General features: G+C 38.6%; 4 protein-coding genes and 1 non-coding gene across 5 annotated transcripts; 2 read left to right on the plus strand and 3 right to left on the minus strand.

Annotated features, from left to right (window-relative positions):
• Nucleotides 1–11,334: 11,334 nt before the first annotated feature.
• On the plus strand, nucleotides 11,335–11,441 carry LOC141589281 (small nucleolar RNA R71). Its single transcript, XR_012520227.1, has one exon. It is a non-coding gene; the product is annotated as a small nucleolar RNA R71 (small nucleolar RNA).
• A 14,522-nt stretch (nucleotides 11,442–25,963) lies between these two features.
• LOC141587932 (uncharacterized) lies at nucleotides 25,964–29,561 on the minus strand. Its single transcript, XM_074409396.1, has 4 exons — nucleotides 28,305–29,561; nucleotides 28,022–28,166; nucleotides 26,948–27,177; nucleotides 25,964–26,830 (listed from the first exon to the last, which is right to left on the minus strand). The coding sequence occupies exons 1-4, from the start codon at nucleotides 29,559–29,561 to the stop codon at nucleotides 25,964–25,966; spliced, it is 2,499 nt and encodes an 832-aa protein (XP_074265497.1).
• A 1,403-nt stretch (nucleotides 29,562–30,964) lies between these two features.
• Nucleotides 30,965–34,929, minus strand: LOC141586638 (uncharacterized). Its single transcript, XM_074407934.1, has 2 exons — nucleotides 34,604–34,929; nucleotides 30,965–31,636 (listed from the first exon to the last, which is right to left on the minus strand). Exons 1-2 carry the CDS (start codon nucleotides 34,766–34,768, stop codon nucleotides 31,265–31,267), a joined length of 537 nt encoding a protein of 178 aa, XP_074264035.1. The 5' UTR covers nucleotides 34,769–34,929; the 3' UTR covers nucleotides 30,965–31,264.
• Nucleotides 34,930–41,029: 6,100 nt separating this feature from the next.
• LOC141586639 (putative inactive receptor kinase At5g67200) lies at nucleotides 41,030–45,933 on the plus strand. Its single transcript, XM_074407935.1, has 3 exons — nucleotides 41,030–42,125; nucleotides 42,926–43,280; nucleotides 44,826–45,933. The coding sequence occupies exons 1-3, from the start codon at nucleotides 41,118–41,120 to the stop codon at nucleotides 45,401–45,403; spliced, it is 1,941 nt and encodes a 646-aa protein (XP_074264036.1). The 5' UTR covers nucleotides 41,030–41,117; the 3' UTR covers nucleotides 45,404–45,933.
• An 8,285-nt stretch (nucleotides 45,934–54,218) lies between these two features.
• Nucleotides 54,219–56,627, minus strand: LOC141586640 (putative WRKY transcription factor 7). The gene is made up of 3 exons (XM_074407936.1): nucleotides 55,649–56,627; nucleotides 55,425–55,550; nucleotides 54,219–55,015 (listed from the first exon to the last, which is right to left on the minus strand). The coding sequence occupies exons 1-3, from the start codon at nucleotides 56,446–56,448 to the stop codon at nucleotides 54,847–54,849; spliced, it is 1,095 nt and encodes a 364-aa protein (XP_074264037.1). The 5' UTR covers nucleotides 56,449–56,627; the 3' UTR covers nucleotides 54,219–54,846.
• Between the last annotated feature and the right edge of the window lie 15,462 nt (nucleotides 56,628–72,089).

The raw sequence follows: 72,089 nt of genomic DNA on the forward strand, positions 1-72,089 counted from the left end.
GGATCACTAATGGCTCACGAGTTCAATCTCGATAAGTATTCTAGTGAGTTTTCAAAGGGAAGGAGTCTCGCTCTCACGTCCTCTCCAAGCGATGGAGAAGACGAGGAGGAAGACGAGTTTTCTATGTTCTCAAGGAATCTAGTTGGGTTGGTCAATGATCAAGAAAATAGAAAGTTCAATAATAATTGCTCGAAAAAACGTTTTCCTAGGAAGCGACCTAGTTCCACCGTGGGATGCTTTAAGTGTGGTGATAAAACTCACCAGGTTAAAGAATGTCCCAAGTGGGATGAAATCAAATCAAAGGAAAAACGAGATAAAGTTAAAAGGGACTACAAACATAGAGTCATGACCGTAATTTGGGGAATGTCCGACTCCGAGGAAGATGAGGAACTCATCAAGGATCAACTAGAGTCTAAAATGTGTATTACAAGTCATCTCAAGGACAAAGTCTAAAAAAATTCTAAAATTGAACATCTTAGATGTCTCATGGCTCACCCCGATGATTCCGACTCGGACTCCGACAATGAGGTAAAACATCTAAAATCCAGAGTTAGATCTTACTCCAAAGAAAAGGTATGTAAGTTTCTTGACAAACTCTTTGATAAGTGTCGTTCACAAAATGATAAGTTTGATGTCATGCAAGACGAAATTGAAGAAATTGTTCAAGAAAACTTTAACCTTAAAAATGAACTGAAAGCAACAGACAGTGTCACCGTCACCTCTGAGGCTTATGATGAAGTAAAAAGAGTCAACAAATTGAACAAACAATTAACTAAAGAACTTGAGTGTTTTAAGATGATCCCCACGGATGTCTCTGACCTTGAAAATGTCAACACCACCTTGGTGATGCAAGTTTCCTTGCTAACAAAGGAACATGATGACCTTTTGAAGGATAAAGATGCTCTCAAAGATGAATTGGATGACCTAGTGGTTGAGATAATTGACTTACGAGAAACAGTATCTGAAACTGTTGCTTCCAACAAAGATCTAGCTAAGTCAAATGAACATGTCAAACATTTTGTCAATGAAAAGGAACGTCTTAAAATTGAATTATGTGATCACAAGAAAGAAAAAGAAGTTCTTCATGAAAAGCTTGCCTTTTTCCAAAAAGGTATGCCCGAATGTAGCACTTCTAAGTCTAATGCTCACGAAAGATCCAAAGAATTCGTTGATCTAAACAAACATCTTGATAAAATGACATCTAACTATGAGGATTCTAAAGAAAGAATTGGATACCTTGTGTCGAAACTCAATGCTCACACTCATGACTTCATAGTGGAAAAAAGATTGTCTATAGAAGTTGAAAAGAATGATGAACTTTTAAAAGAAAAATCTGTTTTTAAATCCGTCATTAATGACCTAGTTGATGAGGTAGAAGAACCTAAAGTAACAGTGTCTCAGACTGTCACCTCTGACAGTAACAATGAAGTCTCAAATGAACTTGTCACTAAATTATTCAAGGATAATGAATGTCTTAAGGTTAACATAGATGCCTACAAAAGGGAAATTAGAATGCTTCACGAAAAATTTGTCAAATTTCAACATGATTCTCCCGAATGTAGTTCATCTAGTTCTAAAATCATTAACCTAGATACATGCATCTCGGATCTTAAGCTTAATGTTCAACAAAAATCTGAAACTTTCATGGAGCTTAAATCCGAGTATGACATAATGAAAAGGGAGCTTGAAAGCTCTAAAGAAAGAAACAAGTATCTCACTTTCAAAGTCGAGGAACTAAACAAGGAACTTGTTGAGGCTAAGAATGTTTCAAAGAATTGGGAAGGTAGTCAAAATGTTTTAAAATTTCCAACAAATCAGCCCAAAAGATGTGATAAGGTTGCCGGTCTAGGTTTTAAATGGAACAGTCAGTCCGATCACATTACATCCGTCAAGCCTAAACCCGACTTTAGGAGAAGGAAATGTGTTGGTCTTCCCGAATACATTATTTGCAACTATTGTGGTAAGAATAGTCATGTCTTTAATGCTTGCAAGAAAAGACATAATGACATTAACACGGACATTAGAGTTGTAAAGCAAATGTGGATTAGGAAAGACATTGTGAGATACGTTGATCATAAAAGGGGACCCAAGTTTGTTTGGGTTACTAAACTCAAAGTCTAATCTTGTGTAGGGCTTGGTGAGAGGCGGCCGCAATTGACACTTGGATAGTGGATGCTCTCGTCACATGACGAGTGATAGAAGCCAATTCCTCTCACTCAAAGCTTATGATGGTGGCACGGTAATGTTTGGTGACAACAAAAAGGTGAAGTAATAGGCATTGGAAAGGTTGGTAAGTCATCGTTACTTTGTGTCGACAACGTGCGGCTTGTCAAAGGTTTGAAGCATAATCTCCTTAGTATTTCTCAACTTCGTGATAAGCGTAATATTATTGAATTTAGTGCTAATTTGTGTCGTATTGTTGATACTACAACCCATGAGTTGATTCTTGAAGGTAGACGTGTCAAAGATATTTACTTAACCGATTTGAACATGCTATCCGGTCATACAATGTCTTGCATAAATGTATTGAAAAATGACTCTTGGTTGTGGCACAAAAGATTTGGACATGTTAGTGCTAAAACCCTTAATACCCTTAGAAGACTTGACCTAGTTGAAGGTTTTCCTAACATGAAGTTTGAATTTGATAAGTTATGTGATGAATGTGCTAGATGCAAACATGTTAAAAGTTTCTTTAAATCCAAAAAGTGTACATGTCATATTTGATGAATCTACTATTCTTGGACAGGTACAAAATAAGGATGAAGATGATGAACATGATGAGGATGAATTTGAGATTGGTCTTGTGAGAAAAGACTTTGTGTTTGCGGATGAGGAAGCTCCAAACAATGATGCTGATCGAGGCCATTTCGTGTTCACAATTAAGTATATGTGGTCGTTGGTCAATGGTCGATACAAAACACAATTTATACTTCACAAACAACTCTACAATTAGTAAAGAGGCAAGTAAAGGTCGGATCCCAAGGGACGGGTATTGAAATGAGAATTCTATTGTAACTAGTAGTGTCTAGGGGTGTCACAAATTGGGTTGATGTAGAAGGTTACTAAACTAGAATAACAATGAAAATAAACAAGCAAGATGAATAAAATAAGGGGTGTAAACAATTGATTAAAAGCACTAGGGTGTCATGGGTTCATAGGGGAATCATGGGATATGATCATACAAACATGTTCTCAAATTATAAGCAAGCAATTATTGTTGTGATGGATTGAGTTGGGTTATATCTTACAATCCTAGGAAAGTTTGGGTCCCGGAGCCGAATCGATTAGATTGTACAACACCTACAAGTCGACTTAATCTTTCCTACTCAACACATGCATGGTCTAACAAGACTCGAGTTGGGTTATGTCTTACAAGTCAAGTTGAAAGGATAGAAGATGATAGTAAATGCAAGGATTCATAGGCTTAGCATTTCATCAAATATAACATGTGCATGAGTTGAGATCAAAACAAGCAAGCAAATAAAACATGAAAGCATATTAATTTAAGCATGAATCATTCCCCATGTTGGGTTCCCCTAATCACCCATTAAACCCTAGCTAAGAGACTACTCACTCATTATCATGTTGATCATGCTAGAAAGGTTGTCAATCATACTAACATAATGAAACATGATGAATAAATAAAAGTAATTAACAATAATTAAAAAGGGATTAAGAGATTATACCTACTAATGATTCCAATAATAAAGCAAGAATAATAGAAGTACTTGAATCCTAGATTGAGAGGTTGTCAATCTCCCAATAATAACCCAAATAATCTTCAATTACCCAAAATAAAGGAAGAACAAGAGAGAGATTAAAGAACTAAAACTTGGATTAAAACTTGATTAATACTTGATTACAATATTGAAGAGAGATTTGATTGATATTAACTATACTAATTATTGATAAGAAGAACATGCTCCTCTAATTAGCCTAATGGGGTATTTATAGTGAAAATTAGGGAGGATGCATTAGGGTTAACTAAGGGCTAAACTAGTAATTACACTTTTTAAGTTGAGCAAGGAGGAGCTTGTATTTTCTGAGAGAAGGGCTTCTCTTTTCGTAGCTTGAAGAATGAAATCCGTCTTGCATCTTGAAATCCGTGCGGATTAGAGTCGGGACGGCCGGATTTAGGCTGGGCAATCCGAGCGGATTCAGGAGAGGGACGCTCGGATTGTTGAGGGGAATCCGAGCGGATTCCAAGGAGGGACGCCGGATTGTCTTTGGACGAACGGATTGTCTGCAATCCGTTCGGATTGTTGGTCAGCGTCAATTCTTCTTCTTTTTCTTCCCTTTTCTTCATAAATTCCTTGGGGATTTCCTTTGGGACGCAAGGATCCTTTCTCAACATTGCTCTTCTACTATGATATGTACAAAGGCCTTCTAGTCTTGTCTCTTCTTGATGCTTGGTCATTGAATACAATCAATTTAGCCTCGTTTTGCCATGAAAATGCAAGATTCTTACTCCTTTCCTACCAAGGGATCAAAATCTCAAAGAATATGCAAAACAAAGAACTAAAGATAAGAAATGACCCAAATAGGCACTAAAAAGCATGGAAACAATGGTAATTCGGGGGCTAAATATGCGCCAATTATGGTCACATCAAATATCCCCAAACCGAACCTTTGCTCGTCCCGAGTAAAGAGGTGACAAAGACTAGGACCAAAACTAACCTATCCTAAAAATAATAGCCGATATGAGACAATTAGCGGGTCTCACTCCGCCCCTTCAACTCACAACAAGACAACCATGAGGTAGGATGCCTTCTTGCAAGGCAAGGTGGGTCTTGCCAAAATGGCGACACATCCAAACATTAAAGCACATAAAATCACATAATGGATGCATCTACAAAAAGAATAGCCACCTTCCTCATCTAAGTGGCGGAAATTATCTACAAGGGAAGCAATTCAAGGGTACACAATCCTTCATAGATGCAATTTGTTCAAACTACTAAGCCTAGAAGGATACCAATAAATCACCTCCAAGTTGTGTCAAGCTAGGGTACCTTTGTCCTCAATCGTTAAATGCTTTTGTCAAGAATAGACTCCCTATGGTGTTAAAAACACTGGAGGATCGCGAAATTCCCCCTCTTGCCTAGACAAGAAGAAGGGTCGTCCCCTCTCTACCATGCACAAAAATGGATACGATGGATAAAGGGATCAATAGATATTTGAGTTTCATTTTGGGAGTTTGCTTTTGTTTTTGTTTTTCCCCCCAATTTCATGTGGCATTTGACATTTGAGAACACTTTCTTGCCATTTCTTTTTGATTTTTTGGCTTTTCAACACTTGACAACTTTTTTTTTTTTTTTTTTTTGCATTTCTTTTTGAACATTTTCAAAGTCACCCCAATTAGTAACGAGGGTGCCTTGTATTTGAAGCTTTAGGAGTCTATTTTTGCTCCTCTTTTCATTTGATGCATTTTTGCAAACTTTTTTTTTTTCACTTTTCATTTCATTGAACTCAAATTGATTTCTTTTTGTGCCCATTCCCTTTTTGATGACAAAATGTATGGTAGAACATGGATGAATGATGGAAGTATGCATGGTTTCAAGGGTCACCTTGGAATAAACGGTAGCCAAGGAGTTATCACACCACAAGGTACTCTTGACTAGGCCTTAAACCATGGGTCAAAGGATACTAGCATGACACATCCTAGGGTGTTTTACAAGCATTCTAACAAGCAAAGTCTTAAGAAGAAAAAGCATCTACTAGGGCCTATATACACTTGTCAAGCTTCCCAAGTAGACGGTTTCACAAAATTTTTCTAACATGCAAACTACATGCCATGATGCAACTAACATATACACATCCTAATGCAAATGATTCTACCAACTAATATGGCATATAAACTAAATGCAATCCTAAGTTCACATTGTTTTACCGCATCAATCAAAATAAAGCCACATAGTCATTAACATAAAGAGGAAAAAGGAGATTGGAAAGATCATACCATGCGGTCTTCAATATCCTCATGTCTCGGATGTGGCGTAGTCAATCAAAGTGAACAAGGATAAACAAACACAATATATACAAGACAATATATACAAAGGAAATGAACTTGTTTTTGGTTTTTCAATTTTTATGCTTTTTGAAATTTTTCAATTTTTATGGTTTTTGAATAAAAGTTAAGTGTTAGAATTCCCATCCCCACACTAATATGGGCATTGTCCTCAATGGCCAAAATGATGGAAATTATGCAAAGATGATGCATGATTTCTATACTAAATGCAATTCTACACTAAGCTATACTACATGATGCATGGTTTTTGTTATGACGGAGAGGATAATTTAGATTACCTCCCGTTGTGTATGCATTAACTTCCCCAAACCAAATAAGACACTATTGCTAATGTCAAGGATGGGTATAGTTCATGCACACACTATGCTATGCATGAAACTAGATTGTCATTTTGGATTTTACAAAAATGGGAACAATAAAGAACACCTCAATGGTACCGAGGTGTGAGTCCTTTGATGTTGCTAGGACTAAACTAACAATGATCAAAATGAAATAAAATACAAAGAGATATAGACAAACCATGGGAGTGTAGGAGTCTCCAAGGCTAGTCTTCCATCATGCTATCATCATCACTTCCCTCATGAGAAGTGGTCACATTGCCACTTTCCTTGGCACTTTCTTCTTCTTTTTCTCCATCATCTTGTTCATCATCATCTTCACCATCTCTTTCTCCATCTCCACTTGCTTCTTCCTCAATATTATCATCAATTTCTTCACCATTTCCAACAACCTCATTGTCTTCCACCACGTCCCTAGATGCACCCGGAAACAAGGCTTCTTTATCCGCCCAACTAGGCAAAGGACAAGATGGATCAAGGAGTCCTTGCCTAGCTAAATGTAAGAGGGGAGGATATTGAGCCAAATATGCATTCTTCCGATCTTCATAAGCTTGCTTGTGCATGGCTTGCATAAGAAGAGTGACATAGTCTTTCCCAATTTCAACTCCTTGCGGTTTGAACTCTTCATACACAAAGGGGTAAGGCGGTATAACAATGGAAGAGGAGGGGGTTTCATGATCACCCTTTTGTTGTTGAATGATGTACTCGGCCTCTTCGGATAGGGGAAGTAGATAGTTGGTCCGGTGGACACTTAGACGACAAATCTTCGCGGGTAAAGTGAATGATCGAGCCTCACTAGTAAGCCATCCACACTTGGTGTCAAGGGGGTTTTGAGCAACCCACTTGAACTTGTTGATCATCATAGGCATATCAATAAGATGGCCACCTTCCTTTGCCTTGTACTTGCTATCCTTATTGAAATTAGGATCAAAGTGCTTGGCTAGGACCGTGACTAGGCCGCCATTAACAATAACGGTTGTACCCTTCTTCCCACTATCAACATGGAGCCATCTATCAACCAATAGCCTCAAAGAATTGAAAGGCTTGGTATGGATTCTTCCGATATTCAAAGCCGATTCAAGGAGAATAAAATCAAGTCTTGTGAAATGATTGGTGTCTTTCCTAGCAATTATGGTATTTCCCACAACTTTGTGCCATACTCTTATGCCCGGATGATGGACCAAAAGAGCACGACAAGCATGAAAATCATCAAATTTCTTCCTGGAGATTGCCTCCCAAAGAGGCTCGGGGTCATACTTTCCATAATGCTTAAAGTATCTCGATTCATCGCTAAGACCCAAAATTTCACCCAATTCCTTAAAGGTAATGCGTCTACTAATGTTAGCTAGACGAAACTCAAGATTTTCCCTATTCTCAACTTTGGTGACTTTTAAAGAACTTAAGAATTCCAAGACAAGGGAAGGGTATGTCAATTCCTTTGTTTCAAACAATTTCTTCAAACCCATGGCATTGAAAAAGGCTTTTGTTTGTTCAAGAACACCCAATTTCTCCAAAGCATCTTTACATATGAATTTGGTGGATTGAATTGATTTCATAGCAAACTTGGCAAATGTCTTTCTATGGGTATCGGAAATAAAAGTTACCTCCTGGATAATGCAAGAGTTGATCGATTCTAGGAGTAGAAGGTGATGCTCCCATAGAAGTTTGTTGTTGTTGTTGTTGCACTTCTAAGTTTGGTGTTGCTACCACCATTGCCAAAGCTTTCTTTGTTTGGAGAGCTTTTTGCCTTTGAGAGAGAGCCTTTGCCTTTGGTGCCTTTGTTGCACCCTTTGTCCTTGCCATTTGATGAACTAACCAAGAAAAGAATCAAAAATCTTCAATTTGTAGAATGCCCAAATCGATTTGAAGGTGAAAGGCTTTGCCTTTATGAAATCAAAAATCGACTCAAAGGTTGAAGAATTTGTTCTTGGTTTTGATTTTTATTGAAGATGGAGTGATTGATTTGTTGTTTGAAGGATGGTTTGATTTGATTTTGGTGGATTTTGTTGAGGGTTTTTGTTTTTTGTGATGGAGAGGATGAGGGTTTTGATGTTTAGGGTAGTGTTTATGAATGAATGAATGAAGGAATGAAGGTAGGAGGGTATTTGAAGAAGTCGAAATTTTCGAAAACGCCGGGGCAATCCGTGCGGATTAGGCACAATCCGTGCGGATTCTGCAGCTTCAATATCTTCAGAAGCTCGCCTAAAGACGGGCGGATTCTTGGGAATCCGCTCGGATTCTTCTGTGATGGGACGGGCGGATTTGCTTCAGGACGGACGGATTTCAGTCCAGAGAAATTTCTTTGTTTTCTTTAGCTGCAAAGACGGGCGTCTTGTTCACAAGACGGACGGATTCTATGAGACGGGCGTCTTTCCAGAAATCCGCTCGGATTCTTTAACAGTCAAGAAATTTTCAATTTCAGCTCAGCTCAGGACGAGCGTCTTCTCAGCAGGACGCTCGGATTGTTGAAGACGGGCGGATTTGGTACAATCCGCTCGGATTCTGGTCCTTTGTACCCGGATTCATTCGATTCGTGCACAATGCATTTCCCTTTACCATTCTTCCATTCTTCTTCATTTCTTGTGTTCTTCATTGTGGGGGCATTACTAAGGCATGGATAGCCTAGGCAATTCCCATCCCCACACTAAGGTAAAGCACTACACATCAATTGAAATCGTTAGTCCCTCCCTCACTTCTCTCTTACATGACAATTATTTTGATCAAAGTAAATAAAAATCCAAAAATGACAAAAAAATGCAATACAAGAATTGAAATGTAAGTTAGGGAGTTAGAAATATTTACAAGTGGTGGTTTAGGGAGGACTCCACCAAACTCTCATTCTTGATGAGATGTCAAGGGGGCATGTTCAAGGTGTTGTTGATGTTGCTCAACACCTTGAATAAGTAATCAAAAGCTTGTTCATTGTTATGGTAGAGGTCCTCAATAGACCGTGCCCCTTGTTGTTGATCATGATCGATGGCATGCCCAATGTAGGGATTAAAGATCCCTTCAAATTCGTCGTCCCAAAGACCACAAACTTCATTGAGTTGATCATTGAAAATCTCTTGCTTAGATGGAGACAACTCTCCCAATTTCTTCTCTTGGCCAATGAGGCCATCCTCTTCTTCCTTGGTTGATTTTGATGAGCTTTGCAAGCTCTCCTTGTCACAATTCACTTGCTCTTTAAATGGAGCATCTTCAACTTTCTTCCTCCATTGGAGTTCCGATTTCTTCCTTTCATCTTTCCGGCTATAATGATCAATCATGAAACATGGCTCATGCAAACGAGGAGCTCTCATGGTTTTGTCAAGATTAAAAGTTATGCTTTCATCTCCCACTTCTAGAGTGAGCTCTCCATGTTTCACATCAATCACCGCACCCGCGGTGTGTAGGAAAGGTCTTCCTAAGATGATTGGAATGTTGGAATCTTCCTCCATATCAACAATGACAAAGTCCACCGGGATGAAAAACTTCCCAATTCGCACGGGGACATCTTCCCATATCCCTAATGGTGTCTTCGTCGATCTATCGGCCATTTGGAGTGTGATATTGGTGCATTTAAGCTCTCCCATTCCCAACCTTTTACTCACCGAGTACGGCATGACACTCACACTAGCCCCTAGATCACATAAGGCTTTGTTGATCGTCGTGTCGCCAATGGTACACGGTATTGAGAAGCTTCCCGGATCCTTTAACTTTGGAGGTGAACTCCCTTGAAGTATTGCACTACTCACCTTAGTGAAGGCGATAGTCTCAAGTTTCCGGATCGACTTCTTCTTTGTGAGGATATCTTTCATGTACTTTGCATAGGCCGGTACGTGATTGATTAATTCCGTGAAAGGAATTGAGACTTCTAAGTTCTTCACAATTTCCATGAACTTTCCAAGTTGATCATCAAATTTGGGCTTGGCTTGACGACTTGGAAAAGGAAGTCTAATCACAATGGGCTCCTTCTCTTTGGCTTTGTCTTCGTTTTTCTTTGAACTTTCTTCTTTTGATGATTCCCCTTCTTTGGGGCTTTGCACAATTTCTTCCTTTTCACTAGCTTTCACAACTTCATTCTCAACTTGCTCCTTCGGTGCTTCATATCTTGTACCACTTCTCAAGTAAATGGCACTAACCGTTTCATGTCTAGGGGGGTTACTTTGAGGTGGTAATTGACCCTTTTGTCTTTGTGAGCTTGAAGATGCTAGTTGAGTCAATTGTGTTTCTAACATCTTGGTGTGAGCTAGAATGTTGTTGATGGTGGTGTCCTTTGCTTGGCTATCTTTTTGCATTTGAGTGAAAAATTCTTGTTGATTCTTTTGCATTTGGAGGACCGCTTTTTGGACATCAAAACCTTGGTCATTTTGGTGATTGTATGGATTTTGATTTTGGTAACCTTGGTTTTGATTGTAAAAGGGTCTTTGATTTTGGTTCCTCATGGGTGATGGAGTGTATGTTGTTTGAGGGTTTTGAACATTTTGGCTTTTGTATGAGAGATTTGGATGGAACTTGGTGTTTTCATTGTAAAAATTTGAATAAGGGGTACCACTTTTGTAAGCTTGGAAAGCATTAACTTGTTCGGTTGTTCCCCTACACTCACTTGGGTCATGACCCAAAGTTCCACAATTCTCACATATCCCACTTGGGATTGATGAGGATGCCGTCATGGCATTGACATGATGCTTTGATGATTTCGAGTTTTCCTCAAGTCTAGCCATAGCTTGTTCAAACTTCAAGTTGATTGTGTCAATGTGAGCACTAAGTTGAGCACCCAATTGAGTAACGGAGTCCACTTCATGCTTTACTCCTCTAGTAGCCTTGCGAGGTCTACTATATTGTGAATTATGGACCGCCATTTCCTCAATCTTGTTCCATGTTTGATTGTCATCAACTTCGGTGAACATTCCATTTGATCCCATATTGAGAATGTTCCTAGAATCTTCATATAAACCATTCCAAAATTGTTGCACTAAAAACCATTCGCTAAGTCCATGGTGAGGACATGAGCGACAAACACATTTGAACCGCTCCCAAGCTTCATACAAAGATTCTTCATCCCTTTGCTTAAAACCCGTAATTTGAGCTCTTAGCATGTTAGTCTTTTCCGGTGGGTAGAATTTTTTGTAGAAAGCTAGAGCTAACTTCTTCCAAGAATCTATTCCAAGGGTGGCCTTATCAAGGCCCTTCAACCATTGCTTTGCGGTGCCGATTAACGAAAAAGGAAATAAGACCCATCTTATTTGGTCTTGAGTCACGCCCGTTTGAGAGATAGCATCACAATAATCGCAAAAGGTTTCCATATGAGAATGAGGGTCCTCACTAGGCATTCCCCCGAATTGGCTCCTCTCAACTAGTTGGATGAAGGCGGACTTGGCAATAAAATTACCGGTGAGATGTTGCGGTGTAGGAGTACCATTTGGTAGATTCTCCTCGGTGGGTATAGAGTGTGACGAGAATTTAGGCATTGTAGGTGGATTTTGTGGGATATTGTGTAATGGGTTTTCTTCTCCTTCTATTGCGAAAGGATTGACAAACTCACTAGTGGGTTGAACAACTTCACCAACACCTCTCAAATTCCTCCTAACAAGTCTCCTATTATTCGTCAAGGTTCTTTCGATTTCACGGTCAAAAGGTAACAAATCACCTTGTGACCTTCTAGACATGCAAAATATCAAACAACTCGAAAACAATTAGAACAAGCCTTGAGGAGTTTTACTTCCCCAAGGTGAAAAAGACACAACTAATAACAATAAAAGAAATCTTAAATCAATTAAACACCGTCCCCAACAACGCGCCATTTTTGATCGAGGCCATTTCGTGTTCACAATTAAGTATATGTGGTCGTTGGTCAATGGTCGATACAAAACACAATTTATACTTCACAAACAACTCTACAATTAGTAAAGAGGCAAGTAAAGGTCGGATCCCAAGGGACGGGTATTGAAATGAGAATTCTATTGTAACTAGTAGTGTCTAGGGGTGTCACAAATTGGGTTGATGTAGAAGGTTACTAAACTAGAATAACAATGAAAATAAACAAGCAAGATGAATAAAATAAGGGGTGTAAACAATTGATTAAAAGCACTAGGGTGTCATGGGTTCATAGGGGAATCATGGGATATGATCATACAAACATGTTCTCAAATTATAAGCAAGCAATTATTGTTGTGATGGATTGAGTTGGGTTATATCTTACAATCCTAGGAAAGTTTGGGTCCCGGAGCCGAATCGATTAGATTGTACAACACCTACAAGTCGACTTAATCTTTCCTACTCAACACATGCATGGTCTAACAAGACTCGAGTTGGGTTATGTCTTACAAGTCAAGTTGAAAGGATAGAAGATGATAGTAAATGCAAGGATTCATAGGCTTAGCATTTCATCAAATATAACATGTGCATGAGTTGAGATCAAAACAAGCAAGCAAATAAAACATGAAAGCATATTAATTTAAGCATGAATCATTCCCCATGTCAGGGTTCCCTAATCACCCATTAAACCCTAGCTAAGAGACTACTCACTCATTATCATGTTGATCATGCTAGAAAGGTTGTCAATCATACTAACATAATGAAACATGATGAATAAATGAAAGTAATTAACAATAATTAAAAAGGGATTAAGAGATTATACCTACTAATGATTCCAATAATAAAGCAAGAATAATAGAAGTACTTGAATCCTAGATTGAGAGGTTGTCAATCTCCCAATAATAACCCAAATAATCTTCAATTACCCAAAATAAAGGAAGAACAAGAGAGAGATTAAAGAACTAAAACTTGGATTAAAACTTGATTAATACTTGATTACAATATTGAAGAGAGATTTGATTGATATTAACTATACTAATTATTGATAAGAAGAACATGCTCCTCTAATTAGCCTAATGGGGTATTTATAGTGAAAATTAGGGAGGATGCATTAGGGTTAACTAAGGGCTAAACTAGTAATTACACTTTTTAAGTTGAGCAAGGAGGAGCCGGTATTTTCTGAGAGAAGGGCTTCTCTTTTCGTAGCTTGAAGAATGAAATCCGTCTTTGTCATCTTGAAAATCCGTGCGGATTAGAGTCGGGACGGCCGGATTTGGGCTGGGCAATCCGAGCGGATTCAGGAGAGGGACGCTCGGATTGTTGAGGGGGAATCCGAGCGGATTCCAAGGAGGGACGCTCTGTAACACCCGCGAATTTCCCATTTTGAGATATAAAATTTATTTAACCGTTTAATTAATTTATTTTATATTTTAAAATTATTTAATTTAATTAATTCATTTTGTAGCACGAATTTTATAAAAAGAATATTCTAAAACTTAATTTATATAAAAATACGTATTTTAGTCAAACAATAATAATAGTGACAATAATAATATTAGTTTCCGTCTTAAGTTAATATAGACTCAAAACATTATTCCGACTAGCTTAGACCGTCACATATCCTTCTAGCAAAGATCTCGCATTTCTCTTATAAAACTATTTCAATTCGGACCAACCCGATTCCGACAACACACTCTCTTACACTCTACTTTTAATAATTCTTTTATTATTATATATTATTATTACTATTATTATTATGATTATAATATAGTATTATTATTATTATTTATAAGCCCCGTCCCCACCCCCATTATTTCTTCTCCTCCTTCCTCTGCGCATTTCCACCTGCAATAACAAAAAACAAAACAGCAGCAGCCAAGCAATAGACCGTACGCCATTTTAGTCGAGCTCCAACCTCAGATCCCGCCTCCATTCTCAACCAAATTCGATAAATTTTACACCAATAGCTTCCTCATCTCGTCCTCCTTCTCTGTATGTAAGAAAGAGCCAGACTTTCGTCATGTTTCTTTTCGGCCGTCTTACAAAGGATTCGGATTTTGGGTTAATTTCTTCTGTTTTTGGGTTTCGTGTCATCCTTGGGCGACCCCTGTGGCGTTTTGGAGAGCAAAAAAGGTAACGGTGATAGGTTACTCGACAAAATGTCGAATTTTCGTCTTATGGGTCGTTTTACATGCTTTTATTCAGTAAAGTTTGGTTTTTGTGTCCTTTCTCCTTCATATGTAAAGTTCCGTCTCGAATTATTGTTGGTAAAGACTGTTTTGGGATGGTTCGTCCTCTGTTTTAGGGACCGTCGCAATAATGATAGCGGGACTAGTGTTGCGGGTTCGGGACAGTCAAGATAGGAGTTGTGAACCACGGTCATGGTCACTGTTGGATCAAGTTTTTATGGTTTTGCAGGTTACCCGACATGACCGTGCTCGGCATGTTTAGAGGGTTATTTTGTGGACCGTTTTTGGTGGGTCGTGGGTGGTTTTGGGTAGTATGCGTAAACAATTTGGAATATGGTCAGGCCCGTCAAAAATTCTGGTTCCACAGGAGTGTTTGAGTCGGGTTGAGCGACCCCAGGAATGGACTAGCTTGCTTGGTGGGTACCCGAGTGCGGGGGACTGCCTATGGTCTGTTCTGGGCAGGAATTGGTGGTGGTGTGACACGGTGGTGATGGCGGTCATGGCATGATTTCGAGTGTCATTGTGGTACATGTCGAGTGTTGAGGTTGTGGGTAGATTACTCTTTCATTTCCGTCTCTAGTATGCTCATAAATCCGTATTGGTGTAGTTTAGATATTACCTGAAGTTCTTTTGTTTAGTTGGTGAGGCAATTGAGCTTAGTCGTGAGGTATCTGTATGATGGTTGTAGGTGAGAGTAAGCATGTTTCAGTGCTTATAATCCATAAAAGTAATTGATGCAGTCAATTTGGTTTGTCATGAATTAGCGAAAAGCTTATTGTGGTATTAGTGCTCTTAATTTAGGAGCAAAGAGCCACGGACAACATTTTGTCTTATAGGGTTATGGTTGACTTTATCTTATGGCTCCTTTGAGTCATGGTTATGGATGGTTTTGGCGCAAGTTGGTCATTTCAATGATTTAAATCCCGTCTCGTGCCTTATATGACTTAATTCATTAAATATCGTTCATTTATATATTTTTCTCACATTAATCATAAATGTTGAATTTATTATTTATTCAAGTCGAAATTTGATGAAACGTCTCATTTACCTATAATATGAATTTTTAGTCCGTTCATTCTCATTTATTTATCTTATCTCAAATATGAGCAAATTATTCTACTTGTTTAATTAAATTGAGTCGTTTATAATTGAATGCTTGTTTTGCTTATTACAAATGGTTCATTTCCGTTTGTTTACATTTTTATTCAAGTGACAAATATTGAAGAAATGGGTTACTTATTCATATTCATGATTATGATTTGGCATGAAATGTCTTATTTAGATTATCATCGGCTCATTTCATTAGTAGTCTCTTTCCAAGTTGATTCGCATCGCTTGGTTGTGTCGTGTAGTAGTCTCTTTCCAAGTTGATTCGCATCGCTTGGTTGAGTCGTATTCGTTTGATAGTGCCTTTATACTATACCGTATTGCTTGACTTATCTTTACGCCTCTTTCGGACTGTTCTGCCGACCGTGGGTTTAGCTCATATCTTCCGCCTCTTTCGGACTGTTTTGCCGATTGTGGGTTCTCGACTTCCGTTCTGTCGATCGAGTCTTGGATGCGGACTGTTCTGCCGCATGTCGAATCGGGGACCGTTCTGCCCCGAGAGTCTGGCCAGATTTAGACTAGGACTGAGTCTTGGGAGTACCATTGTCGTCCTACCAGGGGAATTATATATTTATATATGAGTAGTAAAGGTCTTGCTTGGTTATAGATATTGGTATTTGTCTTTCAAGGTAAGAGTTATGCCTTGTGTTGTTTATCTTGGTCCTATCGGATACTAGGGGTGAGCTATAAGCCCTCTAGTTGCAATATGATCGTCGGGATTGATGTTCCCATCCGTTCTTATGGTGAGATGCAAGCCATAAGTATGAATGTGACATTAGTAGCCACGTCCCGTGCAATGTTTGTTAAGTGGTTTTCCAAATAATGGCTACAGTTTCTATTCTTGTAATTTGCATTGGTTGATCCCTTACTTAACTACTTCACATGATTCGGATTTTAATCTCATATCTATATTGTATTTCTTTGAAATGCGTGCTTTTGTATAAATGACCATATTCCTGTCTTTCATATTATTTTATTGTTTCACATGATCGGATGAATCTTTATTAAGCTAATGTTAGCCTATCTTGTTCCATCTCAATTATTTGCCATGTTTACATATAAACTTGATATTCTTATCTTTTGTATGTATCTTATATGACTTACCTGTTTTAGTTCCTTGTTATGTTCGTTTTGACATTTTGTGGCTGGGAGAACCTTGAGTTACTCCCCACTGACTGTGGCGTTCATGTTTACATGAATGACAGGTATTAGTGATGCATTCATGGGGTGAAGACATGTGTGAGCTAGCGAGCACTTCGGCCTAGTAGTTAGTTTATTAGGATTGTTGAGACCTACCTTTTATTGTATTGTCATTCGAGGGATATATTTTCCCTCACCTCGACTATCACGTTTGTATAAGTTAAACTTTCTTTCCGCATTCTTTATTTATGTTTTGGATTTTAATGAACCCGCGCTTTAAATTTTAAAAGTTTCAAAAATTTCCTAATTTCCGCTTGAATTTATAAGTTATGTTTTCCGCTTTATCGCGGGGTGTCACACGCTCGGATTGTGCTGGCTGGACGGACGGATTGTCTGCAATCCGTTCGGATTGTTGGTCAGCGTCAATTCTTCTTCTTTTTCTTCCCTTTTCTTCATAAATTCCTTGGGGATTTCCTTGGGGACGCAAGGATCCTTTCTCAACATTGCTCTTCTACTATGATATGTACAAAGGCCTTCTAGTCTTGTCTCTTCTTGATGCTTGGTCATTGAATACAATCAATTTAGCCTCGTTTTGCCATGAAAATGCAAGATTCTTACTCCTTTCCTACCAAGGGATCAAAATCTCAAAGAATATGCAAAACAAAGAACTAAAGATAAGAAATGACCCAAATAGGCACTAAAAAGCATGGAAACAATGGTAATTCGGGGGCTAAATATGCGCCAATTATGGTCACATCAGATGCCCTGCAACAGACAAATGGACTGTTACCTGCCAATGTCAACAACAATTCAGGGGGAACAGTCAGTAACACTGATACTACCTGTTCTTCCTCTCAAGCGAATGACTCTACCACTTTGTTGCATCCACTTCCCGAATAGCCACAAGGAAGACACATCACCACAAAGCAGCATCCAGACCCCATTGAAGTCCCAAGCTCTAATCAGCAACAACCTCAGGGACTGTTACCTTCAAAGGAAAGCACCATTCCAGGGGGAACACATGGTATCTCCACTGCCACTGTTTCTTCTCAGTATGCAACAGACCCAACGACTGTTGCTTCCACCTCCAGAATTGAATCAACTCAAAACAGTGCTGATGAAGACCACTCTAAGCAAAAGGAAACAGTCACTGAGACTGATACTTCTTAGGGGGAACAAGAAACCATTGTTCCAAAGAAGTGGAAATATCAAAGCTCTCATCCACTCTCAAATCTCACAAGCGATCTCAACTCTGAAATTCGAACAAGATCATCTCTCAACAATCTTGCTCATCTTGACGAATATTGTGCCCGCAATGCCTTCCTTTCTCAAATCGAACCTGCCAATGTAAGAGTCGCTCTGACTGATGCTGACTGGATGCTTGCAATGCAAGAAGAACTCAATCAATTCAAGAGAAACGAGGTATGGCAAAAAGTCCCTAGACCATCCAATCGTACCGTCATTGGTACTAGATGGGTCTTTTGCAATAAGCTTGATGACTCGGGAGAAATCGTAAGGAACAAGGCTAGACTAGTGATGCAAAGTTATAGCCAACAAGAGGGTATTGATTACGATGAAACTTATGCACCGGTAGCTAAACTTGAGGCCATACGATTACTTATAGCTTTTGCGGCTCACAAAGGCATTAAACTTTTCCAAATGGATGTTAAAACCGCTTTCTTAAATGGATATTTGAAAGAGGATGTCTTTGTAGAGCAACCACCGGGATTTAAGGACAATGATTTGCCTAACCATATTTTCAAATTAGACAAATCTCTTTATGGTTTAAAATAAGCACCTAGGTGTTGGTATGATAGATTGTCTAAATTTCTTATTGAAAATGGTTTTAGAAGAGGCTCCGTTGACAAAACATTGTTTTTAAAGTCACAGTCAGCTGAACTGTTGGTTGTCCAAGTATATGTTGACGACATTATATTTGGTGCAACAAATGAATTCCTTTATGTGTACTTTTTGGAACTAATGACATCGGAGTTTGAAATGAGCATGATGGGTGAGCTAGGATTTTTCCTTGGGCTCCAAATCAAACAATCAAAGGATGGAATCATGATCCATCAACAAAGTACATTAAGGAAATGCTTAAAAAATTTGGGATGACAAATGGTAGGGTCTCATGATACACCTATGGTAGCTGGGTCCAAAATGGACAAAGATGAACTCGGTAAGAATGTTAGTGAAAAGGTGTATAGAGATATGATAGGCTCACTTGTTTACTTGACCGCAAGTCGTCCCGACATTCTCTTTAGTGTTTGTTTATGTGCTAGGTTGCAAGCAAATCCGAAAGAATCTCACTTCAAAGCCATTAAAAGAATTCTTCGGTATTTGATTGGAACACAAGATCCCTACTTGTGGTACCCCTTACATTGTCCATTTGACCTTATAGGTTTTTCCGATGCGGATTATGCGGGTTGCACGGTAGATCGAAAGAGTACATCCGGTATTGCAACATTCTTGGGTCCGTGTCTCATTTCATGGGGCTCAAAGAAACAAAATACGGTGGCTGTTTCAACGGCCGAAAGTGAGTATGTTAGTTTCGCACATTGTTGTTCTCAATTTCTTTGGGTAAGACAACAACTTCTTGACTTTGGAATTATTTACGACTCCGTTCCCATCATGTGTGATAATACGAGTGCAATAAATATTTCCAAAAATCCGATTCAACATTCTAAGACTAAGCATATTGAGATTCGTCACCATTTTATTCGTGATCACGTAGAAAAAGGGCATATTAAACTTATTTTTTGCAAAATCAAAGATCAAATTGTCGACATATTTACTAAACCACTTGCAAGAGAACAATTTGAAAAACTTAGGTTACAAATTGGTTTAATTAATTGCATGTAATCTTTGTGTGAATTCAACTAATCCCTCATATGATTGACTAGAACGGGTTTGCTATCTTTTATTCTAGTCTATTCATTCCATGTTATGTCCATAATCGATAAACCGTGTTTGTGCTTAATAATCACTCAACCGCATGTCTAGTCTTGTGTTTAATGGTACATACCCTATTGAATGAGGACACATCCCCTCTCAAAATCAATACGAATACCAACCCTTTCAACCACCTTTAAATGGATGTCTCTTATACTCTTCAAATTGCTCAAAATCCTTCATTTTCAATACCCAAAGACCTCACCCCTTCACATTCAATTCACTTATGTTGCAAAGGTTTATGTGAAACAAAGAACCAAACAACTACATGTTCTACATATGCATCAAGAGATGATTGGGAAGTTGGTTAGAAAAACGGAGATAGATGAAATTGAAAATTGAAGTTGGTTGGAAAATTGGAGAATGAAAAAAAAAACAAAAAAAAAAACGGGAAGGCAATATGCGAAATGTCAAAATGATTATTGGAAACGAGATAGATGAAATTGAAAACTGCGACGGTCTTGAGAAAAGAAGTAAAGCAAAAATTTTGGAAGAAATTGAAAGGAAGTCACAGTGTATGCCACTGTTTCTATGCTCAAAGGTCAAGATCAATTTTTGTCAAGAATTTTCATGAAATGAGAGCAACATATAAGAAGTTGATGTTCCCCCATCACATGTTGTGTACTAAGAAAAATATGAGAAGTTGATGTTCCTTCATCATATGTTGAGAACTTATATCGGTGCATACCTTGGTGGTTTCAATATACAAAGTCCAATGCAACAGTAGAGATGACTGTGACTCAGACCTTCATTGTCAAACCTTAACCATTTTGCTATCTTCTTCATTATCCTCAAAAACGATGACTAAACTTCCGCACCCTGAATTTGCCCATAATCAAACTTGTCTTTTGCCTTACACCTCTTATCCCTCTCTCATTATCATTCGGTGGTGTACTCATTAAACTATGGTTTAGGCTTGTTGAACTTTGTGTTTGAACTCATGTTTAAACCTTTGCTTTGTGTTGACCTTGTTATTATGATGCAACCATGGTTGTCTTTCATGTGACGTCTCATGCATGATTATTCTGTGTTCGGGGGTAGCCTCTTACCTCTTGATGATGTCAAGAGGGGGAAAAGAGAAAATTCATGTTCTTTCTACTTGCTTATTGATTAAACTCTTGCTATGTGGTGGACTATATATGTTAGTAATCTTGTTCTAGGCTTTGTGTGTTTTTTAAGTCTACATTGCTCTTATTTCTATCCCCAAGATTTATCTTGGATTGACCACTTAAGGGGGAACTCAATAGGAATATTAATTTTATGGGGCTTGTCATCATCAAAGGAGGAATTTGTTAGGACATATTTGTTTATGATGACATGCCCAATTTAACGTGTTTTAAGTGTACCATTTCAGGAATAATGCGCCCTACTCAAGCAAGAATTAATCAATGTCAAAGTCAAGAATGGTTGATAATTTGCTACCCAAGATTGAGAGTCAATTGTGTCATCTAATGTACAAGTTAAGGAGTAGAGTATTTAAACGCAACAACAGTCAAGACTACTGTTACTCTTGCAAGTAACAATAGCCTGGACTGTTACCTTGGTCCGTAACACTTGAAACTCGGTTTCACTTTTCGAAAATCTTTTTTATCATTTTAAATGGCTTGGATTTAATTAACAACTTTCAGATTTCTTCTCTAAAGATTTGGGTTTCTAGAAAAAGGAAAAGATTTAGCTAATTATCAATTCAAATTGTTTCCTCTTTGTGCCAATTTGACTCCTTGGTCTTTTGTAAAAGAAGGAATGCCTTTTTGCCATTTTTGTGAAAGTTTGTCATCTTGTGACTTATTTTTCACTCTTTGTTTTCTGAAAAATCAAAGGCTTATTTTGGATAATTACAATCCTTAATTTCTTCTTTTACCTCTCAATAAAAGTATCTTCTTTTGTGCAAGTTTGGAGAAGTGTTGGTCTTCAACACATGTGAAGACCTTTGACTCACAAACCCTAGCTTACCTCCTTGTTTACCCTCTCTATAAAAGGAACCCTTCTCCTCACTTTGAAAGCAAGACTTTTCAGAGAAATCAAAAGTATTTTTGCAAAATCAGTTTTTAAGAACTCGAAATTTTCTTTGCAAAAAATCTTCTAAGTCTTCAATTGTGTCAGTCGAAGTCACTGTTACTTCACAATGCTTTACCCTCTCATCTAGAAATCGTTTGTACCAATAAGTTGTCCTTCTCAATTCTTTTTAAGAATCAGTCTAAGGAAACTTGGTTTGAAAACATTCTAGTTAGAGTGTAGAGTTTGCAAAATTGTTTTCAAGTTTTCAAATCCTTTTGATATTTTGCAAAGCTTTCAAAATCTTCAAGTGTTACAATCACAGTGACTGTTGCTTTAAGTATTAAATTCTCTCACTTATGAACCGTTTGATCTTGTAAGTTGTCCATATCAATTCTTGTTAAAGAATCAGTCCGTGGAAACTTGATCCTTGTAAACGTTCTAAGTTAGAGTGTTGAGTTCTAGGACGGAGTAGTCCTTTAACTCTTGTGGCAACCGGAGTAGGTTGTGATTTGTTGAGTTCTAGGACAGAGTAGTCCTCTAACTCGTGTGGCAACTGGAGTAGGTTGTTGGTAGTTCATAGACGGAGTAGTCTTAGAAGTTGTGTCGCAACCGGAGTAGGTTGTTGGTCCTTTTGTTGTTAGTGTTTCAAAGTAGTCGGGGTAGATTACATCACTTATCAATAAAAGAAGATTGGACGTAGGCCTTTAGAGTGTCGGCCGAACCAATTCAAAATCGTTGTGTTGTTTATCTCTTCGCTTTTTATTCCGCTGCAACTTATTTACTTGTTTTGTTAAGTTTTGTTATTTGCTTTACTCTTGAGTAATAGTTCTATATACTGTCACATTCGTTCTCTAGCTTGTACTTCATATGCTAAGACGAATAGCAACAGTCAGAACCATTGTTATCTTCAGGCTTCAGCAAGTATTCATATTTCAATACTCATTTTCTTCGAGCTTCCGTGATACACACTTAATCATTTCATTTAATTGATGTATCCAATTGCTCTTAACATTGTTCATCAACTTATCTTTAAACAATAGAGATTTAAGTTGAAATCTTAAGTTAAACTCATTCATCATTTTAAATATAACATTTGCAAAGCCATCAGTAACAGTCTGTCTTACTGTTGCTCTAGTCAGTTCAACAATACGCCTTTTAACTTTCATTTAAAAGGGGTGTTTGTTAGATACTTGAGATATCATTTCATTTGACTAACTTAAATCAAATAAATTTGGTTAAAATTTTTAAAATAGTACTTAATTCACCCCCTCCCCCTCTTAGGTACTTGAATCCATAAACTCAACACCGACAAACACCCGATGATGATAGGACGACATGTATTTGCTAGTTGTCATTGTCGTTATTTGGAGCTCGTTTTACGGCGTAGAATGGGCGTAGTCGATGAAGTATTTACTAATTTAAATGATATTTAAATTAATATTTTTTAAAGTAAATTCATTTTATTGTTTTAATTTGAATTTATTTTCTTAAGTTTATTTTATTGAAAATAAAATAGACATTTGATTTGAAAAATCATTCTTAAGTTAATTGATTTGAAAAATCAATTTAAATCGTTTTAAAACCGTATTTGAAGAACTCGATTTTTTACAACAGTTTTATACGCGATTTTGAGCTTGTTTTCAACTTGATTTGGGCACGATTTTCGAAGCAAACTCGAACCAACTCCTGACCCAAATCTCCACCCCACCTAGCCCACATCTAAGACCCATGTCCCATGCATAACCACGTCCAAATCCATGCACAAAAACAAATCCAAACACGAGATAAACAGCCCACACAACCAATCCATACCGTTTCCCGTGTTCAGCATTACCAAGCCCCAAACCCGCTCCAAACACCACTTAAACCCGTGCCCATTAACCCTAATCCATACCCTAGTATCCTACCCATATTACCCTAGCTTAAACACCAAGAAACACCCCTCATAAACCCTACACCAGCTCACGAAAGCTGCTGGACAACAGCAGCGAAACAGAGCAGCCCGACTGCTTGTTGCTCTCTTAAACCCTACTTTAACTCACTATAAATACCTCCTATCCACCACACTATCATTCCTGTAACTTATCCACACATCTTACTACAAATAACAACCATCAATCATCCAAAAAACCCTAAACTAAAGCCGTGACAGCCGCTTGAAAACAGAGACACAAATCTGGTTTTCGAGTTTATGTCGTGGTCTTTGGCCTTGATTCTCGTGCAAAAATCCTACTAAAACTTATGGTTTCTTTCCATATTCACAAAATGCAGTCTTTCTAGTTTCCAAAACATCATTCGGATTGAAAAATCGTTGAGAAACGAAGTCGTGGTGAGTGATTGAAAATCGCTGCTCAAGTCTGACTTTTGAACGTGTTATTTCGTGTTTTCAAAATTCAATTTCAATTGTCTTCGTCGACGACGGCCCCTCGAGATAAAATCTACGATCGATTACGACCCAAGACGGTGTCAACGATACATGTAGGTTGAGGGTGCATCAAATCTTCCTTCTTTCCCTTTTTATTTCGTTTTATTTATTTATTTTTCTATCGCTTATTTTATATATTATACATCGTCTAACATCGTTAAATGAAACATTAGTATAGTATGAGTATGAGTTAAAGTGCCATTCCGAATACCCGCGTTGACTTGAGCTGGGAAAGAAATCCGCCAGATTGGTCGGTCGTATCCCCTACTCATTTACATATCCTCGTATTTGGAATCGGACAGAATGAAATCGATCTAATTGACGTAGTATGTTATTTGTACCTTTGTTTTAACTTTAATATTTTCATTCATCGTAATAGTAGGCCACGTTTTACACATTTCTTTCGATTAATTTCTCGCCTCAAATTAGTTCGTTAATTCATTAAGCATCGTAGGATTAAAATAACATTACTGTAAATGAAATTTGCAACCTTCTGATTTTTTTAATTGAATTCACCTTCTCTTTCACTAAATTTCTCGCTAGCATGGAAGTGCGTGCTTAACACCTTTCCATTTGAACTCGTTGACAAATTAGAATTGTATTTAACCTAGTTCGTATTTATTTAATTCAATTTGTAATTAATTAACCTTTAATTTGTTTTATTTGTTTCTAATATTGTAAAAATTGTTTTATTTATTTTTTATGATTCAAAATCTGTAAATTTAATTTAGTGAATTTTTTCTGTAATTTATTTTACTGATTTCGAAATAAAAACGTAATTAACTTTGTTTTTCTACAAAAACTGTGCACTGCACGGGTCTGTTCTGACTTCTGATCCATGCACTGCATGGGTTGCCAGTTTTGATTTCTTTTTTTTCTTTTGTTTCTTTAGTTGTTTACTAATCCTATTTTAATAAATATGGATTGGTGAATAATTTTAATAAGTTGGGTTCAATTTAATTAATAAGTTGTACCTAATTTATTTCAAGCCTTTGTATTTATTTATTTTAATTTAATTAGTATAATTCTAATCTAATTTGTTTATTAACTAATAATTCGGCTAACATCACTAATAAATCTAACTTAGCTTTAACTTTTTCATGCAGATAGTTTTTATTTCAATTTGAGTCAAAGTAATTACGATAGTTGTTGTAATTAGATTGTGTTGTAATTTATTTCTCGTTGTGTCGGCATGAAATGCCTGGGTTGTAATAGGATAGATCCCAATGGCTCCCCCATTCCTCCTAAGCCGTGTTTGCGCATCTTTTATTTCAAATCAACCAACATGCTAAAACAACTTTGACAAAGTTAGTATTCATGCATTAAACGATATAGAAATTGTTGTCACATGTTAGGGTTTTAAAACGATGTTTGCATATCATACCGTAGTAGCAACGACCTTGTTTGAAATCCGATACTTGACTTAGTAGAGGCCGTTATTGACGGGCGGGGTTAGGTGTCCTTATGGGCTTCCTAACACGTATCCTCACCCCTTACTCAAGATCTATGGTTTGTGGATCCGTCTAAATATCATTGGATTACGAGAGTCATTCAAATCGAGGGATATAGGGTACAAGTCTTTATCTTTAATCACTCGTAGTCGATTGGTTTTATGCTTTTCGATGAAAGGTGTAAAGTTGACTTGAACGGTTCCAAGTTCCCATAAAACTTGGTGGCGGCTCTAATTTGTCTTAATTTGATTTGAAAGAACCTCGAGTCGATAATGCCCTTGTGGATCCCATGGACGCAGATCCCGCGGGCGTTGTCCACACAAATATATATAAGTCTACAAGATATTAACAAATTGAGAAAGAGTGTGCACAGCGTATACAAGGTCCGGTCGTGTAATGGTCAGGTACACTAACCGCCCAATCGGCCTTCTATACTTCATCACATCATGCAAAATATCACCATTAGCTAGTGCAAGTCGGTGGTGTTGTTGGATTGGAATGTGGACTGGTTTGGCACTCTTCATCCCTGTTTCCTCTATGATCTACAAAGCATACTTTCTTTGGTTTAAAAATAGTCCTTTGGACCCATGAGCTACTTCTATTTCCAAGAAGTACTTAAGTTTGCCCAAGTCTTTGATTCCGAATTTTTTGTCAAGGAATTGTTTAAAATTTGCAGAAGCAGTAGCATCATTACCCACCAAGATCATGTCGTCTACATGCACTAGGACTCCAAGGAAACATCCATTTCTATTGTAAGTAAACAATGAATAGTCCGCAAGAGATTGCACAAATCCGTACCTTTTTAAAGCTTCTGTCAGTTTTGCAAACCAGTTTCGGGAAGCTTGTTTGAGTCCATACAATGATTTGAGCAACTTGCAAACCTTATTTTCACCCTTCTCGAAACTTGGTGGTACTTTCATATATACGTCTTCGTGCAAGTCCCCATGCAAGAACGCATTGTTGACGTCCAATTGCTCAATATTCCACCCTTTGATCACGGCCAGAGCCAACACGCACCGTAGGCTTGTCATCTTGGCAACGGGGGCGTACGTCTCGTGATAATCTATTCCTTCAATTTGTGTGAAACCTTGAGCTACGAGCCAAGTTTTGTATCGCTCAAAGGTTCCATCAGCTTTGTACTTAATTTTGTATATCCACTTACACCCAATGGGTCGTTTTTCTTCCGGCAAAGAAACTATTTTCCACGTCCCATTCCGTTCCAATGCTGCTATCTCCTTGTTCATAGCATCCTGCCACTTTGCACTACTTGCGGCTTCACGGAAATTTCGAGGCTCTCTAGTCTCGTCAATGGCAGTTATGAAAGCTCTGTGGGAAGAAGAAAAACAATTGGTAATAACGTAATTTACTATGTGATAGCGAGAAACTGACTGTGCAGACTTTGACTGAACCTGATGAACATCATTGACGGGTTTAATTATGCGTGTGGACTTGCATACGTAGTCTTTCTTTTATGCCGGTTCAAACTTTTCCCTCGCACCTCGTCCCATCCTTTCTTCTTCCTCTACCTGTGACGTTTCTGTCACCTGTTCAGACACTGTTTCAGGGCCCCCTGTTTCGACAGTATGGTCTGTATTGCTCGCCACAGGAACATCAGTGCTGGTGTCTCCAGCATTCGTGACCTGCTGTTCTTCAGTTCGCATATCATTAGTCTCGGCAGACTCGTGATTACTAGTCTCAGATTGTTCAATATATTCAATGTATTCAGTGATGGCAGGCTGCTGCAATTTATTGTTTTCTATTGGTTTTGAAAACGGAAATTCATTCTCAAAGAAACGTACATCTCGGGAAACAAACATGCGTTTCTCGCGTAGGTCATAATCTTTCCAACCCTTCTTGCTATGAGGATACCCTAGAAACACGCACCTCTTTCATCCGCTCCCCAAACTTGTCCCGTGGTTTATCCTTGCTATGAGAATAACAAAGACATCCTAGAATGCGCAAATTCGTAAGGTCGGGTAACTTATTGCACAAAATTTCATATGGGGTTTTTCCCTTGAGTAAAGGTGTCGGGGTCCTATTGATTAAATAGGCAGCGGTTAAGGCACATTCCCCCAAAAAATGGATGGGTAAATCCGCTTGAAAACGCAAAGCTCGAGCTTTCTCGAGTATGTGGCGGTGTTTCATTTCGACCCTTCCGTTTTGTTGGGGCGTGTCCACATTGCTTGTTTGAAAAATAATGCCATTATCTTCATAAAAATATTTCATAGGCCCAGATAACAATTCCGTTCCATTATCACTTTGGGTTATTTTAACTTGTTTTTCAAACTGTGTCTTAACCATTTGACAAAAAACTCGCATTCATTCCCCTGCTTCACTCTTTTCTTTCATAAGATATACCCACACAGCCCTACTATGGTCATCAACAATGGTAAGAAAGTAGTGAGCGCGTGATAAACTGGCTACCCGATATGACCCCCAAATGTCACAATGAATTAATCCAAATAAAACTTCACACCTTTTATTATTAAGTTGAAATGGGGATCGAGTCTGTTTAGCTCGACAACACGGGTCACAAGCATCACTAGAATTCCAATTTAAATTATAACCAATTAAAGAAGAAAATTGAGACAAAATACTACTTGATGGATGGCCCAAACGCTTATGCCAAAGCTTGTCCTCTTTGGTTACAATGGTCTTTCTAACCAATTCAGTCCTCTCCACCTTGTAGTAGTAAACCCCGTCATGATGTTCACCGCGTCCAATCTCCATCCTCGTAGTCTGGTCCTGCACCGTACAATAGTCGGGAGAAAACGTTATTAGGCAATTATTTTCTTGTATTAATTGTTTTACAGATATCAAATCACATGTAAGGGAAGGGACAAATAAGACGTCTTTGAGTATAAAGTTCGAACTCAATCTGACTTCCCCATGCTCGGTTGCCTCAATCTGTCTACCATCAGGGAGCCCAACACGTGACGGTGATTCTGTCCAAATGTTACTAAGGCACTCGCGTTTCCCCGTCATGTGATGCGAGGCTCCACTGTCAATGAGCCATTTTTTAACACAATTAACTTTCATACATGTGTGATTGTTGCTGCCTTCGGGACTAGCGCTTAAGAGTATTCGAAGCTTCTCAATTTCATCGTTTGTAAATGGAAAATTGCCCTTCGAACCATCTGCCTCTTTTGTCCCTGAGGTATTCCCCACTGCATTAGCCTGGAAAGTGGATTGTTGACCGCGTCCTCTACCTCTTCCACGGTGATTTCCACTTCTGCCACGGCCCCTACCACACGCCTTCACCACCTCATAACCATGCTTTTCGTAGCAATCGGCTTCAACATGGTAGTATTTTCCACAATATCCACATTGTGGTGGCGGGTTGTCATCTTCTTCCTCGGTTTGCCTGTGAATACTTTTGCCTCCGTTTCCACTCATGGCTCTGGTTGCCATGGCTACTTCGGTTCGCTCCTCTTTGTTTCTCGTCACATTAGCATGATGTTCCTCCTTTAGTGCCAAAGCATAGGCTCTGTTCAGAGTGGTGATGGGGTCCTCCATCAGGAGATTCGTACGGAGACCACCGTACAAGGTTTTGTCCAATCCCATCAAGAATTGGTGCACTTTTTCTTCCTCGCGCTCCTTAAGTATCATGGCGCCTGCTCCGCAAGTACACTTTGGGATCTTGCTATAATTCGCAAGTTCGTCCCAAATAGTTTTCAGCCTGGTATAATACTCCACTATCGATTCACGCCCCTGTTTGCATTCACTGAGATCCTCTTTTAACTGATGCACTCGGGGTGCGTTCCCTGCGGAGTAGCGATCCTTTAATTCTGCCCATACTTCTGCTGCCGTGACTTCAAAGTCTATGCTCGGGTGGAGTTTTTCATCTATAACATTCTGAAGCCATGCTTTCAGCATCGCTTTACACTGCCGCCAAGCCATTTCCTCGATGTTGTCTTCTCCGTCGACAGTCCGTGGCTTTTTGACCTTTCCTTCAATGAACCCTAATTTGTTTTTCGCATCAAGACCATTTTTAACGGCGTCAGCCCACAATTCATAGTTGTTGTCATTAAAAACGGTTTGTGTTACAGCGAGATTGGGATTGTCGGATGGATGAAGGTAAAGAGGCGAGGTTATTGAAATAACATTTTTGTCGGACGATTTTCCGTCGTCTCCTGGCATTGTGTGAGATTAGAAAGAAAGAAAAAAAAAGTTAGGATCGTTCACTGCTCACGATACCATATTAAAACTAAGAAAATAAGAATGGTAGAAGAATATTAATTCTCATTATTAATTAACGTCAGAAGAGGGTACAAATATATATAAGTCTACAAGATATTAACAAGCTAAATTCTAGGTAACATATCCTATATACATGGTAACAAATGGATATGATCTTTGACTATGCAGAATACAATCAAAACACCAACAATATTACGTGATATTAGCTGGGATATACTTGCTTGTTTATTATACTCTTCGTCACCCCGTCGTTCATCATAAACTGATATGCCTATATGAGTCAACTGAATACTCTTCCGCATAAATTATGACACTGTATAATGAAGCAAGACATTAAAATGTTGGTTTGGAGATGCAGGTGAGTGGATTAGGGGGCTGGGGATGGGTGGTGGACATGGTGGTCGATAAAAGGGTGAGTTGTATTGGTTTTTGGAGAGGGGGAAATGAGGAAAAATAACAAGGATAAAATCCTAGAACTTATCATTATCAAAATTGGCTAAATATTGCCCTTGAAATAGAGTTGATCGAATGGTCCAAGCCTATTGGTCCTACCTAGCCCAACCCGTTTTTTGAAGGGCTTTGGCCTTTTATTTTGGTCTAAAAAATTCCATGGACCAATCCAGAAAGGCCCAAAATATTTTTGGGTCAAGTGTTTGACCCAGATTTTGGCCCGGCCCAACCCATATTTATTGATAAATAAATATTTTTTCTAATGGAACCTATTAAAATAGCGTTAAAATTAGAGATCTTAAAATTATAAACAACTCTTTACATATTGAAGTATATTTTTTTAGTTTTATAAAACAATTTGTACATGACATATATCATATCCACAAATGTATGCTTAAGCATTTCTAAAGTGGCTATGTTTATCTTCAGCTTATTTTGGAGAGTAATTCTTATACATTTCATCCTATTTTGTACAATTTTTTAAACAACGTATGTCGTATGATTTTAAATAGTAGTGGAAGGTATTATGCTAAATATTTCCTAGGCAAGCCGTAAATTTTAGAGTCCAAAAAGCCCATTTAAGCCCAAATTCGCATATAAGAGCCGGGTTTGGGCTTGCTAATTAAGCCCACATGTTTGGCCCGGCCTGCACAAACGGGCCCTTTTTTGTTATAAAGGCCTGGCCCAAGCCTGCACTGGCCCAGCCCATGTTCACGACTACCTTGTAAGCGAAGTCCAAACCATAGATTTTTTTTTCTTAGAGAGTAGTTTTCTTTTCAATTTACAAAATGGTACTAGGTTCAACTTTCAAGACGTACTTTTAACATATTTTTTTTTTGTTTCTGATACATCACCTATATGTATTTTCGCAGATGTAAAATAGACACGAAACATGGGTCGTCAAAAAGTTTACACCTTTCATTTCCCGAACTATTTGTCATGTGCAAGTACTTCACATACAATGTGCACCATACAATGTGCATCACCCCATACAATGTGCATCACCCCATTGAACCTACAACCAGGAATCTGATGCACAAACCACCGTAGGTTGTTTTTTTATCATCAAATTAAACTTCCAGTCTGATACATTACTGAGTATTCAACTCATAATAGAAACTATAGTAAGCCATGCTTTCCAAAAGCATACAAGGGGACAAATACAGCATCATTCGGGTATCATGAAGGTGCTTTTAAAACTCACACCAGTAAGCATAATGCTCGTCTTTACGATGATTGCTAACCAGACCACCGCACTGCAGACAAATGAAACTACTGCCATCAGCGAAAGCATCCAGCACTATTTGCTTCCTTCCACTCTCTACCAATATTGATTTTCCACGAGCGTCTGAGTCAATTTGAGTTGGTATAAGTGATTGCTGAGGTAGCGGCGACAATTGACTTGCTGCAGGCTGAGCTTCTGCAATCACACATTCAGCAAATAAAGAAGCAAGCTGATCAGCTGCAGCACTAGCCTGCAATTTCGATCTGTATAGTTCTCGAGCACGTTGCAAAATATAATACACTGCCTCTTCTCCTCCCTTTGTTTTCATAGCCATAACTACCTGTATATCACGACGGCGGGATACTTCAGAACAATATATAGCAAACACAAATTAAATGTTATCTAAATGGAACGTTTAATTCAACAAAGGGTTAAGGGATTGGAATGAGTGAAGTTAATAGGAAGGGAAAAGGAAAAGAATACCCTTAGATTATACCACTTGCTTGGTATGAGATGAACGGGAATGGAAGAGTCATCCCCAAAATTCCCCCCACCCCAAGACCACCATTCACCACCCAAAACCGAAAACCCCTCCACCACCACCACCAAACAGCGATCCCACCCCTGCAACCCCCAACCCCTAAAATGTCACCTCCACCTTAAAACAACCCCCAAAACAATCCTGCAACCTCCAACCCCTAAAATCCCCTCCCTGGTGTTTTCGGGGATGGAGGAGGGGATTTTTTTATAGTAGATTACCATAATCTATTGTCTGGTAGGTCGTCAATTGTGGGCACGACATTTTGGTCGATGCTCATTGCAAAATACATTTCCTTTCCAACACTGAGGTGATTAATGATATTCAAATTAAACAATGAAGTGAATAATGAGCTTCAAACAGAGGGGTTGAATTTTAAAATATAAATTTCGAACCTAGGGGTAAAGTGGTACACACAAGAACAAATTCTACAAATGACAACAATATGACAATAATATCTATCAGGGGGAGATAATCCTACATCGTAGCCTACACTAAAGTTCAAAAATCATAGCCGATAAATTGCATATTTAATTGCAGTTCGCATGAGGAGGTTGAAATACACCACAATGTAAGGCTACCCCTACTAGAAGAGCTCAGCCCTTGATACGCCTCCTGGGAAGCTGAGTTTGAGGACCAGCATTTGTGGCTAAGGAATACGTAAGTCCAGGCAGTTTAGCCACTTTTTAAGAATTTCATATAATTTGTTGTCTATGTTGACAAACCAAAAGCCATAGCATATCTTGAGGCAAGATCTGGCGAGGACATCTTATCTGCAGGAGAGTCTGATAAAAATGATTTAGTCAGCACTCTTGCAACATAGTAAAAATCGGTACTAGGTTTTGAAAACCTCTCCAACCTCTGATCACAGATGATAAACCATGCTCGCTACCTCATTCTCCAAATTATTCGGACTATAGATGAAGGTGTGCCAGGACACCAATCTTAAGTGGGTCAACCTAGAATTATACACCATACTATGTTGTAGACCTCTTGTAATTATATATGCAGATTTTCTTCCAAAATCAATGTTTGTTATTTTGGTGTCAACTAAGGCCTTAACGTTCGGGATGACAAGAACTAATGTACAGCTACAAAGCTATCTTATTCATACCCTTACATCAAAACCAATACTACAGCAGGTCTTGTATGTGACGAGAGGAAACAATGCAATCAGCAACATTACCTAGGGAATGTAACGCAGTACATGCCAGCTCATCAAAATTTCTAGAGGATATTGGCACTGGTGACTTCCTAGCTCCCCTTTGGCCCTCCCAAAATTTCTTCTTTCACAAAGGATCATTTTCCATATAGATATTCTGGGTAACTTTAACCTAGATATTCATAACATTCTTAATGTGTTTAGCCACATGTTTCGAGCCCTCAAAACGCAATAGAGAAAAGCAAGTCATAATTTCTTGTTGGAGAATCTAAAATCCACTCAGTGTCTTCCAACACTTCTAAGTTCCACACAGCGTCATAAACATCCAAGTAAAACTGAAGAAATTTCCGCAATAGGTAGTTATATACCAAAGTTTGAAGGGAGAACAAGAGAGCGAAGAAGGAAACAAATAAGAGAATTAAAGGAATATACATTTTTGCTCCTCTTGGTAGTCTCAAGATTTAGAAGGAAACTACTTCAAAAAAATAAGCTTTAGAGGAAAAAATATGAGAAAATTAATATGGTATCAAATCACTTCTACTTAATAAAGTTTACAGCTCTAAAAGCAAGTTTAGTTGGAGGGAAGATCAAAACACCCTTCTTCTTCTCCCTTTCTTTCTCCTTTACTCCCCTTTTCGACAATCTCCCTTTTCGACAGTCTAGAGTCGCACCTTGATAATATTAACTGGTGAGCAGCTATGTTACACAAGCTAGGTCCAAAGTATTTGACACGGATGCACTTCCAAATGTTGAATGCATGTCTACCTGTCGGTGTCAGCTATGCCTAAAATCCCTCATGTCCAAATAACAGACAGCTGTCCGAGTGTCATACACAAATACACCACATCCTATGAAAAATCACCGTAACATAGCTGATAAATTACGGAGTAACATTCTAGATACAAACGTTAATCTACTCTTGAAGTCCCATTCGAAAACTTCAACCGAGACAATGAACATCAATTACGTGATCTTGAAATCTTCCTGAGCATTTAAACAATAATTTGTCCTAAACTCGACTCTAAATAAAGTTGCTTGGTAATATGACACTTAATTCGTGTGGTACCAGAATTTTAATATCCTTTCTCTTAATCACTCTTCATATGATCATCAACAGCGAAACTAAGAGGGGACTAGCTGAGGGCCAGAGGTACTCGTCCCTAGCAACGAAATTTTATTTAAGACTTCCAATTCTTTTCTAGTTTACCTCATTGCACCAATAGTTCAACCCCTAACCACAAATCCTAAGTCCGCCACTAACGATCATAACAACATTCAAGAGCTAATAGCGAAACTAAGAGCCCTAGCAACGAAAATTCTAATATTTTCATTTAAATTTCGATTATTTCTAACTTACCTTATTGCACCAATACTTCGAATCTCGCACTAATAATCATATCAACACACAACTGTTTATACACAATTCAACATCAATTATTCAATAGTACCACACACAAAGGGAATAAAATCATTTCTTCAACAAAATCGATAAATTCACAAAATTTAACCACTTCAAACACGCAAAGTAAAACGAATTGTAAAAAACAGCAGTAAAAATTCAATTTAATAGATAAATGATGGAAAATTGATAAAAAGCGTAAAATTACCGCTTGAAGAGCTTGAGAAGGGAGGCCTTGATCGACAAGTTGGCGTGCCAAACCTAGGAAGTTTCCAGCGACGTCGTTTTGAGGAGTTTCGGTGGCGGCGTTAGTAGGCTGTTCCGCCGTCTCTACCACCTCTGTCATTTCCATGTCCATTGTCGTTTCATTCATATATGTAGTTCGTTTTTGTGATTGTAATTTATTATTGATTTTCGACGTTTATATATGTTGTTTTAATCTCCGGATGTTTCTAGTTGTCTCCTGAGATTTTTGGCTGCTTGAAGGGCCAAATGTTTAGAGTGGGGTTCAAATTTAAAATTGGTACAAAAGAAAAAAAAAAAAAAAAAGTTGGTCAAACTTGTTTAGTGACTGAAGTATGTGTAGTACTTTAGAGTTTAGTGTCATTGTGTGAAACTAGTCTCTCACTCCGCATGTTTTCATAGAGGTGGAAGGGCGCTGTGTCGGGCTGTGCTAGCGTGTTTCGTGTCGGCTTAGAGTGACACGGTCCAATCACATATTTATAAGGAAGGTTGGTTTTGTGTTGTGCCATGTTGCACTGGTAAAATGGAAATGGCGACTCAGGCACGATTCACGACACAATTCTTCCATTTTAGCCTTACTTTTTTGCATTTTGAATGTGTCTAGATGGGTAATATCGTGCCTAGGTCTAAGGCACGGTTTTCTTTATCAGGCAAGGCCTGTCGTACCATGCTGGCCATGTCAATCCTGTGTCGTGCTAATGCGGCATGAGCCGTACTGGGACTTGTCAGGATAACGACCAACGTGCCTACTTCCATCTCTATGTTTTCATGTTTTAAAGTATACATTACTTTAATGATGTTTCAATGCCCCTTTGTTTGATGTTTTAAAGTATACACAATTAAATGGCGGTAAGAGATGTGCACAAATATTAATCACTCTTTTTTTACCTAATTGTATATATTTTTCATCTTGATAAAAAAAAATTATCCAATAGAGGCAATTGAATAGAGCCTTGCTCAATTACATAAGTTGAGATGGAATTGAATCTTACTCACAATAGAAGAACACGATCGACTAGGCATAGCCAAATAATTGATTTTAACAAACTAACATTATGTAAGAATGGTGATTATTTTAACTTTCTCGGACTTTTTCCTACGTGAAATTTATTTACTGGGATGAATCTAAAAATTAAATTTTGGGGTAGCGAATTTTTCTCATGTTGTTTATACTTATGTTAAGATCTCATATATGAGAATTTTGGGGTTGCAAAATCGATAATCTTAATCATTTTTCAAAAGTTTGGTGTAGCGAATGCTACCCTTCCCTACTAGTTAGGTTTCCCCTACGTGTAAACTAGACACAATAAATCTTTACTCCCTTCTAAACCTTCAACTCTTATCACATTCAAAGTCTCCTATAGTCCTTATAGGTGTACTGTAGATCATCTCAAGTTACAATGTGTTTTCAACCACTACAAAATAATAGGGGGATATTGACAGATTTTTTTCTGTAAGAAACGCACATTTTCCGTCGGAAATTCGCTTTTCTGATGGAATTTCCGTTAAAAATTGTAACACCCCCATACTCCAAGTGCCTTACCAGGACCACTCAGGTATGAAGATATTACTATCTCGGTTACCCGAGGCAATGATAATCAAATAAACAATGAAGAAACAACGTTTAAATATAAATACTTAGTGAAGAGTTACAATTCTCAAAACCAAACCAAAAGTGTAATACATGTTCTCAAACCGATCATTTCTTCGTTCTAATCGAAATGTAAAGAAACTACTAAGCTACGAAATGAAGACTCCTATCATCATGTCGTGGCAATCCCGGCTATCCCAAGTACTCATCTCATACTGCTCAATATCCTGTTCACCATCCCCGAATGGATCACCGCGAGTTTACAAAACAACAACCGGGTCGATCTAATCACACAACTCAATATATATGAACAATAAGATAAACGAATGACTTAATCGCCACACGCACAACCACACTAATTCCAATCATCTCAATCACCGATCGTCCACTTTGGACCGGCCTTGCCGATGGGGGACCGCGGCCGTAGTACCCACCAAATCCTCGCTCCACATAGTGAGCGATAACCCCAATCCATTAATGTGCACATCCCTTCTGTGGCGGGTTCCACAGAAGGCGAAACTAGGGCGTTAAGCCACTCCCGCAAGTGACCCCACTCGGTAGAGGACACGCCTCGAGAACCATAGACAACAATCACAATCACAATCACAACCGTCACAATACAATTACTATATCAAACAATCAATCTCAACACATCAACAATCATCCCATTATGGGACTAATACGAGTAGAAATCCTACCCGGAAAGCACACAATCGACGGTCTCTACTTCTTTGTATCAAAAAGCTCCCTCTATGAAACCTCCTCCTATCATACAACATACAAATGCTACCAAATCACATACTACTCAAAAACCCCCAAATTCCTATATTAGGGTTTAACCAAATCAAAGGAAAGATAACAAAAAGGGTACATAGATCTTACCCTCGACGCAAGGATCTCAACGGTATAACCGACGATGAGAACCGACCTTCCAAACTCCGGGAATTGCTAACAATGCGATTAGGATTAAGAACGTACTTGCTTTCTCTCTTAAACAGTAAATTAGGTTTTGCAAAAGTGTTTAGAATAATGACGACGAAGGTTATATATCTTAATCGCATAATTAACAAAACCCGAGAAAACTCCCCGTAAAACCGGTTACTCGATCGAGTACCCAAGGTACTCGATCGAGTACCCCCTTACTCGATCGAGTATCCCAGCTACTCGATCGAGTACCCAACAGGTCATAAACTTTTCTAAAACGCAACTTACCCTTACTCGACAGAGTAAGGCCTACTCGATAGAGTACCCAAAAACTCATAAATACGGAGTATTACAGAAATGACCGTTGGTCCAATCCGTCACGAAAAAAGGGTTACTGAAGGAATTTCCGTCAGGAATATGAAAAACTGATGTAATTACCGACGGACAATCCATCAAACGTTGTCTCCTAGGCTTGACAGAAAGTCAACAAAGAGTTGACCTTTCTGACGGGAATTCTGTTAGAAAAGTCAAACTTTTGTTGACTTTTCTGAGAATAGTCAACGGTTGATTGACTTTTCTGATGGAAATGGCAGAGGCTGGAAACAGCAGCCTTGCTGTCAAGCTACAATGCAAAATGCATTGTTTCAACACGCACACAGCTAAAACCTGCAATAAACCATATACAAACTTGGTCACCGCGAAGCGGAAATCCATTTTAATGTCGACCCCAAGAGCGGAATCAACAGTAGTCAGCGTTCGTATCAAAGAAAACCAAACATGATTGAGAAAAGAAAGTTATTTACGTAGAAAATTTTGTCGAATTCATAAACGTCTTAGTAACATAGAGAGAATTTGTCTTTTACATAACAAATAAAATGTTGAGCCAAAGCTAAAGGCTCAACATACTTGTGACACCCCCATACTCCAAGTGCCTTACCAGAACCACTTAGGTATAAGGACGTCACCATCTCACTTACCCGAGGCAATGATAATCATAAGATAATAACGAAACATACTTAAAAGTAAATAATGTTCAACGTGATTACATGCTAATACCAAAACTGTTAAAAAGAAATACAAGTTCTCAAAACTGTTTACTGTCAAAATACTATCAAGTGTCAGACACAGCGGAAGACTTCTAAACTGCAACGTGGTGACTCATCCCAGCTATCCCATACGCATCATCTCATACCTGCTCAATAACTGCTCACCACCTCCGAATGGATCACCACAGTTTTTAAAACATTTAAACGGGGTCAGTACTGTTTACATAAAAGCAAGCCACAACAAATCAAATGCCAAAACAGCTCAACACACAACAAACCCAGTCTCCATAATCAATCTCCACACAACTGACTATACACTAAAGTGTGTAGTCCTGCCAGAGTACCCATCGCAACAGGTACTCCACACCGCCAGTGGGGGACTGCAGTCGTTCCCACCTAAGCCCTGCTCATCTCCATCGAGCGATAAACCCATGTTCATTAATGTGCACATCCCTTCTATAGCGGATTCCACAGAAGGCGAATCAAGGGCGTGAAGCGACTCCCACAAGTGACTCCACTCGGCCAGGGATGCACCCCGAAGAACACAGACAGTTAAACAGCAACCACAATACAACATCAACAACCGTCTGAAACAATCAACAATATGAAATCACAACCGTCTGAATCAATCAACAATCACTAACTACAGCACAATCACCACAAATCATATAACTAATACTGAGTAGGGAAACCCTAGCTGAAAAGCAATCACAGAATCAGACGATCTAGCAGCTGTCTCAAAATCTCCCCTCTACAAATCCTCCTAGACATACATTCATACAATTACTACCTTAACCACACAAAACATAAAAACCCCCAAATCCTCAAATTACCCAGTTAGGGTTTCAACTAAAATCAATGAAACGATATAAAAACTATACTAGAATCTTACCCTTGACGCGACGAACTCAACGGTGTAAAGAACAAGACAATCCGACGATCCTAACCCTTGGGATTTGCTAACAACGCGTAGAAGGAGAACAACGTAACTCTTTTTCTCTCTTGAAAGGTTTTATAAAAGTGAAAACTGATTAAGAAAGGATGACGGAAACCTTTTATATTAATCACGCATTATTAACAAAACCCGGCTAAAATAACCCGTAAGACGCACTTACTCGATCGAGTGCCCCTTACTCGATCGACTTACTCGACGTAATAAGTACCACTCAATCGGATCAGACGTAGAGTTCTTCGGGTTTATTTTTTTGGATATCGTTAAATTCAACAACGGGCCCGGGCCGCACCCATACGAAGGAGAAAGAGTCCACATACAACAGGCCCAAGAGGGTTCCACTCTAAACCTAATTGACAATAGAGGGAGTAGCCTATTGCCTTATAAAGTGGTAATTCTTCTCCTCTTTTATCAATGTGGGACAGCCCTCACATGTGGAACTTTGGGTTTCTTCACACTCCCCCGCACATGTGAGGCCCACTTTTCACACAGACTGAACAAATTCATTCAACTGAGCAACTTTGCTCGTCCAGCTGCAAACATGGTATCAGAGCGCATGACTAAAGACCTGGGTTTCATGGGCCAAAGTTTGCAGTCGGACGAGCAACGTTGCTCAGTTGAATTTGTCCGGTCTGAGTTAATACTGGGCCAAGTAGAGAAGAATTACCACTTTATAAGGCAATAGGCTACTCCCTCTATTGCCAATTGGTTTTAGAGTGAAACCCTCTTAGACCTACGTTGTGGACTCTTTCTCCTCCGTTTGGGTGCGGCCCAGACCCGTTGTTGAACTTAACAGTATAAGCCATTGCAGCCTTGAAAAACGCTTTCTAGTTAAAAGACAGTGATCTAAACGACTAAACCCATAAACCAATTTAGTCTGGTCCAGACTAATTGTCATTTGATCCAGTCTTCGAATTCAAATTTTCCAAAGGTTCGGTCTTCACGATTGTCGGTCTAGTGGATTCCCCTAGTTCACCCATTTACCTAGCGCATTCACAATTTCACATAATTATTACTCAGCTGACACCACTCTAGTCTTTAGAACTCTACGTCTAGCATTCCAAACCTCGCTAATAATCAAGATCATGACATATTAAGCAATAACACTTTCCATAAATCACAAAAACATGCAAACGTCCAAAATAAGAAAAAACAATCCGTGACAAATCCACTAAAAACTTTACAGAAATGTAACCCGCCCATATAATTCAGCTTGGAATATCTGGCATTCCAGTAAGACACCTCTATATTGTCATAATCTACAGACCAATCCATAAATAATACTTCCTCCATTCAACTCCACTCTATCACTTTCTTTTTTCACGTTTGTCGCGCGTTTTACGCGCTAAATATCATTAGCTACGTATTTGCAAAAATTATAAAAGTTATATATTTTTAATGTACTCGTAAAGACGAATAAAACAAGATCCCACATGAATATATTTCCACATACGTATCGAGAGAAAATTGAAATTGAATACACAATTGTGAATAGTGTACAAAAGTGAAATAGGTAGAGTGGAGTTGAATGGAGGAAATACAGACGAGCTTTTATTATCATTATTATCATCAAATATAGTCACGTACGTACGACCACCTACATCAGTCCAATCTCTGTTTTCAGAGCTCTCTTTTCCACCTCCACCACGTGACCCTTCTGCCACCTCAACCCCACTCTTTTCTCTTTAAGAGTAGGTCTCCTTTGAAACGATTTCAACATAAAACGAGAAAATATCAACATTTTTTAATAGAAAGTGATCATTTAATAGTAAAATGATACTCAAAAAGTGTCGCTCTATAACATTAAATTAATGGTAACATTTTATCGTAAAAGCGTCACATTTTTGTCCGGTCTGTCTGAAACAGGAATTTGCCCATTTTTACTATCCCTTCACTAGTTAACTCCCTGCTTCTCTTCATTCATTACACTCTCTTCTTCCATTTCCTTATTAACCAACCAAAAAATATGCAATACTACATTATCTTTATTTTTCTCATACCATTATTATCATATTCAGCCTATGCTAAACCATCAAATGATGCTCAAGCAATCCTACATTTCCAACAAAAAGCTGATATCAACAACAAACTACACTTCCATACCAATATTTCTCATTGCCAATGGCAAGGCGTTCAATGCTTGAACAACAGAGTTGTTCGTTTCGTCGTAGAAGGCGAAAACCTTGGTGGCATTTTGGTTTCAGACTCGCTTTCTCGGTTAGACCAGCTCAGGGTGTTGAGTTTGAAAAACGACTCGCTTAATGGGCCTGTACCCGACCTGTCTGCGCTTTACAACTTGAAAGGCCTCTACCTTGAGTATAACCATTTTACGGGCCGGTTTCCGGCGTCGATTAAGACGCTTCATAGGATTAGAACTATTGATTTATCGCGTAATAATTTTACTGAAGAGTTGCCAACCTGGTTGGCGGGTTTGGATCGGTTGTATTGTTTACGGGTCGAGTTCAACAAGTTTACAGGAACTATACCGGTTTTTAATCAAACTACATTGTTAGTATTCAATGTTTCTAATAATAATTTACGAGGTCCGATACCCGTGACACCGACATTGTCGCGATTTAATCCGTCAAGTTTTTCACATAATCGAGGATTATGTGGACGGCTTGTTCGTCGGGAGTGTAGGCCTGGGATGCCTTTCTTCGATGCCCCGGCGGGGGCGCCTGGTCCTCTGGTTCATGGTCAGGCGCCGCCGCCGTTGTCGACGCCGGTCGTAAGGAAATCGCACAGCGTCGACAAAAGGCACGTGAATAAAGCGGCGTTGGTGGTCGGGTTTGTTACTGGAGTCATTGTGTTGATAGGTTCGGTTATTTGTTTTGTAATGGCGGTTAAGAAGGGGAGGAGAGTCGATGATGTGGCGGGGACGATGGAGTCGGATTATTCGGCGGCGATTAATGCGGCTGCGGTGATGATGTTGGAGGAGGAGAGGGAGGAGAAAGTGAAAAGCGCGCAGCAACAGGTATATCTCAAAGCAGCCATTGCTGAGGAATATGAATATTTTACTTTAATTACTTTAATTTTTTTTTATTAGTAGATTGACTAGATTCTGTTTTAATCTATGTTGTTTTCTGTTAAACTATTTCAAAGTTAAAAATTTTTATAACCTTGATCACAAATACTTCGTATATACTCCCTCCGTACCACACCAAAGGTAACACTTACTATAAACGGACGTACCACACCAAAGGTGACATTCTTTATTTGACCCACAACATTACCTAGTTATCCTTATAATCATTTGATATTTACACAAAATGCCACTACATACCCCACCTACCAACCCACAATTAAACACTCAATTACATACCCCACCTATTTATTCCCTCTTTACCCTTACTTTTTCCACTTTTTTCTAAATACTCCATTTTTCCCTACGTTACCTTTGGTGTGGTACGGAGGGTACATTTTTATTTTTTTGTTATAAAAATTTTTTTTGCAAAAAAAGAATGATTGGTCAAATTATTGTCCATGGCCGGTGAAAAATTAAATGAGAAGCAGTGGTGGAGCCAGGCGGGACTAGCATGGTAGTCGTCTTGCTAAACAATGAAAAATTTGAAGTTTTTTCATTGAAATTTTCTATTTTTTTTCTAGTTTACTCTATTACGTTAGTAGTTCGCCCTGCCTGAATTAGTCACCCCTAATGTTAAATCCTGAATCCGCCACAGATGAGAAAAGCGTATGCACGAAGTATTAAGTATTAGGTGACGTTAATATGTATGTTATTCCTAACTTCAAATTCTGTTTCCGCTACTTTAACAGATGACGGCAGTCAAAGAGGTAGAGAAAGCGGGAAATTTGGTGTTCTGCGGAGGGGAGACGCCAGTGTACACAGTGGAGCAGCTGATGAGAGCATCCGCTGAGTTATTAGGGAGAGGGACGATAGGGACGACATATAAGGCGGTGGTGGATAATAGTTTGATAGTGTGTGTGAAGAGGATTGATGGAGGGAAGATGGGAGGTGTTGCGGAAGATGTGTTCCAACGGCATATGGAATCAGTTGGTGCACTTAGGCACCCTAATTTGGTGCCTTTGAGGTGTTTTTTCCAAGCTAAGGATGAGAAGCTTTTGGTTTATGATTATCAACCTAATGGAAGCTTGTTTTCTCTTATCCATGGTATCTTTCTTTCTTTCTTGTGTTCTATTATTTTAAATTCAGTATATGATTTTGTAACGCCCACAAATCGCGATAGTGTACTATAATTTCGTGGCAATCGTAACTTATAATTCTAGGACAATGGACGCGTTTTATACTATCATGTTAAAATTATAATCCCTACATCTCGTTTATGCTAACTGATTAGAGGTTAGTTTAATTTAGTGATTAAATATAAGATTATCAGTGACAGAAGTAGAAAATGGAGTGATTAGTAGATTAAAGAAATGGTAATTAGGGTTTTGGAAGTATCAACAAAAAGAATCTTGCAGGTGGTAAAACATTGGGAAGTGCCTGTAACTTGGTACCACAGGACAAAGTGTTTGCTATTGTTAATGTTGTTGTCAATTATTTTGGCATGCTCTACTGTCTAAAATAAACCATAGGACTCTAGGAGTATAGCTATAAGATATCACAAATTTAGATAATAAAAAAGTTACTGTAATACAGTTATTGTGCATAATAATCTATTGCAGTAATTTCCGTGAAGTTTAGTTAAATAGGAGCATACTATGATACAGTGCATTCATTTTTGTTGTCGAATGTCGATTTATGGCTAAGTGGCTTGTTAGGTGAAGTTAGTAAACCTGCTTAAGCAAAGGTGGTAGCAAGAATACTGAAGTTCAATATCATAACAAAGTCGATTTTTGTTGTCGAATGTCGATTTGTGGCTGGTTAGGTGAACACTCTCGTATTCCTTCCCTTCCGGGATTCATACGCAAAACATGGGAGGGCACATATTTTCCTCTGTGTGCACCAATGTTGTCCAATATCATAACATTTGAACCAATTCAGCTCCCTTAAACTTTAACCTTTTATTTTCCTTATCCTTAGCCATTCTAACAGTGCAAAACTGCAAACCACACTGCATTCAAGTACTGACATTGTTAGTAATTAATTAATTATGAGCATTCAATTCTTGGGAATTTTTAGATAAGATGCAGCTGCTACCAGTCTGTAAATTTCCTGAGCTGGCAACATACATTGCGCAGCCATAAGCCCATAACCCCAGTAAAAGCATTTCTGGGCAGAACTGCTGAATAGAAATCCTAGAATTGCTACTGCAATAACAAGAAACATTGAATCTGTTAAAGCTCGCTAACAGAAATAAGTTAGAAAAATACCAGGTCTGTAGTTGTCGGAAGTGGCTTGTTCGATGAAGTTAACCATTGAATCTTCATGTTTCTTGCAAACTTTTACAGTACTTCAATTTGAATTGTAAGCAAAATGAAAATAATAGTTTCTCTACGCGACTTTATTCTCAGGCTAGTAAGTGTTTACTTCTCTGAATTTTTTGAAGCTTTTAACCGTAGATTATTTTATATAGTCCTTTTGAAATTTAAAGTTTAATATGCCCTCTTTCTTTAGAGTTTTAGCTAATAGAATAGAATATGTTACATATTCTTTTCTATTATTAGCTACCACATTTCTATTGATATAGTACTTCGTAATATATCCGGTATTATTCTTCTAGATTCAAGAATGTTGATATATATTTGAATGCAGGTAGTAAATCAGCGAGAGCAAAGCCCCTCCACTGGACGTCATGCTTAAAAATAGCAGAAGATGTAGCACAAGGCCTCTCCTACATTCATCAAGCTTGGAGACTCGTCCATGGAAACCTCAAATCCACTAATGTTCTCCTGGGTTCTGATTTTGAGGCGTGTATAACAGATTATTGCCTAAACGTTCTAACTGATCAATCGCTATTAGAAAATGATCCAACCCTAATCGGGTATAAAGCACCTGAGACCCGTGTTTCAAACTCTGAAGCTACACCCAAATCTGATGTATATGCCTTTGGAGTATTATTACTTGAGCTTTTGACCGGGAAACCGCCTTCTGAACACCCTGGTTTAACACCAAAGGATATAGCACAGTGGGTAAGGGCAGCTAGGGAAGTTGAAGATGGTGGTGTGGACGAGAACAGACTGGTTATGCTTCTCGAGGTGGCTATAGCTTGTAGTGCAGCCACCCCGGAACATAGGCCTAATATGTGGCAAGTGTTGAAAATGTTGCAGGAAATCAAGGAAGCTGTTTTGATGGATGTGCCTGAATTGAGCCCTGAACATGGAATGCCATAGCCTCCTAGACAGTCTTACAATATGATTCTGAATCCGGATTTTAAAAACACAAGTTTAACCTACTTCGATACCAAATGATTGCGGTTTATGAGAAGTATAAAGAAGCTTATCTGAAGCAGGCAGGTTAGTGAACCCCAAGAGGACATTGGAGCCTAGCAACGGATTTTTGTGACCTCGTCGATAGCACGTTCCGAGAGTAAGGATTGTTCGACAATTTGACGCTTGGCTAGTTGGCTTTAGCATTTGTTACGAGTAGTACATTAACTAATTTGATCCATTTGATATTTACTAAATAGCTTCGTACATGAACTTTTTCATTGTATTATTTGTATAAAGCTTACTTAGCAACTGTAGCAAGTCTATGTTGACTGTTATTTTATCGCCAGTGAGGATGCGGAATGTGAAAGAGAAGGGCGATCCTATATTTCTATGCTATCAGACTGTCTTATAGAAAAGCTGTATTTGGGGATTTCCATAATATTCCAATCAAAAGGTTTGGGCCTTTGGGGTCCAAATATGTTAGAAGCGTAGTTATGGAATGTGGGCCTGTTGGCCAAAAAATCTGGGCATCTATCCTCATTGACTACGCCCATATAGTTGGTGAGTGGAATGGTTCATTGGACCAAGTCCGCATAGGAAGTGGGTATAATGACTCGTATTAATTTGTTTTTGGTGTTGATTAGTCGAAAGCTGGGCATCTCCTCCATAGTACTGAAAGCAATTTAACGGGTTGACCCCTTCTAAGTTTGGCTTTTTCATTTATAAGAGTCGGGAAATGAGAAAATGGGTATAATAACTCGTACTCCGTATTAATTTGTGACAATCAATCAATTAGTCTTGATATACTTGACTCGTCTAAATTTAAAACGATAATTCTGTCTTAAACAACAATTTGTGACAAACCATATAGTTTACATAAGTCCCCTCTTTCAGTTTTTCCTTTATTTTTTCTTCTCTTATACTCCCTCTTGACCTAGCAAAATCAACCCGACTCGAAAAGGCTGACCCGAGATCCGAAATTGACCTGAATTGCCACTTCTGAAAGACACCCGAAACCCGAATTGACCCGACCCGACCCGAAAATGACCCGAGCTTTCATGGACCCGTAACAGACCCGACCCGAAATGACCCGGTATAAAACTACCCAACCCGAAAATGACCCGAAAAAAACATAACTTTAATTGACCCTAAAAGACTTGATATACCCCTTTTTTTTCTTAATCAATGACCCGAAAATGACCCAACCCAAAATAACCCGAACCGCTTGACCTAAAATAGACCCGACCACAAACCCGAAACAGACCCGGTAACCCAAAATGACCCGACCCGACCCGACCCGAAGTAACCCGAAAATTTGTGAAACCCAAAATGACCCGACCCGAACTGGTCCGACTCAAACCCGACCCGATTGACTCGTTTGCCAGATCTACTCTTATTTAGACCTCGCAAAAGCAACCCGACCCGAAAAGGCTGACCCGAGACCCGAACTACATCATCCGAATGTGACCAGAAACCCGAATTAACCCGACCCGAGCTTTCTTGACCCGTAACTGACCCGACAAAAATAACTCGATCCGAAACCACCAAACCCGAAAATGATCCGACAAAACATATTCTAATTGAACCGAAAAGACTTGAAAGGACTTTTTCCCTCTTATTCATTTACCCGAAAATAATCGAAACAACCCGACCCGCTTGACCTGGAATAGGCCCGACCAACAAACCCAAAACAGACCCAAAACCCGAAATGACCCGGCCCGAGCTGAATTAACCTGAAATCAATGAGAGGCCCGAACTAGCCTGACCCGAACCCGACCCGATTGATATGTTCGCCAGGTCTACCTTATTCACTATATTCTTTCCATTTCCTTTATGCATAAGAAATAAAAAAGTGAATTTGGATCATACAAAAGTCAAAACACACTATTGATATGCCATTGAATTTGGATCATACAAATCAATCCAAAAAAGAAAATTAGGAAGAAAACCCAAATAATCCGAATAAGGAAATGGAGAAGAATAAGATGGAGTATTTTTGTAAGGAGTTTTTTATTTATTTTAACAAGTTCTTCGTAAAATTTTATGGAAAGATTACAAATTATATCGTGTTAAATAATTATTTTCCAAAAAAACTGCTTATTTATTAAAAAGAATAATGAAACTTAGTTGAAATTATTTATTGAAGATGGATCAACGTAGGTTCTTTTTTTTTTTTTCATTTCGGTTCAAAACGGGTGAATTGCTTTGCGGCTTTATACTAACCCCGCTGAATGATGCGACGACTTAATAAGTTGTAAAGAAATAGATATACTAAACCCGCTGAATGATACGACGACTTAATAAGTTGTAAAGAAATAGATAAGCGAAAAATCGAATTTGCAGTAAAGCAGTTGATGGAATTAACGACTTTAATTTGTTTAATTTTACCGTGTTTTTAAAAAATGGTATTGTGGTACCATTTTTTTTTATAATATACCTTTTTTTTGTATTTTTACATAGCCGCTTGTTGGAAATATAGTTTCACTATAGGGGCGAAGATATAATTAGAGAATATTTATTGTTGTGTCGTGGTATGGAGGCCACTGAATGAGAAACGAAATCGCCCCGACTACGGTACAAATCGATATAGGCGTCGTCCCCCAAGGTCACACAACACTCCTAAAAGTTGTGTACTCAACCATTAGGAGTTGGAACTCATATGGTATGCTCAAAATTATCATAGAGAAGTAGTAAAGATATATGGAAGATGTATATTTCTCAAATGACTACACTTCTCTATTTATAGTGGTAGAAATGGACATCATAACCACAAAGTTAATGGCATAACCACTACCCATAAACATGGGTCAAACATGATGTTAGTGGCTATAAACATGCAAGTAGTGGAGAGAGTGTAGAGATTCTCTTACGAGGCAATGGAAGGCTTCTCTACAATGTAATCTATCTAGACGACATTGCTAGCCTTTGCATTACTTCCAACAATCCCCCACTAATGCAAATGATAGACAAAATTCTGAGCATATTAATAAGGATTGATACTTAAGCATTAATATCTTTCGATTTGAATTAACACATAGTGAAATGGAACAATTCTTTCATCACCTAGAGAGTGAACGAATCTTGAACTCCTAGACTCCGGGATAAATTCCAAACACATATCTCACCTTAAGTTCCAGACGAGTTCCGCGATACAATTCAACAAATTTATGGCCAAATGAACCTTGGGATTCTCACGAGTGCTCTAGAGAGATAGCCTAATCTCTCATAGAAGGAGGCCAATCCTTCACACCCACGTAGGTGATTCCAACAAGTCTATCTCCATATAAACCACTCAAGCATGAGCTATAGAATCATTAAGAGCTCTAAGGCTCAACCTCTCAACATAGCGGTGAATCCATCAAATCCTTCTCAATAAGACCACCCAAATAGAGGGATATAGATTCATTAAAAGCTCTAAGGCTCAACCTTTCAACATTGCGGTGAATCCATCAAGTCCTTCTCAATAGGACCACCCAAATAAAGGGATATAGATTCATTAAGAGAAATATCTCAACCTCTATCATTACGGTGATCTCATCAAGTCCGTCTCACAAGGACCATCCAATTTTGGGCTATAAGACCATTAAAAGCTATATGCTCAACCTTCTAAAATAGTGTACATGTCATAGGAATGGGATGTGTACACAAGTATGAGTTATCTATGGCTTCGTTAGACCACCCTTGCAAGGCAAGTTCCGGTATCCACCACAAATTCCTCAACTAATAGGCTTTTGCCCCATTCCCCTCGATAATTCTAGGACATCTTTCTTTCTTAGTCCATTAGCTTAAATATGCTTCACTCAAATTTCACAAAGATAATAATTTGTGAGCATATTATTCTCAATCAACTTTCTCAAACCAAATCTGCATAAAATGTGTAAATCTACAAGTCGTTATACACATTATTTTAGCATTATTAAGTTGATATTAGCATTACGCTAAAGATAAACATTAGGCAAAACTCCATGCCCCCACAATTAAGTAGTAGCTAATAACAGCTTCACAATCACCCTGCATCTTACGCAGCAAGATTAAGAGCAATATAATATGCTTACACAATAGACAAGGTTATAATAGTCTTCTCTAATAGACTTAAAACAAGATCACCATTAAAGGTGGAAATGTATAGTACTCACCATAGATCTCACCTTGTTGATCGTCATTACCTTTTAGTCGATCCAATATCTTTCTAGATATCCAACATAATTCAATTCTTAATCTTGCACCTTAGGAACTTCACCAAATGTGAATGATAACTTTTGTAATGAATACACAAACAAAATGTACTTAGTTGCATAAGCTACATTGAAGCAACTATAATTATACATATTAGACTTCTCACAATAGTCAAAACATGTTCTCTTATAACTCATTAGCATCGGTGTTCTAATTAAATATAGAGCTCGTATTCTCATGTCGTTTAAAAGAACAAATAATCTTCTTTATTATTTTCTCTTTCTAATAAATTGACATAGAATAAAGCATACACGTAGTCTTTGTGATTTTGCGCCCAAAATCATATTATTTACTAAAAGCTCTATATACATCATCATTCTTATATTAGAAAACAACGAATCTCGATGATTGTTTCACTTATATTTACTCTTTGCAAATTCACAATATTTTACAAAAAGAATTTGACTTCTTACCAATATAAAATCAATCATATCTCATATAGTGTGGTGTAAGCAAAATATAACATAAATAATTGAACCTTACGCAACCATTATTTATTGACATAGCCATTATCCAACAAATTAATACTTCTTATTTTGGTTCAATTAGTCAGGTATAAAACATACGACTATCATTTTCTCTACACCCCCACAATCAAAGATATACATGCTCTTCACAAATTATAAGATATCAACTCTAAACATGATGAATAAATTTCTCAAATAAGTTGAACGTCTTCCCCCACATGTTGTCATGCCACAAATTAGTGACAAACATAATTGTTCAAACAAAATATACACATTATTTATTCATTCATCGTCTCAACTTTTAGATATCATATAATCATTGACAAATTATGTTCTTCATATCTACTTTTATGAAGCTTTGACAAATAATCATTTCAAATTTTTGTCACACATATCCAAGATATTATATAAATTTAAAACAAAATATTTAGCCCCCACATTTGGTTCATAACTCAAATATCAATTTTAGTTCATCTCATAATCAAAACTAAAATAAAAAAAACAATCCAAATGTGTGAAATATTTTGCTTGATAAACATATTATACACATAACAATATCTTGGTCACTCAATCATTCTAGCTACTTTGTCATTCAAAATCTTGGAACAATTTCATTCACATAATCTCGAAATCAATTATTAAAAATAATTTTACCAAGATTATAGACATGTCTTACTAAATAAAGTAGTAGCTTAAACATATGAATGATTAAGGCATATATAATTTGACCAAACCTTCATATTTTACATCAAAAATATTTGTAAAGCAAATTCACGGGAACATACCTTAATCACAAGAATGAATTGAGCAATAAAATTATAGATAATACCATTCTTTTATGAATCTCCATAAACTTTCCAGCACACTACCATGACATTGCTGCCTATTTTAAGGAAGCTAAATGACATAATCTGCTCCCGGCTTCAACTACAAAGTTGTAGCCCTTCTTCTTAGCTTTCCAACGCCATATTACACGCCTCAAACAAAGGTCTAGAGACCGAGTTATGGCCAAAATACCGACGTGCTGTCTCACTCCATACGGGCTGAATCTTCTAGACGAACATAAATATTTTCTCCAATCAAATGATTCTCAATGACGAGAATACAACAACAATAATAGTGACAAAATTTCGTTTCTCAATTGTTGGAAATATAGTTTCACTATATAGGGCGAAGATATAATTAGAGAATATTTATTGTTGTGTCGTGGTATATGGAGCCATTTGAATGAGAAACGAAATCGCCCCGACTACTTCGTCTACAAATCGATATAGGCGTCGTCCCCCAAGGTCACACAACACTCCTAAAAGTTGTGTACTCAACCATTAGGAGTTGGAACTCATATGGTATCTTCAAAATTATCATAGAGAAGTAGTAAAGATATATGGAAGATGTATATTTCTCAAATGACTACACTTCTCTATTTATAGTGGTAGAAATGGACATCATAACCACAAAGTTAATGGCATAACCACTACCCATAAACATGGGTCAAACATGATGTTAGTGGCTATAAACACGCAAAGTAGTGGGGAGAGTGTAGAGATTCTCTTACGAGATGGAAGAACTTCTTCTGATGTAATCTATCTGATATCACATTCTTTTCGCTGCATTACTTCCAACACCGCTGAATTATAAAGACTAAAGATTTAGCAAAATCTTTTGTAGCTGGTGAGATCCGAATATTGGCAACCACTGAATGAATATTTAGAAATTTAATTTATATTCTTATTATACTTGTACGTATTAAATTAAAACTAAAAATAATAAAAATAAGCATAAAAAGTCAAAATACACGGATCATCACAGTAAACAAGAAGCACAAGTTGGGTTAGAATGAAGAAGTAAACAAAAGTAGACAGCTAAGCCACGCTGAAAAGGTCCAAATAATGCCGAAAGTCCACTCTCTTCTTAAATTACAAGTAATTAGAAATTTAATTATAGAAAATGAAATATATATTGACTAATCTCTTTTAAAACGAGTATATCCGTCTTACGGTTAAAATGGATAAAAAATATGTTAAATAGGACAAAAGTGAAATTCATAGGAAATAACAAGATGTATCACATCATTCACATGTATGTATGTCATATCTATACAAGTGAATTATTATTTGACCTGTTTTAAGCTTAAAACAGATACTTTTGTCTTAAATGAATATTTGCAAATATATTCCGGGTAGAAAAGTCTACACACTTGACAATCCTCCAATTAAGTAGTAGTACCATTCATGAGTGTTGTTTGTTTCAAACGTCCCACCAACAAAGAAATTCCATCTTCCTTGTTTTGACTTGCTATTTTTAATCCACATTTTGACATTATGCACGTCCATCATTAATCAATTTATGGTAGAGAACTGGAGACTATAACATATTGTAGACGCTTCTTTATGCTCAAGGGTAATCAACATAACTTGCGCATATTCGCTAGGAATCAACCCTCTAACTCTAATGCAAATTACTTTTTTGGAGGAAGATTTTAGTGTATCAAACCCATGTAAGAATATCTACCAAGTATTATTTGGTGAGGTCGTCTCATATAAAAAGCCGTTATTAATGATGATATATTGGCATGTCTAACAAGATCCACTCCACCACTGTGAAAATATCATCAAACTAATTCATACTACTTTGGTATTATGTAAGAAAACTATCTCAACCAGACTGATATTTTGATATTTAGCTAATGGTTCAATCACCTCCGTCCTCCCAAGCCAACCTTTGTCGTCATTATTCCCGAGCCAAGGCGAGTCCGACACCATTTATTTCAATGACTAAAAATCATTTCTTATATCTGAATTGAATTGAAGTAGCTTTGTCGTAATAGATTAGTCTTGCTCTTTTGGAGTGAAACTATCTGAATTGAATTAGATTTATAAGGCATGCATGACCTGAGCTGAACCAAAAAACAAAAATAAACTGAACTGAACTTATATGAACTAAACAAAGTTAAAATTAAGTTCAAGACATTATCGTAGATAATAATATTGTTTTTAATTGTTTTATTTTTAAAATTTTGTTGTTTACAACTTTTTCAAAGAATTGATAAAATTAAGTTATTTTATCAAACATTCAAAATAACATGTAGAAAGGTTTGCAGGTAAAACTTATCTAGTGTGGTCACAGGTTTGATTCAACAGAGTTCTATTGGACCTTGGAACATAAGCAACGATTGTTTATCCCCAGCTAAGCTTCTAAATTCATCATCTGCATAAATTAATTACTCCATTCAATTTAAAAAATAATACATTCATTTTTTAAGTTTGTAGAGTTTTGGTAAATAAGAAATCTACTTTTTAACTAAAAATATTCATATTATCACTCTCAAGACTCACGCCAATCTCGAAAAACTGATCATGCGCCAATTAAAACGATCAAAGGCCTTTTTACAAGTCAAAATGTTCATCTTTGGCTATTTAACGAACTAGTCCTCTTATAACATTATGAAGCTAGAACCTTAATCAACTCAAAACGTTCATATCTGACTAACTAAACGAACTAGTCTCTTATAACAATAAGAAGCTAGAATTAATTAAACAAGTCAAAAGTTTCATATTTGACTAATTAAACGAACTAATCCTCTTATTAAAACAGGAATAGGAAGTTAGAAATAAAGCCCAGAAATAAAGCCCCAGCCAGAAGCGGTACAAGAGCTGAGAATCTCGATCCCACTTTTGTATCCCCGTCAGATTGATCACACGAAATACTCTATATCGTAAGAAGGCGGGAAATTAGTAGATGAGCCGAGAAAAATGGGACAAAGGATCCGCTTTAAAAAAACAATTGGTCTCCCTTGTGACGGGTTACCATTTGTGGCGGATATTTTGTGAGATAAAATGGTAACAAAATGGGTTAGTGGAGAAAGGGGACCACATGAATAGTGTTGCAGAGAGAGAAAAAAAGTGATCTTTATGAGGTAAAATGGTATCCGACACCAAGAAAGAATTGGATATGTCTGCATCAAAACAAGAATTTGTGTTTAAAGAAAGTCTACACACTAAGCAATTTGACTAAATTTACAAATTTGAAAGAAATTCTCAAAAATCACATCAATAATCTCAAAAGAAGCAACGTTAGCAAAGACAATACTTTCTTTAAACCAAATCAACTCCCACCAAATCCACCATATATATCTCCACTACATTTTACTTTTTTTTTTCTTTCACGGATTACATACAATCATACATCTCTCAAGTCTCAACGATCTCATTCTTAACATTTCCACATCCAAGGATAAACCAACAAAAACAAAAGCCAACTTTGACTTTAAAAAAAATAAAAAAAACAAAATAAAAAAGTTGAGCTTTCAATTTTTAAATGTTAGGCATTACATTAGGTAGGTGACGTACACCCACCACCACTAATTTAATAATAATAAATAATACCACTAAATTAATTAATTCAATATTTCAATCTTCATAAAGAAGTTGCCTTGGACTTTCCTTCCTTCTATCGTTGACCCGTTGACTAAACGTTAAAACCACAATTCCGTGATGAGATCTTCGTCATCTTCCCACTTGTTTCTGTCCCCCCTTCTCTATCTTTTTTGGACGGTTTCGATCATTCATTTACTCCACCTCTTCTTGTGGGACCTTTGCTTGACTAATCTCTCTTATCCCGATATCAACATTTGGATAGGGCGCTATCAGATGGTACCGAGTTTCAGACGAATTTTTTTAAAATGGGGTGGGTGGGTAGGACTTAGGAGGATTCGAGAACGAGAGCAGCGGCGACAGTAGCGTCTGTTACATGTTGCGGGTGATTGTGATCGCCTTCGTAGGTTACGACTAACATTGATGCATCGTCTAACGCTCTTTCCACATGCTTTCGGGCTGGGCAACCCCGTACGCTACTACACTTGTAATATCCCCTGTTAAATAAATAAACAAACCAACCTAATATTAATTATTTTGTTATGTCATGCGTTATGTTCATGTATCCTCCTAACTATCAATTTGAGACGTGTGGAGTATGATTTCCTAACTTAAATCATTATTACATATTGCTTTTATCATTAGTTTACTTAACTCTAATCATACGTTATGTCAACTTATTCAAGGAAGGTCAACAGAGATAGAAATTAGTATTATTCCTTTATCTTTGATTAAAATATCTTTTACAAAGAACACAAAAAAGTAAATAAATGATTGAGATAGGTGGAATCGATTTAAAGTTGAGGATGATCGACTTTAATCTAGATCTATTGTAAAACGGTTTTATAAACGTATTTCTAAGAGCGGAAATTACTAAAATAGCCATGAGTGAATTGATTAACAAACCTTGGGTGAGGAGATCCTTTAATAGGCTTTTGACCATACTTTCTCCAAGAATAATCATCTGGTGGAATATCAGCCATCTTCACGCTTATTGCTGGTACTCTAACCACTCTCTTCATCCTTGACTTTCTGCAATTTAATAATTAATCAACCATTAATCACCCAAAAATACTAAAATTAAAATAAACAAAATATAATAATTATATAAAATGTAAACAAATGAATACCTTCGTTTCGAGCAATGGCAACGACCAGAAGAACCACACTTAGCTTCATCCATAGAACTACACTTTCTTTTCAAAGAATTAGTTGACAAAGGTGGTTTACCAACAGAAGACACTTGAGACATATTCGTAATTTGAAAACCCGACGACATCGACGGCTGAACACTGTCCGTCTCACCAGTCAACGACGATATATAAGAAGCCGCGGCAGATACAGATATCTGCGGCATAGTCGAAAAATTTATCGTCGTTGACGATTCCTTCCGCTCCATCGATACCGGTTTCGGCATGATCAGGTTATTATGTAGATGTGGCGCGTGGGTGTTACCGTGAGGTAGCGGAGGTAACCGTTGAAGCTGCGATGAGCTGTATACTCTTCTGAACGCCGATCCATGAGACGGCTTACTGTCTAATACTAATTTATGTTCCTTCTTAGGAACCGGTTGAACTACTTGTGCAACCGGCGCAATCGGTTCTGGTTCGGGTTTGGGTTCGGGTTTTTGTGGGAAAGCGAGAGGACCGCGCCTGAAGCGGGCGTGACCGGTTCGGGTACGGTCTAGGAGGGAAATAACCTTCTTAAACTTGTTGACCGCCACGTCAGCAACAGCTTTATACTCAAAATCATTAGTGTGGATTTGAGTTTGTTGTACCTCTTCATTTTGCGACAGTAGCTTGATGAGCTTCTCGACGCTTTGTAACCCGGCAGCGGCGGCTTCTCTAACGGCGTTTTCTTCCATCCTAGCGGCGAAAGTGTCGGTGCTGGAGGTAGAAGCGTATGTACTCACCATAAAGTCAACGGCCATAATAACGAGTTTAGAAATGAGGTGGATGAAGGAGAAATGATGGAAATAGTTGGAAGTAGTTATTGAGAGAGGAAGAAAGAGGGAGAGGAGGAGAAAACAAGAAAGGAAAGAGGGGAAGATGGGTGAGATAATAAAGGGGTGAGGGGAAGGAAGGGGTAGAGAGAGTCAAAGTAGGTACTATTGAGAGTGGGGCCTACGTTTTACACAAAAGAAGGGATGGCATCTAGGGATGACTCAACCATCTTGTGTCGTTTCAATTTATCAGTTGGTCAAACACTATTTCCAATGCTTATGCGACATTTGGCTCTTTTGCTTTTTCTTTTTTTTTCTTTTTTTTGGTTATTATGGTGACTTTTACTTGATTCAAAACTCAAAAGTCAGATTTAAAATTCAGGATTTTCAGCAACAAGGTCTTGTTGGGTACAATTTCTAAACCAAAAAAATTCGAGTTATTCTTGCGATTTTCAGGTGTATTATAAGCCAGCTTCGGATCTTACGAATTATACAGGTTGAGTAGGGTTAATATACGGGCCAAAAATAATTCACAAAGGCCTTTTTCCATTTTTTAAATGAATAAATATTAAGCGTAAATCATATTTGTTGTCAATATTTAGATATATTTAATATTTACATTATTTATAGTCAACAATAACAGAAGTTAAGAGATTTTAATAGTTATTTTATTATTAAAAAAATATCAAAGTTAAATAAAAATTGGGGTTTTAATTATTTTACAATAATTTAAAGTGCTTAAATTATTGAATTTTAATTATTATTTCAAATACTCTCTCCAATTCGTTCATTTCATCCCTCTTTACTTTTTTGGAATGGTTTGTGTGGTCCAAATTCGTTTGCATGTGGAATAGAGTGTTTTGTATGTTCTAAAATCATTTTCTTATCTCTTGGTGTAAAATAGAAAGGGAGAAAATGAGCGATTAGGAGAAAATATATAATATTAAAAATATTTTAAATATATATTGTCTTATACATTTGATATTAGTTTAATATAAAGTTATATTTAAGTCGTAAGGTCGAAAGCGTCTGGGGCGAGTTTTGACATTAAAATAACGTGTATTTTACGACTTAAGTCATCGGGTTGTCGGTTAAGATTTTCAGGTCATGATACTGGAATAAATGAGTCAAACGAGTGTTAACAAGTCTAGTGACCATAACTCGTGTTTATGAGTTTGGAAAATGACGAGTTTTTTTTTTTTTTTTTTTTTTTTTTAAATCGATCGTCGTTTCAATAACTACAATTTAAAGAAAAATAGTTACTTTTCAAATCCAGTTTAGGAGTTTTTGTATGTCCGAGTTTTATTTACCGCACAAATGTTTGATGATCATATATATCTCTTGATCACGGTTCCAAACTCAACAAGTTCTTTGTTTTTTGAAAATCGTAGTTCTCGTAAAAATCATCAATTTGAAAAATAAATCGGCACTCACTGAAATAAGTTGTTGATGAAATAAACTAGGTTAAATTATGGCTAAATAAGTTATCTGAAATGTAAATTTGAGACTAGAATTGGCAGCTGGCACGCGGAAAGTTGATATGACACGACCCATAATCAATTTTAGCACGGCGCAAGGTTGACAATGACCCAATATAGAATGACAAGTCAAGCCGTGTCTGCGCCAAAACTTAAGAAAGAAGATCGTGCCTAACCCAAGCACTACACGACCCACCTCGGCGCGACACATTTAAGCACACCCAAATTATTAATTAAGAAATAACGCCGAAATGTATGAATTGTTTGGGCACGCCAAAGCATGGCACAACATGATTTCTTTTTCACCAGCAGAGCACAACACGATATAATGTTCACCTTCTCGTGCTTGGGCCGTGCTTATTTCTCCTCCACATTAGACAGACCCTAAATACTACGAGTAGTAGCTTATTATAAGACGCAAAAACAAAATTCCTAAGGACAAACACGAAACTTGCTTCATCTGTCAAAATTTGTACCCTTTTTTTCTAATATTTAATGAAGAAGATGTTACTTGAGAAATACCAATTAAGCTAATTTAGAAACCTCTTTAAGAATAGACTTGGCAAAATGATCTAACGTGGCCAACTAGTCAGGAGCGGGTTGCCTAATTTCGGGTTTGCAAAAATCTGGGTTAGAATGGGTTAGGTGATTTCAGATTCGAGTTATTTTAGAGCCCGATACCAAATTATTTCGGTCTACTTCGTATTATTGAGTGTGCAATACTAAACTTTTGGGTCTGGTCATACAAAGCCTGTGAAAATTACATTATTAACCCGCATTTGACCAATTATTTTTTTCGTTCTCTTTCGTAGGGACCCACAATTGCTGTGGAAGAGTAAGAGCCTGTTTGGCCTCGAATCTTAAAAACGAGTTTTTGTTTTTCAAGCTTAATTTTTCAAAAGTGTTTTTCAAAAGCAGAAGTAACAAATTGTTGTTTCTATTTCTATGGGCAAAAATATGGATTTTTAGCTTTTGAGAATTTTTTATTTAACTTTTAGAAAATGATGTGTTTGGCCAAAAAAATGTTTTTGAGTCCAAAAACATTTTTACAAGCTAGGCCAAACACACACTAAATAAGTAGAGCAGAAACCGAGGGCAGAGGGAATAAAATAATGATAAGAAAAAATAAGAGGGAATGATTAAAGAAAGAAGAAAAATGAAAAACAAAAAGTCAAAAGGAAGAGTAGAGCCGTTGGATTGAAAATGAAGAGTGGTTATAGTTGGATACAGAGAGGTAGGGTTGACTTTTTATTTAAATGTCTTTTAATGCAAGAAAAGTCCAAAGCTATCATGGTGGAAGAGTAAGGTTTGTGGGGTCCATCTTGCTGTTGCCTCTTTGTTTAATTGTGGGACCCATACACGCCATTTGCTCTTATTTTTCAACTCGGCGTGGCCTTCGGATTCTTTGCTTCGGTTGAAACGCCTATGACTTTTTTATCCAACTTGATTTTGTCATGACCATATCAACTTTTTTATTTTGGAAATATATAATTCTTGATACGGAATATATAAGGTGTTATACTCTTATAGTCTTGTGGGTTAATTGAGACTTGTTCTTTTGGATTGTAATTGTCTGAACTGAATTGAATTGAACTGGAGTCAATGAAACCGAATTAAGCTGAATTGAATTGAATAGGAGCTGAATTGAACTGAAAGAAGAGTTAATTTGTAAAGAGAAAAGTTGAACTAAACTGAATTGAATGAAGTTGAACTGAACGGAACTTAACAGAATAGAGCCGACTAAACTGAAATGAGCTGAAATTACGTCCAAAAGAACAAGGCATAAGTCTCTTTTGAGCAACGGTCTTTTACTATATTAATGAGAAACAATTAATAAATAAACCAAAAATTAACTGAAAAGAAAAAGATAAAAATTAAATAAAAAAGATAACTAATCTTTATAAAAAAGTTATTTCACTAATAATGGAGACAGTATCTCTAAAAGATTTGTATATAGAGTTATAGGTGAAATCCTCCAAGTGTATTTACAATGATTTTTTTTAGGTGATATGGGTATTTAAATACAATGACTTTTATAGGCGATAATCCAATTAAATATTAGGAGCATATAAAATCATCCAACATTAAATTACAATGAATACATCATACAAGACACTAGACATTAATAAATGAATTTTGAAAAATAAAAAGCTTAAACAAAATAACAACTACCATTAATTTGAGGATATTTTTTTTTTTTTTGAATACAACTGCCCGAAGGCATTACTCTAATAATAACCGATCAAAACGTACAACAGTGTTTGCAGACAATGGTAAACCATCACCCCATACAACTCTACCAGAAACACGTGGAACACAATGTGCTAAAGCATGAGCTACACAATTATTAGTACGAGAAACATGTAGCCAAATGACTGACTGAAACTTAGAACTACAAGCGATAATGTCCTCAATCAGCAGCGAGAACATGCTTCTTCCCGTCTTCCTTTCTTTGATAGCTTCAATAACTTACAGGCAGTCACTTTCCACTTCGACATTTTGAATTCCGCGACTCACCGCTTCCTCCAATCCATCCAAAACCGCAATAGCCTCTACGACATGAACTTCCTAGTGTTGTTCTCTTCCAATCGAAACGCCCCACAACACCATACCTATCGAATACCGACACACAATACCCGTACTAACCCCCTCCCCCTAATTCACCCCCGCATCCACATTAATCTTAACGTAACCATGACGCGCTGCCTTTCATCCTTCTTCCTCAATTCCCCTTCCCCTCGACAGCCGTGTCCTACTCGTTCCTACCACCTCCTCGCCACTCTCTCCTACTCTGTAATACCCGGATATTATGGGACCCGGAAAGGAACCTTGAGATGCGTGAGGGGACCTTAGACTAGACTAGAGGTGACTCGGGAGTGAGGTATAACTATAAAGTGGACCGAGTATAACCTATACTAGACTTAGTGGAGTTGTTATAATGTCCGCCTATAGAAGGGTCGTCTTAAAACTGTCATAACTTGAGATCTAGACATGGTATTGCTGTGATTCTAATTGGCGGTGATAGCTTGTTCTCTTACGACTCCAATGGTAGGTCACACGCCCAAAATGACCAAGAAACGAGTGAGATATGACTGTTTTACGAAAACTGGTCATTGCTGAGAACTGTGTCGCACTCGACCGAGTGAGGTTCATTCGACCGAGTGGACTCGGCACTCTATCGAGTGAGTGACACTCGACCGAGTGGCGTTGAATCAGGACACGGGATAAGGAAATGTTATCCCCTTATCCTCATTCATTCTATCTTCTTCCTTCTCACCCCATATGCTCTCCCTTCTCTCTAAAACTCTCACAAACACTCTTACATGGGATTCAAGCTTACTTTCATGGATTGTTCATCCTCTTTCCTTCCCTCTCAACATTTGTAAGTTAAGATCTACCCTTGTTTAATTAGTTTAAACTCTAACTTTTGGAGATTTTGTGTTGGATAATTAATTAGTAATTAGTATATATAATATGGGTAATTAGTCGATATTAATAAGGAGTTTTGTAGTTTATAATAGTTTAGGATGTATTCGTGATGGTATTACATGATTTATATAGGATTATGACGGTCTTGCGAGACGGAATCGTAGGGGATTCGAGTAGCTCATGAAGAATGCTAAATGGTAGGTTTATCCTACTCGGTTTCAATATTTTTATGTGCATATTTGTGTGTCTTTCATCAGCATTTCGAGTATGAGTCGATTGGATATCATGTTGTATTTGAGGAAGTTTTATCCATGATATATTGGGATTGAGTTCATGATGAGTCATATAATTGGTGTTGTGTTGCATTTCCCATGTATGGTCATTGTTGTGTTGTGTTGTGTTGGAGATCATTGGTGGTTTTACTTGGTTATTGTGGAGACGTAAGGCGGTTGGGAGACCGTCTTACGCTTAAGTCACCTCTTGGAGCTTCCCATTCAAAGAGGGATGTGAACATTAATGGCTTGAGTTACGGAGGGACTCGTGTGGTTGGGACACGACGTTTGGCAGGGGATTCGGTTGGCTTCCGGACCCGGTACGTCTGGGCGTGTCCTGGTACCTATTTGTGGTTGTTGGTATGTATGGGCGTGTCCTGGTACTAGTGTGGTTTTCGGTATGTCTGGGCGTGTCCCGGTACCGTGGTGGCTGTGGGTACGTCTGAGCGTGTCCCGGTACCGGTGTGGTGGTTGTTTGATAGCGTCTCATTCATATCATTGTTATGTTGCACACTCACACACTTTGAGTTGTGTCACACTTTATTTATTGAAACTGACGTTTGTTGTGTCTGTGTAATTGTCACCTATCTCTTTTGGGGTGGCATGTGTCGATCCATATGATATCCTTTGGTCATATGGGGAGCAGGTTAAGTACAACTTGTTTGGATAGCACGTGGGAGACAGGATGAGCTTGATGAGTTACCAGACGAGTCTAGTTGGCTCGAAGATTATAGATGTCACGAGTTGTACTTTTATTCATTTGCTTAAGTTTATGTAAATCATTAAACATTACATTAATAAAATGTTCTTTGATTGAAATTTTGAAACCCAACCTCAGGAAATTGAGATGGTAACGCTCCAATTATCTTAGCCGGATAGTTGGGGTGTTACATACTCCCTCATGGATTACATCCCTTTCCCGCCTTATGACTAACTCTTGTTCCACCACAACATTATCAAAGACTACTTTCTTACGGTGCTCCCAAATTACCCAACATTCGACCATAACTTTCACACATTCCGTCACACACATATCCTTCCAACAAGCTTCAATCCACTCTTTCACATCACTCCCCCGTCCCTCCGCTTCGGCGAATTTGAGGAATTTAAGTGATCGTTAAGGAAAGATAATTATACATGAGAATTAACGTTCGGTTATATAATCATGTACTTCCTATGTCGTGATCATTTGATTATTTTTGATTTTAGCAAAAAGATCAGGAAAAGGAGAGAAAACTATTTGTGGGTGTTGTTATTGAGTGACAAGATGTGGATAATTAAGTTATTTTTCAAAAATATTTCTAATGTGAAAAGGTAAACCGATGAATAAAAGACATATAAATGGAATAGGTAAACAAATGATTGAGACAAAGGGAGTAATTTATACTTGTGGTCTTAAATTATTTCTCAAACTTTGAAATTTTCAATACCTTATTAATATAAAATTTATAATTGATAATTTAAAAATAAATAAACTTTTCCACTTATCATTTAAAACTCATAACATGTTAGCTCATTTTGGACATGATACACTTTGTTCAAAATTGTTAAAATGAGTCACTTTGGACTAGACTTGCCAAACGGATCAGGTGACGGATTTCGGGTTCAGTTATTTCGAGTTCGAGTAAAATACAGATCAATCAGGTCTATTTCGGGTTTTGTAAAATACAAATTTGTATGGGGCAGGCAAGAATTAGAAATAAGTTATATTAACGCCATTTCCCGATTTTTTTATTTTTATAATTATAGAATGACAATGGTCATGTGGGCGGTTTGGAAGGATAGGAAAAAAGGTTATCATAGAGGTGAGGCAAGGCATATGGATCCTCTCAATTACCTCCTCCTCTCCATTACCTATTAATGGGTAGTATTTGATTTGATGAAACAATTAACGGTTTAGATTTAGCAAGATTGTATAAAAAATTGAGGTGGAGATTAAAGTGCCCAAAACTAATCCGGGCCCTTTATTTTGTCCCCAGAAGACATCCGGTCCATTGATAAGTAATGGATAGGTAATGGAGAGAAGGGTAATGGAGAGAATCCGGATCGGTGAAGCAAGAGGATGCAAGTTTTATTGCTGAATACATGGATAGATACCTGTCATAGTCACAGTATATCGAGGTAACGAAGAAAAGGGGTTCCATGCGAGGTTAGCCCAAGCAAAGAGAGAGGATGAAGTGGGTTCGTCCTATAGAAGGGCAGTGGAAGTAAATGTCGATTCTGCAATCCTAAGAGATATAGGGTGTGGGCGTGGAGTGGTAATTCATCACCACTCTTGAAAAGTTGTGCGCGCGAGGGGAGGGGGGGGGGGTGTCAAACAGTTGAAATTCACATGGCCACCTGACATCCTGAAGGCCAAGGTGGCCGTTGTGGACACGAGGGGCCCACGGGAGCGCTTGGGAAACAAGCGTTTGCATTTGTGGAGTCGTCACCAATTTATTGTGGAAAATTAGAAACCGTTCGAATACTTCACGTCATGTCAAGACACAAAGTAGTGACATAGACACTAAGAACTCTTTACCCTTAGCATTCTATGTCTAGAATGACTCTCGTGGATGCCAATGAACACGGATGTTCACAGAGATATGGAGTAAGGGGTGAGGGTACGTATTAGGAAGCTCTTTAATCGAACACCTAATCCCGCCCATCTTGATAGCAGCCTCTACTAATGATTAGGGAAATCGTTTGTACTCGATATGCTGTCGATTATATACATGCAATGCAACATCCACAGATTAATCCTAACATGTGAAGATTAAACTATGTCAGTGAACATGTAATTAACACTCATTAATGTCGAAGTAGGGTTTTGTGGACAATGGGGGCCACGGGGGCGCTTGGGAAACAAGCGTTTGCATTTGTGGAGTCGCCACCAATTTTTATGGGAAATTGGAACCGTTCGAATAACTCGTGTCATGTAAAGACACAAAGTAGTGACATGAACACCAAGAACTCGTTAACCTTAGCATTCTATGTCTAGAATGACTCTCGTGGATGCCAATGAACACGGATGTTCACAGAGATCTGGAGTAAGGGGTGAGGGTACGTATTAGGAAGCTCTTTTGATCGAACACCTAATCCCGCCCGCCTCGATAGCGGCCTCTACTAATGATTAGGGAAATCGTCGATACTTGATATATCGTCGATTATATGCATGCAATACAACATCCAAGTTTTAATCCTAACATGTGAAGATTAGGCTAAGTCGGTGAGATACGTAATTTAGCATACTGTAACACCCCCATACTCCAAGTGCCTTACCAGGACCACTCAGGTATAAGGTGTAACACTACGGATTTTCCTTGGTGACTACTCGACCGAGTAGAGCCTACTCGGCCGAGTAGTGCTCTGGTTGTGTGTTATTTTGGTTCTGCCGAGGAATACTCGGTCGAGTATAGTGAATACTCGACCGAGTATTGGACACTCGGCCGAGTATGAACTTACTCGACCGAGTGTCCGGTTTGGCGGAGTGTTATTTCGACGGTTTGATTAGGGAATGTTTGGGGTATTTTATACAACCGCGTCAGTTTCTAATATCATTTCAAAAGCTTTATCATTTCTACGTTAACCTAATCACACCCAAATCATTTTCTAATCCTCCTCTTAAGCATTTCGTAGCGTCATTGTGTGGATAATCGTCGTGGTTCTTGCGTATAAGTTCTCGTTGCACTGTTGGTAAGTTCTATCTTCGTGATTATTTGTACTTTTGTGAGTTACTGTACATTTATATGAGAAGAAGATTTTGGGAATTGTACAAAGTGTAATCGTGTTGCATGATCATTGTATAGGAGAAGACTTCGTAGAGGAGCCTTTTTGATTGTTCGTGTTGCATACTGCTGTTGATTGCTAAGGTAGGGTTTCCCTACTCAGTTTACTGTGCTTTACATGACATGTTGTTGTAATTATCGTCGTCTGTTGATCATCGTAGAATGGAGGTTTTTGTGACAGTGTTGGTGTGAGGGGATTGAGATGACTGTGATTGTGATCGTGGTGGAGTCACTTGCGGGAGTGGCTTCACACCCTAGTTCGCCCTCCGTGGAACCCGCCACGGGAGGGGATGTGCACATTAAGGGACAGGGATCGATGTCGCTCGTGGAGGAGCTGGACTAGGTGGGATCGGCTGCGGTCACCCACTGGCGGCGAGGATTACCTGTTGCGATGGGTAATCTGGCAGGGCTACACACTTTGGTGTGTAGTCGGTTACTATGTGAGCTTGGATGTTTGAGAATTGGTGATGATCAGACGATTATTGCATTTGTTGGTATTGTTTGTTGAGTAATACTGACCCCGTTGTTATTTGTGGAATCTGCGGTGATCCATTCGGGGATGGTGAGCAGGCTTGACAGGTATTGCTAGTGAGAGCTTGGGGATTGTCTTGGGAGATTTGTCACCACGAGTCATAGCATCACCGTCTGAGTCTTAGTGGAGTTTCCTTTAATGTTAAGACTTTACGATTGTATTTTGTTAAACAAGATTTGGTTTTGGATATTGTAAACTTTACATTTCACAAGACTTTAATAATAGTGCTCGGTTCGACGCTTTTGGTATGTACTAACCTCGGGCAACCGAGATGGTAACGCACTTTCATGGTAGGGTGGTCTGGTAAGGCACCTTGGTATGAGGGGTGTTACAAATTGGTATCACACCAAGATTCCGGCACCTAAACAAATGAATGTAATGAACCTAGGGAGTCTAAATAAAATGAACCCGGGAGAGTTGTTTGGAGCTACCGCAGAGACTCGGGAGACGTCCCGGAGTCGCACATTGGCCCTTACTGACTTGAGCCGGTAACATGGGGGAGTGTGATGAGAACTAGGCTTTGTATGTGCACGTATGTGAAGATGCATGTTGGTAAAAGTCGATAGTTGCAAATATGTGTGTTGAAGTTCTTAATTGTTGTGATGGGAGGAGTGGTAGATGAAACGGGTTGTGATTTCAATGTTGGATTTAGCATATGTGCAAATTGGATGCTGATATGGTTACAATATGGTATTAAAGTTTTAATATATGCATTGCATGCTGACGTGATTATAACATGGTTTTTAAGTCCTTACGTATTTGCTTTGCGGGAATAGTGAGCATGATAGGGGAATCGTAATCAGAAACCTTTGTTTATAGCGTAACTCGGTCGAGCGGGCGGTACTCGACCGAGTATGGAGTACTCGGCCGAGTAGCCAAGAACTCGACCGAGTGTTGTTTGATGGAAAGTAGCAGTCGCTACTGTTTGTGATAACTCGACCGAGTATGAATGTATACTCGACCGAGTAGTGTTCACTCGGCCGAGTGTTGTTACACTCGACCGAGTGTTGTTTTGTGTTTTGACGTTTGTCTGGGTCGATACTCGACCGAGTATCTGGGAGGATACTCGACCGAGTTAGCTTTACTCGACCGAGTATGATCTATACTCGGCCGAGTGTTCTTATGGCGGAAGAGTGTTAAATTTTGAGCATGTGTTTACGTTTCTTTCATTATTATCAGCTCAAAATGCCGCCCAAAAGAACTCCCGCGCAGATCCAAGCTTCAGAGATGACTCTTGATGAGGTTGCTCGCATGATTGAGCATCAAGAGGCTCTCCTTGAAGCTCTCAAAAATGTGGGAAAAGGGAAGGAGAAGACGATGGATGCAACCCAGCTTAGCATCAACATTGCTCGTTTCCACCCTCCCACATATGACGGGGTAGGTGAACCAAAGCTGCTCGAGAAGTGGCACCGTGAGATTGAAGCTCTCATGGAAATGGTTAAGTGCCCCGAGGACATGATTGTTGAGCAGGTAGTGTACTACCTAAGAGGAGAAGCGGCAGTTTGGTGGCGAGAATGTCAAGGATGATGTTAGAGCTTACTACCAGGCGGAAGGGGCTATTCCGTGGTCCAGGTTGAAGAGTGCTATGAGAGAGCGATTTGTGCCGGAGCATATCCGACACAAGATGAGATCCGACTTTGATTCTTTCACCATGTCGAGGAGATGACAGTCCACGATTACTATCATCGGTTTTTGGAGCTATCTCGTTATGTGGAAGATATGCAGCTCGGGCAAAGAGGTTTGGCTCTCCGTTTTGAGAGGGGTTTGTCTGCTAAGATCGTGAGTCGTATGCTTGGCTGGGGTTGCTACTTGACCTCAAAGAAGTGTATCCGAGAGCGGGTCAAGGCGAGAGAATGGTGGATCTCTCAAGGAGATCGAGGAGAGGATCACTGAAAAGAGGAAGGGCGATAGTGGGAACAACAATCAACCAACCAACAAGAAAGGGAATTTCAACCATGCTAAGGCTTTTCTAGTGGAGCTGGTTTCTCGGAGGTTCTCGTGGTGGGGAAAGAATGGGGTCGGACTGTAAGTGACAACACCAACCTTACGTGTTTCAACTGTGGTGGGATAGGCCACAAAAGGCGGGAATGCACGAGCTACAAGCCCGACAATGATTCAGGAGCTCGATCAGGAAATTTTTCCCAGGGACCGACTCAGAGTTTTGCTAGCATCCGACCGGGAGGTTCATGGGGCAACAGAGGTGGACAGGGTAACCAGGGCGGTTACAACCGCGGTGGTGGTGGATCTTATCGGCGCCGAGAATAAAGATCACCCGAGGATTCGGCAGCGGCTAAGCCAAGTACCTCCAATGCGTCGGTTCGGGGTGGAGGACGAAAAAAAAAGTGGAAAACTCTTCATGATGGACAAGCAGGAAGCACAAGATGATGCTCATGTAGTTACCGGTACCTTTCTTGTTAATAATGTACCGTCCTTTGTTTTGTTTGATTCCGGGGCTACACATTCTTTTGTGTCTAAAAGTCATGCTATGTCTATGGGTTTGGGAAAGTTTGAGGTTGTAAAAGATGATGTGTTCATACCTTCGGGAGAGTCTGTGTCGTGTCTCAAGTTATATAAGGGTATATCTATGGTGATTGGAGGGGTAGATTTACCAGTAGACCTGTTAGAGTTTCCTAAGGATGGGTTTGAGGTGATTGTCGGGATGGATTGGCTAGGTAAGTATGATGCCAGGATAGATTGTAGACAAAAGAGAGTGTCTTTAAAGGGTCCCAAGGGTGTTAGGGTGTCCTATAGAGGGTTTGTGGTAAAGCCTAAGTGTAGGTTTATAGCAGTTATGACCTTAAAGTCATGTTTAAGGAAGAAGTGTCCCTTAATTCTTTGTCATGTGAGAGATCACCGAGTAGAGCCGCCGACAGCTTTTGAGATTTCCATGGTGAAAGAATTCGAAGATGTCTTTCCTGAGGAAATACCGAGGTTGCCTCCCAAGAGGGATGTCGATTTCAGCGTGGAGCTTAAGCCGGGAACGGGTCCTATATCTAAAGCACCTTATCGTATGGCACCTAAAGAGTTGGTTTGAGTTGAAGAAGCGGATACATGAGTTGTTAGGCAAGGGTTATATCGGGCCTAGTGTGTCACCGTGGGGAGCTCCGGTTCTTTTTGTAAAGAAGAAAGATGGGAGTATGAGACGTGCATTGATTACGAGAGAGCTCAATCGGGTCACAGTGAAGAATAAGTATCCGTTGCCGAGGATTGATGATTTGTTCGATCGGCTAAGTGGAGCTGGTGTGTTCTCTAAGATTGATCTCGAGGTCGGGGTATCATCACCGAGGATAGGCGATGAGGATATTCCTAAAACAAAGATTCGATCTTGTTATGGTCACTACGAGTACGTGGTGATGCCTTTTGGGTTGACCAATGCGCCAGCAGCTTTTATGGATTTGATGAACCGGATCTTTACACCGTTTTTGGATAGGTTTGTGGTTGTTTTCATCGACGATATCTTAGTTTATTCTAAGACTAAGGAAGAGCATGAAGAGCACTTGAGGATAGTTCTGCAGACTTTGAGAGAAAATCAGCTCTATGCCAAGTTATCCAAGTGTGAGTTCTGGTTAGAGGAAGTGGCTTTTCTGGGCCATGTAATATCTAAGAAGGGGGTATCTGTGGATCCTAGTAAGATTGAGGCCGTTACCAAGTGGGAATCGCCGAAGAATGTTGCTGAGATTCGGAGTTTCTTAGGCCTTGCCGGCTACTACAGGAGATTTGTGAAAGATTTCTCTACCATAGCGCGGCGTATGACATCCTTGATGAGGAAGGAAGTTAGATTCGTTTGGGATGAGAGTTGTGAAACGGCGTTTCAGACCTTAAAGGAACGCTTGACCACAGCTCCTATCCTAGCCTTGCCCGAGGGTTGTGAGAACTTTGAGGTCTATACCGACGCTTCAAGAACGGTCTCGGTTGTGTCTTGATGCGGGAAGGGAGAGTGATAGCCTATGCTTCGAGGCGGCTAAAGCAATATGAGGAGAACTACCCTACTCATGATCCGGAGTCGGGTGCGATTGTGTTCGCTCTTAAGATTTGGAGGCACTACCTTTATGGCGCAACTTTTAAGGTGTTCTCTGATCATAAGAGTTTAAAGTATATCTACACTCAGAAGGAGCTTAACATGCGACAGAGACGGTGGATGGAGCTGATTGGAGATTATGATATGGAGATCATCTATCACGAGGGTAAAGCTAATGTTGTTGCAGATGCATTGAGCAGGAAGAGCGTTCATTCGCTATGTACAGCTATGTCCTTGCTGAAGTTGAGAGATGAGATGTCTAGATTGGGGATCTTTATGATTCGAGAAGGGGATACCATCGGGGATTTGACGATCGAGCCAGAGTTGTATGAAAACATCAAAAGTAAGCAAGAGCTTGATCTTAAGATCCAGAAGTTGAAGTCTAAGGTAGAGAGTGGAGCAGCTTCCAGGTTCTCTATACATCCAGTTGGGAGTGTTCGTTTTGATGGGAGATGGTGTGTTCTTGACGATGCAGAGTTACGGAGAATGATCTTGTCAGAGGCTCATTGCACTCCTTATTCAGTTCACCCGGGTGGTGACAAGCTTTACAGAGACCTTAGGAAGACTTTTTGGTGGCCGAACATAAAGAGGGATGTAGCTGAGTTTGTGGCTAGATGTTTGACCTGCAAAAGGGTCAAAGGTGAACAAAGGAGACCCCAGGGTAAGATCCAGTCTTTGACAGTGCCCGAGTGGAAGTGGGAGTCGATCTCCATGGACTTCATTTTGGGGCTACCTAGGTCACAACAAGGTAACAACATGATTTGGGTGATTGTGGATCGGTTAACCAAGTCAGCCCATTTCGTTCCCATGAAGGATACTTGGTCTAAGATGCACGGCATTGGGTTACGAAAGCATGTGGTTCGGTTACATGGTATCCCGAAAGATATCGTTTCTGATCGTGATGCGAGGTTCATATCAAAGTTTTGGCAAAAACTGCAAGAGTTGATGGGTACAACGTTGAAAATGAGTACGACTTTTCATCCCAACGGATGGTCGGACGAACGGACCATCAAGACCTTAGAAGACATGTTAAGGGCATGTGTTATGGACTTTGGGGGCGATTGGGAAGACAGGACTTGATTTAATCGAGTTTTCATACAATAATAGTTATCATACAAGCATTGGGATGGCACCTTTTGAAGCTTTGTATGGCCGAAAATGCCGAAGTCCAGTTTGTTAGGATGATAGTTCCGAGGCAGTGGTTTTAGGGCCACAATTGGTTCAAGATATGGTTGAGCAAATTCAGTTGATTCGCCAAAAGATGAGAGCAGCTCAAGATCGCCAGAAGAGCTACGCCGACTTACACCGCAGGGACATTGAGTTTGCCGTAGGTGACAAGGTTCTTTTGAAAGTGTCACCTATGCGAGGTGTTATGAGGTTTGGGAAAAAGGGTAAGCTAAGCCAAAAGTTTATAGGTCCTTATGAAATTTTGGACCGTGTTGGCGAGGTAGCCTACAGGTTAGCTTTACCACCAGCTTTGGATAGAGTGCACAATGTTTTTCATGTTTCTCAACTCCGGAAGTATGTGAGTGATCCGTCGCATATCCTCGAGATGGAGAACATCGAACTTGATGAATCCTTGTCCTATGCCGAGATTCCTAAGGAGATTCTTGATCGCAAGGTTCGTAAAACCCGGAATGGTGAGACGGTCTTACTCAAGGTCCTTTGGTCTAATCATAATGTGGAGGAAGCCACATGGGAACATGAGGAAGCTATGCGAGAACGTTTTCCTAACCTTTTTGATCAGGTATGTTTGGTTACGGGGACGTAACCGTTGTCTTTTTAGGGGGGTAGGAGATGGTCGCGATGGTGTTTTGTTTTTTTTTCTTTGTTTGGTTCGAGTCGGGAGATGAGTTTGGGGTAACTTGTTGTGATGCTTGTATAGTTCCTTGGAGTTGTCTCATGTAATTGTTATAGTCTTGTGATGTAGTGTTGTGCTTGCTTGTGTAGTAGAGTGTGAACTTCGGGACGAATTTCTTTTTAGGGGGAAAGATTGTAACACTACGGATTTTCCTTGGTGACTACTCGACCGAGTAGAGCCTACTCGGCCGAGTAGTGCTCTGGTTGTGTGTTATTTTGGTTCTGCCGAGGAATACTCGGCCGAGTATAGTGAATACTCGACCGAGTATTGGA

The sequence above is a fragment of the Silene latifolia genome, chromosome 6, assembly GCF_048544455.1.
Source record: "Silene latifolia isolate original U9 population chromosome 6, ASM4854445v1, whole genome shotgun sequence".
Taxonomy (NCBI): Eukaryota; Viridiplantae; Streptophyta; class Magnoliopsida; order Caryophyllales; family Caryophyllaceae; genus Silene; species Silene latifolia.

Bases quoted from the DNA above. Each gene is read 5' to 3' on its own strand.
- LOC141586639 (XM_074407935.1), top strand. From the start codon at position 41,118: ATGCAATACTACATTATCTTTATTTTTCTCATACCATTATTATCATAT. The intron at 42,126-42,925 runs GTATATCTCAAA...CTACTTTAACAG, and splicing joins TGAAAAGCGCGCAGCAACAG to ATGACGGCAGTCAAAGAGGT. The intron at 43,281-44,825 runs GTATCTTTCTTT...ATTTGAATGCAG, and splicing joins CTTGTTTTCTCTTATCCATG to GTAGTAAATCAGCGAGAGCA.
- LOC141586640 (XM_074407936.1), bottom strand. From the start codon at position 56,448: ATGGCCGTTGACTTTATGGTGAGTACATACGCTTCTACCTCCAGCACC. The intron at 55,551-55,648 runs GTATTCATTTGT...ATTAAATTGCAG, and splicing joins TGCCATTGCTCGAAACGAAG to AAAGTCAAGGATGAAGAGAG. The intron at 55,016-55,424 runs GTTTGTTAATCA...TTTATTTAACAG, and splicing joins AAAGGATCTCCTCACCCAAG to GGGATATTACAAGTGTAGTA.
- LOC141586638 (XM_074407934.1), bottom strand. From the start codon at position 34,768: ATGAATGAAACGACAATGGACATGGAAATGACAGAGGTGGTAGAGACG. The intron at 31,637-34,603 runs GTAATTTTACGC...CGTGATATACAG, and splicing joins CTTCTCAAGCTCTTCAAGCG to GTAGTTATGGCTATGAAAAC.
- LOC141587932 (XM_074409396.1), bottom strand. From the start codon at position 29,561: ATGCCAGGAGACGACGGAAAATCGTCCGACAAAAATGTTATTTCAATA. The intron at 28,167-28,304 runs GTCAGATTGAGT...TGTACGGTGCAG, and splicing joins AGGCAACCGAGCATGGGGAA to GACCAGACTACGAGGATGGA. The intron at 27,178-28,021 runs GTAGTATTTTGT...CAAAACCAATAG, and splicing joins GCGTTTGGGCCATCCATCAA to AAAACAATAAATTGCAGCAG.